The sequence below is a fragment of the Myotis nattereri genome (genome assembly GCF_964212035.1).
Source record: "Myotis nattereri genome assembly, chromosome: 5".
Lineage (NCBI taxonomy): Eukaryota > Metazoa > Chordata > Mammalia > Chiroptera > Vespertilionidae > Myotis > Myotis nattereri.
Genome location: NC_138080.1, coordinates 27,547,530 through 27,608,648, shown reverse-complemented (window position 1 = coordinate 27,608,648; position 61,119 = coordinate 27,547,530). Strand labels below are relative to the sequence as shown.

At 46.6% G+C, this 61,119-nt stretch overlaps 1 protein-coding gene and 1 pseudogene across 2 annotated transcripts; one reads left to right on the top strand and one right to left on the bottom strand.

The window, feature by feature from the left end:
• Window positions 1-7,555: 7,555 nt before the first annotated feature.
• LOC308520180 (periphilin-1-like) lies at window positions 7,556-16,017 on the bottom strand (annotated as a pseudogene). Its single transcript has 5 exons — window positions 15,905-16,017; window positions 14,711-14,996; window positions 14,453-14,588; window positions 14,007-14,217; window positions 7,556-7,653 (listed from the first exon to the last, which is right to left on the bottom strand). The product of its transcript is annotated as a periphilin-1-like (transcript).
• A 4,419-nt stretch (window positions 16,018-20,436) lies between these two features.
• ADGRE1 (adhesion G protein-coupled receptor E1) lies at window positions 20,437-59,879 on the top strand (the record flags this gene model as incomplete). The annotated part of the gene is made up of 21 exons (XM_081092716.1): window positions 20,437-20,446; window positions 21,685-21,831; window positions 22,629-22,784; window positions 22,905-23,024; window positions 25,301-25,447; window positions 26,648-26,797; window positions 29,442-29,582; window positions 29,669-29,815; window positions 30,873-30,961; window positions 33,736-33,819; window positions 35,174-35,351; window positions 37,226-37,345; window positions 38,501-38,700; window positions 39,356-39,526; window positions 41,325-41,519; window positions 43,205-43,440; window positions 48,568-48,634; window positions 51,690-51,781; window positions 53,666-53,834; window positions 53,951-54,055; window positions 57,314-59,879. 21 exons carry the CDS (start codon window positions 20,437-20,439, stop codon window positions 57,317-57,319), a joined length of 2,730 nt encoding a protein of 909 aa, XP_080948842.1. The 3' UTR covers window positions 57,320-59,879.
• Window positions 59,880-61,119: the final 1,240 nt, after the last annotated feature.

The window sequence follows — 61,119 nt, the reverse complement described above, 5'->3', positions numbered from 1 at the left end:
CTCCTGGTTGGATGGCTCTCCCGGGTAGCTTTCTCCCTGTCACCCTCTAGACCAGCGGTTCTCAACCTGTGGGTCACGACCCCTTTGGGGGTCGAACGACCCTTTCACAGGGGTTGCCTAAGACCATCGGAAAACACATATACAATTACATATTGTTTTTGTGATTAATTACTGTGCTTTAATTATGTTCAATTTGTAACAATGAAATTGGGGGTCACCACAACATGAGGAACTGTATTAAAGGGCCGCGGCATTAGGAAGGTTGAGAACCACTGCTCTAGACCTTCCCAGATGTCCTCTGCGCAGAGAGAAAGGGGAGGTTTGGAAGACGGGCAGTATGCTTCATGGGTGGTACTGGGCATGAGCCGGCCACTTCTGCTTTTTGCCCCATTGGCTGGCTTTCGGCCACATGGCCACACGGATGGATGCACAGGGGCTGGGAAGTGAACGGCCGCTACGGACTTCCGAGCAGAGGGGACAGCCCGTGAGCAGCCATAGTCTCTGCCCACTGAGGGGTCGGGTCCACACCACAGCTGCCATTCCTTTAAGTGTTCTTCATATGGTCTCTCTCAGCACATTTCTGGGTCCAGATCGGAGGCAGATTAAGGATGGTTGTCTGCTGGCGAGGGAGAGGGGCCAAGTCGGGGGCCAGGGGAGGAGAGAAGCTTAACCAGAGTGTGGTTAACAGGCATTTTGTTGCCATTGGTGAGTGGGGACAGCAGTTCAGCGAATCGCTTAGGCAAAGAATGGGAGTGTGACTGAGCTTGTTGTAGGTACACAAGGGGGCATCTGTGAGTCTTAGATACACGGGGAATAGGACAACCATTGTAAAACACACAACTCGGTGGCATTTAGTACATTCACCATGTTGTGCAAACACCACCTCTATCTTCTAGTTCCAGGATATTCCCTTCACCCCAAAGGAAACCTCATGTCCATTAACAGTCTCTCCCCACCCCCTGCCCCTGAAAACCACTAAAATCAGCTTTCTATCGATATAGATTTACCTATTCTGGATATTTTATATGGTGACTCATACAATACATGGCCTGTGTGTCTGGCTTCCTCACGGAGCATCATGTTTTCAAGGTTCATCCAGGTTGTAGAGAGCGTCAGTGCTTCACCCCTTTTCATGGCTGAGTCATACTCCACCGTGTGCACGTGCACGTTCTGTTTACCCATTCATCCGTTGATGGATATTTGGGCTCTTTCTACTTTTTAGCTATTGGGAATAGTGCTTCTATGAATGGTTTTTACATTTTTTAAAAAATATATTTTATTGAATTTTTACAGAGAGGAAAGGAGAGGGATAGAGAGTTAGAAACATCGATAAGAGCGAAATATCCATCAGCTGCCTCCTGCACGCTCCCTGCTGGGGATATGCCCGCAACCAAGGTACGTGCCCTTGACCAGAATCAAACCTGGGACCCTTGAGTCCGCAGGCCGACACTCTATCCACTGAACCAAACCGGCTAGGGCTGGTTTTTACATTTTTAAATGGTGGAAGGAAATCAAAAGGAGAATAATATTTCCTGACACGTAAAAAGTATATGAAATTCGTATTTCGGTGTCCACAGAGCAAGTTTTATTGGCACACAGCCACTCCCATTCATACGGTTCCTTCCTCTATGGCTGCTTTCACACTGTACCCACAGAATTGCCACAAAGACCCGATGTCCTGCAGACTCAAAAACATTTGCCCCTGTCCTTTACAGAAAACGTTGCTGCGTCTTGAGCTAAGGGATCACAAGGCTGGTTTTCAGCCGCCTCCTTTTCAAGCTCTGCTTGGACGACAATAATAACGCTTTCTTATTGACTTTTATGGTTATGCTCTTCCAGATTTGGTGGCTGTAACCTAATTGAGAGAGAGCCCCATTGTGATACCCTGACAATAGATGGGTGTGTTTGTATGTATTTGTATGTAGTATATTGGAATTGGGATTGTAGCTGATGAACCGTTCCTGTGCCCTTGTCCCTCTGCTAAGCACTTTCGTGGGTCACTTCACGTAGTCCTCACGGTATTTATGCAAAGTAAACGTGTCGTTCTCAGTAAACCAGAAAACGGGCTCATAGAGGCCTCACATTCCAAGGTCACAGGCGAAGTGGTTGGAGCTGGAATGTGAACGCAATGGGCTGAATGTGTCCCCCCGAATGCATAGTTGAAGCTCTCCCCGCCAGGACCTCAGAATGTAACCGTATTTGGAGACTGGACTGTTAAAGGGGTCATCAGGATAATGAGGTCATTTGGAGGGCCCTAATCCAATATGACCCATATCCCTTTAAGAAGAGGAGATCAGGACACAGGCACTCACAGAGAGACAACCATGTGAGGGCGGAGGAGAAGATGGCCTCTCCACGCCAAGGAGAGAGGCCTCGGGAGAAACCAACCCTGCTGACACCTGGATCTTGGACTCCCAGCCTCCAGAGCCGTGAGACAATACATGTCTGTTATTTAAGCCACCGAGATGGTGGTATGTGGTGTGGCAGCCCCAGCGAACAAATCCAATGCAACTAGTCCGCTAAGCCAGTCCTCCAAGCTCACAGAATAGCATATTGTCCCTTATTCGGACTGTATCCTGAGGCCCTCTCCTTCCAGAACCTTCCTCTTCCTCGGAGGCTTAGGCCTGAAAGCCCATTTTCTTTCTTCTCTAGATTCTTCGAGACCCACTTCCCTCCAATTCTGGTGCCTGTTGCAGGGCGCTGTGTTTGCAGAGCAAATCTGATGAGTTCGTTCCTCTCGAAGCTTCTGCACTTGCACATCCTCTTCTGGGTCTCCGTCTGAGGGCCAGGCCCACAGTTCCTCCAGCTGCTCCTGCTGCCCCTGGCCAGATGCAGCGACAAGGAAAGGCACTGGGCATTCGGGGCGCCGAGTTTCTGCAGAAATGCGCCGACGGGGAGCGTGTGCCGCGCTGCCTGCGCACGCAGGGGCCCCGCCGACCATCGCCAAGCAAGCAAATCATTGCACGCGCTGCGCGGGCTGCACAGATGCAGAGCTCGCCAGGCGCTGCCCATTGAAGAGGAACATTTCTTATTGGCCAGGGTGCCACTGGGAAACGGCACCGGTCTTGTTATTTCCCTTTATTTTTAAGGAAGTGTACATTTAGATGGGTTTCTTAGCTTTTTAAAAAAAGACCAGCTCTCTGATCAAACCTAAGAAGTCACACTTCCGTGGAGAAACTCAGGATGCGTGTAACTCGCTCCCTCTGTAGCGCAGGAAACCACCGGGTCCCTCAGCGCGCAGTACAATGGACAGAGCGGTGGGCACTCTATTCGGGGCCAGCCTTACCAACGTCGTCAGTCAGAGTGGTTCTGGGCCGCTTCCTTTCAGAGTGCAACACGCCCCCTAAGTCTCCTGGACCCCTTTGTGGTCCGTCCCTCCCTCACCCCTGGCCCCGCGCAACCGCTGGACTGGCGGCTGGTTTCCTCTGAACTTCAGCCCAGGCGCCTTCGCCCTGCTCCCTACGTGGACTTGCTTTGTATCTTTCCGCTGCAATAAGTCATAGCCGCGAGGATGACCTTGCTGCGCGCTGTGAGGCCTCCTGGGGCGTCCTGGGACCCGGGGCTGGTCCTACCGAGCCCCCCCTGGGGGAACCATGACCCCAGGAGGAGGAAGCCGCCCCGACCCCCCTCAGTGACCGCCGCCCTCCCAGGACCTCCGCCCTTCTCCCCGGCAGGGGCCCAGCTGCTGCTCTTCTCCGCCCCCTCAAATCCTTGGTCTTCTTTCTTGGGTGCAGGAGATTCATCGGTTTCTCTTTCTTTCTTCTTCCTCACTTGTTTTTCCATTTTCTAGGATACAACAGCCAACGTGATTCCTCCCCTGTCCCCAGGATGTTCCCAGTCTTTGGGAGGAAACACATTCCAGCAAGTATAGATCATCCTGAGTGTTGGTGTGGGAGGAGCGCAGAGGGGTCCCTAACCTGGAGTGGGGATCAAGGAAGGCTTCCTGGTGGAGGTGGTATTTATGTGGGAGAGATGCACAGGATTTAAGGTGCATACCCATGTCAGACTGGGGGTCCAGAAACAGCTAAGTGTTTGGTGGCTGGGAGGGGTTCTTAGGCCACACCCCCTCCCGCCGTAAGGATTCTTGCACACAGGGTTAATTGAGGGAGGATGCTTAGCAGAAAGGAGTGAGGGAAGCAGAGTAGGATAGAGGCCAGAGCTCAGCCTCGCTTCACCGGCAGCCCTGCAGCCTGAATAACACCATGGAGTTGATCTCCCCTTGGGGTGAGGGCTGGTCTCTTGCCCCTTTGTGACCATCTGCTATTGGCTGTGGTCAGGTCTGAGGGCTCATGCAGTCATTGGACTGGAGAAGGGAAAGCTGTGAGCTGTGAGCAGGGAACACTCCAGCTGTGGGGATGGGTGCTCCAGCTGTAACAGGTGGCTGGACAGGGCATCAACAGCACCCACTGAGGGGCTACAGTTAGTCTAGGATGACTGGGGTCTCTGGCAGGGGCTGGGGAGCAATGAGACCAGAGGAGGAGACCAGTGTAAGACCTGGCAGGGTCTTGATGTATTCATGAGCCTGCACTTCATCCCCAGGTAATAGGGAGCCATGGGAGGACTTAGAACATAGGAGGGACATGGTCAAGTTGGGAAGGGCTGCCCTGGAATTCCCCCACGTTCAGTGTGCGGATACACGGTGTCTCTGGGGCTCCTCCAGGCTGACTTCTTCAATCTGGAGCGCCCCTAGATTTCCCCTTTGCCGGGAAAGTCACAGGGGGTTAGGCTTCTGCAAGCAGCTGTGCGTTTCCTCCGGCCCGTGCTTCCCCTTCTCCTCCCCTCGTCCCTGCAGGATCTCAGCTGCCCAGATTGTACAGCCTTGGTCACCGCCTCTGGGTTTGAAGGGTAACTGGCACCTGTGTCCTCACTCACCAGGACCCCAGCCCCCATCTGTGGTGGGGAAAACCCCTCCACATCCAAATCCCAGAGCCTGTGAATATGTGACCTGCCAGGCGAAAGGGACTTTGCAGAGGAGGTGAAGTTAAGGGGCTTGAGATGGGGACATTATTCCGGACTCTCCCTGTGAGTCTAATGTGACGACACGGGTCTTCTTAAGAGGGAAGTTGAGGGAGAAAGAAAGAATGAGAGAAAGAGAATGAGAAAGATTAATTGAGGCATCTTATCTATCTAATGAGAGAGAGACAGAGAGAATGAGAAAGATTAATCAAGATAGCTATCATCTATCTAATGAGAGAGAGGGTTTACTTGGCTGGAAGGTGATACAAAGCTGACTTGGAAGATGACGGGAGGGAGCCTTGAGCCCAGGAATGTGGGCGCCTCTAAAAGCTGGAAAAGACACGGAATGGATTCTCCCCCTCGAGCCTCCAAAAGAAATGCCGCCCCCTGACATCTTGACTCCAGCCCCAAAAGACCCATTTGGGGCTCTGAGCTCATAACATCATGAATTTGTGCTGTTTCAAGCCTCTACGCTGGTGGCTCATTTAGCGCAGTCATTTAGCACCGTGGATACTAGTAATGACAATCATAACTTCTAGTACTGAGCATTTAATTTGTACCGGGAAGGGTTTTATGACCTTTATCACATTAAGCCTCAAACCCTGTGAGATCATTATTACCCTCATGTTACCGATGCGGACAATTGCTTGTGGTGTGTGGGTTACGTCTTGCTGTGTAACAGTTATTCTAAAAGCTCCACAGCTTTACAGGACATATTGTTTCTTCTCCTGTAGTTTCTGAGGGTCAGGCAGGTGGCGGTGGCTTCGCTGGATGCTTGTGGATCAGGGTCTCTCATGAGGTGACTGTCAGCTGCTGTCTGGAGTCCTTGGTCCCCACACGTGGGCTCCCCGCAGCGCTGTGTGCCTTTCCAACAGTGACCGGCTCTCCTTCCCTCCACTCCACGAGTGACCCTGAAAAGGGAGAGCAAGGGGGGAGCCACAAGGACTCTTATGACCTCAGTTGTGTCTGATGCCATAATCTCAGATGATATACGATGTCACATCCTCCTTACCCTGTTCATTAGAGGCAAGTCTTAAGTCCAGTGCACACTCAAGGAAAGAGAGTTTAGGCTCCCCCCTTGAAGGGAGGAGGACCAAAGCATTTGTGGACATGTGTCAAAACGACCGAGCTGGTCTGTCTGCCTCCTGCCCCACACTCCTGGCTGCGCTGAGCAGGATTATAGATGACAATACAAGCCCCAGCAGCCCCTCCCAGAGGGCAGTATTACCTCATGTACTGTGTTCCCCCTACAATGACCCTCGGAAACAGAGCCTATGTCATGCCCATTCTCCAGATGAAGAAACCGAGGCCCAGAGAGGTAAGCCACCACCCAAGGTCACTTTGGGAATATCTTGCAGAGTCAGGATTCAATCCCAGGTCTGTCACCATAATAGCCAACACGTGGAGCCTTTCCTGTGTGTCACACACACCCAGTCCTCAGATGCTCGTGTCAGCCCCGTGAAGTAGATTTTACTATCATCAGGCCCATTTCACAGATGGGAATGTTGAGACACAGAGAGACTGAGAACTTTCCCAGGACCCCACATGACGAGCAAATGGTAGAGATGGGATTTGAACCCACCCCTGGGGATGTGCCGTCTGGTTCCAGAGTCTGTGCTTATCCTCCAGAGCCTCTCTGAGACACCTGGCAGCTCTGTTTAGCCTCCTTCTTGGTGCAATTTGCCATGTTTTCACACTGGCTCTTAACTGCAGCTTCTGGGGGCAGGACCCCTGGATGCACAAATGGGACCACTATGCATCTGCTCTAGTGGCCATAACTCCAAGATGGGTGTTTTGCTTTGCAGAGAGCAAAAGGGAGAAGGCAAGAACCGGCAGCACATTTTCTTCCAGGGAATTTGGGGCGGTTTCTGCACCTCGTTTTTAGCTCCTGGCGGATGCTCTTGGTGCCTCCCCACACCCTCAGCGCACGGGAGACTGGCCTCTGTCTCTGGCGCCTGTTCGGTCTCCCTGGAGACCAGGCCCGAGGTGTCCTGGGCTGATGCGATGTTCAATGTATGACTGACAGTGGCTGGTGGATAAATACCCCGGCTCCCTTGCCCTCAGTTGGGATAACGCTGCAGAGTGGGTTCTATGCCGCCTTCAAGAGGCGCCCAATGAGGTTAAGCCCAGGTTGTCACATGTATGTGGCTTGTTAACACCCTTTGTGGGTTGGATCCCTGCCCAGCCTCATGACCTCCCCCCACCCCCCGAGTTTCCTGAGAAACTACTTTCACTAGAATCCTTGCTTCGGCATCTGCTGCTGGGGGACCCTTACGAAGGCATTCCTAGACCTCCACAGGAATGAGATTGTGTGTGTGTGGAGTTGGGGCCGGGAAGGGCTGGGAGTGCTGCTGTGCACCGTGGCGATGGCAGTGATGTGATCAGATACCGTGGAGAGCTGAGGAAGGTGAAATAGTCAAATCTCTAAACTTGGCAGAGGGCCCTGGATTCGAATCTCAGGTCCTCAGGCAGTCTTGAACCTGGCACATCTCCTCTCCAAAGCCTTCCTTTTCCATTTTTTTGGTAAAATAGGTGGAGTTGAAATTCTTACTTTGCGATGTTGACGCGACGATGTTGTTAAATTTTGTCAGCCATGTGTCTAGCACAGGGCCTGGTACGTGATGACGGAGCGCAGAGGCCCTGGAGCTTGGGGCTTGCTTCTTCGGGGGCAGGTGGCCGAAGCTCGTTTAGTATCGGCTGCAATAAAACAAGGTGATAAGAAACGGGAGACAGATGTTGGTTAGGAAGAAAAAAAGATCAGGGGGGAAGCTGAGAGAGAGAGAGAGAGAGAGAGAGAGAGAGAGAGAGAGAGAGAACAGACATAGAGGCCCACTAGCCAGACCAACTTCTCTTCTCAGTGGAGAAAGGAGAATTTGAGAGTTTGCACACTGTCTGCATGAGTGGCAGCAACTCAGCAAAAAAACGGTCCATGGGGCACTGGCAGTAATTGAGCAACTCCTGCTCCGCCCCCTCCTCCCCTTCCCCCGACATCCTCTGTTTTATTGGAAAGCCCGAGGATGCAGAGAAGTCCTCCTCTTTGAATGGCAGGAGCAGCACGATGTGGACCTTCAGCCTGCTCCTCTTCTGGGGTGAGTGTGTGTTACATTCTGTTGAACTCAGAAGGCTTTTCTGGGGAGGCTCAGCCACAGCCTGACCCACAGGGAGGTTGACCTGCTGGGAGGCAAGGGACCAGGCTGTACCCTGGCCTCTGTCAGTCATTGCTTCTAGGCCAGCGAAACAGCTGGGGGATGGCCGTGCCAACCTGGTAAAGTGGATGGGGGTGGGGGTGGGGTGCTAAGAGTGGCTACCTGCCCACCCCTCCTGACCTGGCAAAGCGTAAAGATCTCATGAGCTGATGTAGGCAGCTCCCCAGGAAGAACCTGAGTTTTCCTTGTCACATACACACTCCTGCTTTCATCACTTGCCCCAGAAATCGTTGGAACTTGCCCTAGTTGGTTTGCCTAGTGGTTAGAGCAGTGATGGCAAACCTTTTGAGCTCGGAGTGGCAGCATTTTGAAAAACCCTAACTTAACTGTGGTGCCGTGTCACATACAGAAATTTTTTGATATTTGCAACCATAGTAAAACAAAGACTTATATTTTTGATATTTATTTTATATATTTAAATGCCATTTAACAAAGAAAAATCAACCAAAAAAATGAGTTCGTGTGTCACCTCTGACACACATGTCATAGGTTCGCCATCACTGGGTTAGAGCGTCAGACTGTGGACTGAAGGGTCCCGGGTTGGATTCCAGTCAAGGGCACATGCCCAGGTTGTGGGCTCAATCCCTAGTAGGAGGTGTAAAGGAGGCAGCCGATCGATGATTCTCTCTCATATATTAACATAAAAAAGGAAGAAATCGTTGGCACTTAGGGGAACATGGGAACTGGCTGGATGACAGGGTGCGTGCCGGCCAGATCTCAGGTGCATCTAATGACCTCTTTTCTCTGTTTGCAGGTTGGCAGCCTTGGTCAACACAGGCGGATTTTGGTAAGAGACTCCCCCTGATTGAAGGCAGTTGGACCTTGGATAAGTGCCTTCGTCCCTCAGTTTTGCCATCTGATTAATGGGTGCTGTATGACCCTGTGTGATGGGATAGTTGTGAGGATTCAGCCCCATGTGGAGCTGTTAAGAGGGGGCTCTGGAGTCACACTTCTTGGGTTTGAATCTTGGTCCCAGTGCCATTGCCATTGCCATGGGGACCTGGGGTGTTTTAGTAAATTCCAGGGACTTTAATTTCCACGAAAGTGAAGGTAAGAGGAGTGACTCCCACAGAGGTTATTTATTTATTTAAACCTTGTTGCTTTATTTTGCACTTTTAAAATTCACAGAAAGATTCACAGTATCTGCTTTCCCCTTTTGATCGCCAAGGCTTTATAAGACAATGAAAATGTGATCACATCAATTGGGCATACTCACAAACAATGGACAATATACAACACATTTTTTTTAATGGAGAACATTTTGCAAAATACACACTAGTACACATCAGAATTAATCTCTCCTAAAATTAGACTTTAAAGTTTAAAATCAAAAAAACACAGAGACAGATTTTACACAGACAAACCCACCAGAATAATGCTGGTGGCAAGCTTATTATAAACTGCTTTAAATGTTTAAATGTTATCTATTGAACCTACATTTAAATGCAGTTGTGAGTAAAAGTCCTATAATTGAATGAATTTCAAGAAAGTGAACAACTCTTTTGCCTCCATGGTAGCTTCTCAAGTTTATTTTTATTTATTTATTTATTTATTTATTTATTTATTTATTTTTAAATAAATCTTTACTGTTCAGATTATTACAGATGTTCCTCTTTTTTCCCCCCATAGCTCCCCTCCACCTGGTTCCCGCCCCACCCCATGCCTTTATCCCCTGCCACTGTCCTCATCCATAGATGTAAGATTTTTGCCCAATCTCTTCCCGCACCCTTCACACCCCCTTCCCCCTGAGAACTGTCAGTCCACTCCCTTTCTATGCCCCTGCTTCTATTATATTCACCAGATTATTCTGTTCATCAGATTTTTTTTATTGACTTAATTTTTAGATTCACTTGTTGATAGATACATATTTGTTGTTCCTTTGTTGTTCATAATTTTTATTTTTGCCTTTTTCTTCTTCCTCTTCTTACAGAATACCCTTCAGCATTTCATATAATCCTGGTTTGGTGATGATGAACTGCTTTAGTTTTTTCTTGTCTGTGAAGCTCTTTATCTGACCTTCAATTCTACATGATAGCTTGCTGCGCAGAGTAATCTTGGTTGTAGGTTCTTGCTATTCATCACCTTGAATATTTCTTGCCACTCCCTTCTGGCCTGCATGGTTTCTGTTGAGAAATCAGCTGACAGTCGTATGGGTATTCCCTTGTAGGTAACTGAGTTTCTTTCTCTTGCTGCTTTTAAGATTCTCTCTTTGTCTTTTGCCCTTGGCATTTTAATTATGATGTGTCTTGGTGTGGTCCTCTTTGGATTTCTCTTATTGGGGGTTCTCTTCGCTTCCTGGACTTGTAAGTCTATTTCTTTCATCAGGTAGGGGAAGTTTTCTGTCATTATTTCTTCTAATAGGCTTTCAATATCTTGCTCTCTCTCTTCTTCTGGTAACCCCATAATTTGGATGTTGGTACATTTGAAGTTGTCCCAGAGGCTCCTTACACTATCTTCATATTTTTGGATTCTTTTTTCTTTTACTTTTCTGGATGGGTGTTTTCTTCTTCTTTGTATTTCAAATCTTTGACTTGATTCTTGGGATCCTCTAGTCTTCTGTTGGATCTCTGTATATTATTCTTTATTTCAGTCAGTGTATGCTTGATTTCTGACTCGTCCTTTTCCATTATTTTTTTTTTTTTTTGGCATTCTCATTAAGATCCTTGAAGGTCTCACTAAGTTCCTCAGAGATTTGTAGAAGATTCTTGAGTAACCTTATAACTGTGGTTTTGAACTCCAAACCCAGTAAACTGCTTTCCTCAATTTCTTCCATTTGTGACATGTTTTTTCGTCTCCGTATCTTGGCCACTTCCCTGTGTTGACAGAGTGGCTTTGTGTGGTAGGTGTCCCACTGGGCCCAGTGGCTCAGCCTCTCCAATCACCTGAGGTGGACACTCTTGGTGCACCCCTCTGTGGGCTGGGTGCACAGTCCAGTTGTAGTTAAGCCTTGAATGCTGTTGGTATCCCTGGGAGGAAATGACCTCCAGGCCAATTGGCTGTGAGGACCCGCTGTGCCTATAGTGGAAGAACTGCTGTGCTGGAGACGCCCTTATGGGGGAGGATTTGCTTCAGTGGGGCTTTGGTGCTCACTGAGTCTGCCTCTTGAGTGTGTCACTTATGGATATGAGGAGTTGAAATCTTGCATCTGACCACTGGGTACACTGGCTTCTGGATCTCCAAGGAGGTGCAAATTCAACCACTGTGTGAGTCCGCCCAACAGTACCTACTGCAAGATCTGCAGATTTCTCCTCTTTGTTTGGGGTTTGGAAATTTTGGAGCTCTCTGACTCAGCTGCAGTTTTTTAGGTTAGGCTGCAAAAGGGCAGGTGATTCATTTGTGCTGCTGCGCACAGGTTGGGTGGGGCGGAGTCTCAGAGAATCACCGGGGCAGAGCAAACAGTGATGGCTGTTGTCAGCAATCTCCCCGACTCCACGCATCTCCACATCTCACTGTCTCCATCTCAGTGTCTCCGCGTCCCCGAGTCCCGCGCCCCCACAGTAACAATGATCCCTGTGAGCAGTTCTGTAAGAAAGCCACCCTCGCTTTCTGACCCAATGCCAGACAGTCTGGTTTCTCCCCGTAGGAGTCTGGGTCCCTAGAGACTCCCTGGAAACAAGGTCAGTACAGTCGGGAGCTTGTATCTTCCTTCCCACGCACCCAGGAGCAGCCCGGTTCACACGCCTCCATACCTCTGCTCTTGGCACCTCCGCACCTCTGACCCAGCCTCAATGCGCTTTTTTCCTTCTAGTTGTAGAACTTCCACTCAGCCAGCTTTCCCATGGTTCTGGATGATCACCGTTTTGTCTTTTCGTTGTAGTTTTAATGTGGTTGTGGGGAGTGGCACGTACAGGTATATACCCTATGCCACCATCTTGGTTGTTCCTCAAGTTTATTTTTTAAATTGTGACATCCTGACTAACGAAAATGGATCCTGGACCTATAACACGTAAGGAGAAGAAACCCATGGGACAGGGGAAAAACAAAATCAGTACATTTATTCTTTCTAAGGTGGTTGTAACAAACAAAATCATTGCTCACATCTATATATATAAAAGGCTACTATGCAAAGTGTCCCCTCAGTTCGACCACTTGCTATGATGTGCGCTGACCACAAGGGGGCGGTGAGGAGGGAAGGAAGGCCCTGGTGGGCAGCCAGAAGGCCCCAATCGGCCTTGATCACTGGCCAGGCCTAGGGACCCTACCTGTGCACGAATTTCATGCACCAGGCCTCTAGTGAATAAAGAATACCAGAGATAATATGCAGGGTTGAGTTTTGGCTATGTACAACATCTAAAAGGCAAAAATAACAATTCAAGTTGGTCTTATATAGGAGACATAAGAAAATAATTATTGCCTTCAATTCAATTTTAAATTTGTGGAATGGCATAATACATTTTTTGAGGTACCTATTCCAGGATCTGCTAAAATTGCTTATACTGCTATTTCCATATTTAATAAGATGTTCATCTACTCTGGGTAGCTGTTAAGATAGTATCAATAAAGGCCACTAAAAATGATGCCAGAATTCAGGTGAGAAGAGAGTGGAAATGGGAAGAGGAAGGGAGGATAATGGCATTGGGTAGTAATAACCAACATAATTTTGAAGATTTCCTAACTAATGCCACAAAATTATATATGTTGGCTAAATGCCACTGGACAGCTGGAAGTGATCAGGAAATGAGTGGAATATCCTAATCGTCCCAGTTAGATTCCTCACTAACCTGTTATTTGGATGGCTAGCTCATGAGGGATGGTTTACACAAACTGCTGGGTCAAAGGACACTTCACAATAAAATCCTGTTGTCTAAGTAAAGGGACCTAAATTAATGTCTGTGCGAGGCTTACTACATATTCTGCTTTGTTTCTCCCAAGAACACTTTTGAAGAATCCCTTAGAAAAGCAGCAAAACAAAGAACTTTTTAGACTACAAAGAGATTAACCAAGACATAATCAGTAAATAGTTTAATCATGGATATGTTATCAGTCTTCTCTCTAAAGATAGGGAATATGGGCCAATGGCAAAAAAAAAAAAAAAAAAAAAAAAAATGTAGCTCTACTACTCCCTCAAATTATAAATTTTTTTCTTTCAATTAGAAATTTTAAAAGAAATTTCAGCTTTAAAATGGACCTCATCTTTCACCTCAAATTACCTACATATGATGTCGTTTAAGACACACACAAGAATTTCGGGATTATTTTAATAGAAGACATTAATTTAGGTTCCTTTACTTAGAAAACAGGCTTTTATTGTGAGGTGTCTTTTAAGAGATTTAAGTGCTCTAGGTACTGTCATGAGAATTTATACTCAAAAGATACCAAGGCACTCAGAGTTTATTTGGGTCTTATACTTAAACATATTAAAACTAACAAGGCCTAAGATAAGCAAGCAACAAGTGAATAAGATCACAACTTAAAATTCTTACATTTTCACATGGTATCAGTGACTATGAAATGCAAAAAGTCTTATAAATGTTTAAGTGTGATGATCTCTGAAAATGACACTAGTGTGACCAAACAAATGACCACATACTATGGAAGACTACAGCACATGAATAAGTACGGAAAGCTGTTCTCCAGAACTTGAAACATTACTTGACCCATCATTTTAGAGGGGGGAAAAGATAAGTAGTTAATTAGAAGGCTCTACACGTAGATAAAACAAATTCTAATTAAAATATCTTAAGACTATTTTAGATGTTTATTTGATCTTGGAACTGTGGTCAACATCATGAAGTACTTCTCTTCCTCAAAAAAAAAAAAAATCCATATTTTAAGGATTTACACAATCAGGGGGACGGGTGGGGCGGGGGGGGCGGGGTCTAGTATTTTTTTTTTTTTTTTTGCCTGAGCAAGTAAATTTTTTAAAAGGCTCCTCAAAGTCTTGACTAGTGGTGTCATATTCTGCAATGAAATGCTTCAGTTCTTCCACACACCGCTCACCTATTTCTTGTAAATTCTGTCTCAATGCAAACTGTATGGACTTTTCTAATGAAGGATCTTTTCCAATCGGCGTTTTCCCAACCATCCCAAAAGTTTCACAACCTTGTCGGTAAACCTGTTTAATCTCTCTCTCTCTCTTTTTTTTAAAAAAAATATTTTTATTGATTTCAGAGAGGAAGGGAAAAGAAGAGAGAGAAACATCAATCATGAGAGAGAATCGTTGGTTGGCTGCCTCCTGCACACCCCCTACTGGGGATCGAGCTGCAACCCAGGCATGTGCCCTTGGCTGGAATTGAACCTGGGACCCTTCAATCCGTAGGCCGACGCTCTATCCACTGAGCCAAACCAACTGGGGCAATCTCTTTGGTTTTTGATGCTATTGCTTTGGAGCGGCCGTTTAGCTGACTGTCTTCAAATAATCCCATGCCTTCTGCTGCATTTGACTCAGGTTCTTCTGACTGGTCAGTGAACAGTGATACTGTGGTCCTGCCTCAACCTTAGGAACTCCAAGTACGTTCCTTTCATCTGCCTGCTCTCACTTCCCAGTAGCCCCCTTGCCTGCAGCCTTGGCAGGCTCCTTTTGAGTTAGCTGACCGGGTTTGTCTCACATCTTCGATGAAGGAGCTGCTGCAGAACTTGAGGGGGAAGTGCCTTTTGATGTTTTCACAGACCGAGCAGGTCTCTCTTGGCTTTCCTTCATGTTTCCGTGTGCCGTGAGCAGCAGCACGCACGGGTTTTTCGGGTTGAGACTGATGGAAAGAGTAAGTTTTGCTTCTTTTTGGAGAGAAGCTTCTACTACGGACACTAGGGCCAGGTCTGCTGTGTGCAGGGTCCTTCCTGTCAGTGGGCGATTCTCTTAAACACGGAGTTTCTCTTTTATGAGGAGACCGGTCTCTGACACCAGGGAAGCGTGGAAACTTTTTCTTTTCTTTTTTTTTGAATCAGGTAATTTTACCTATGTCTATTAAACTGAGTTAGAGGATCAGTGCTGGGGTCCAACCCCAGCAGGTCCAGGGGTCCCCAAAGGTGTGGACGGAGTCGGCGAAGAAGGAATGACACGGAGACAGCATTCAGTTGATCAGCAGCCTAGCCAGGATCTCTAGCCAAGTTCTGGTCAGGATCTCCAGCGAAGTTCTGGTTAGGATCTCCAGCCAGGTTCTGTGTCCATGTTCTCTTGCTAGGTTCTCCAGCCAGGTTCTCCAGGTTCTCCAGCCAGGTTCAGTAGCCATGTTCCCTCGCTAGGTTCTGTCCAGGTTCTCCAGCCAGGTTCGGTCACCAGGTTCTAGTCAGGTTCTCTTGCCATGTTCTATCCAGGTTCTGTAGCCAGGTTCTGTCTCTAGGTTCTTCAGCCATGTTCTCTTGCTAGGTCCTGTCTCTAGGTTCTGTGGCCAGTTTCTGTCCAGGATCTTTTGCCATGTTCTCTCGCTAGGTTCTGTCTCTAGGTTCTGTCTCCAGTTTCTGTCCAGGATCTTTTGCCATGTTCTCTCCAGCGAAGTTCTTCTGTCTCTAGGTTCTGTGTAGGTTCTGTGTCTAGGTTCTGTGAAACTTTTTCTTCTAAATCCATCTCTCATGTCCCTGTATTCAGGCTGGCAGCGTCCAGAATGATCATCTCTTGCCCACTGGTAGTGAGACGCATCTCCTCTGTGAGGCGGACCACTTCTTCCGTCATGAGAAGAACCGTGGCCTTCCTCCCAGTCTCGGTAGCCAGCATGACTGACTTATCTACTGTAGCTTCCTTCAATGGCCTGCCTAGCCGTGTGGTTTCTTTGTCACGATATTAACTGCTCCCTGGTAGCCGTCACTGGGGTGATTTCGAGGAGGTGCCGTTCATAGTCATGTCGTCCCTCAGACCACATTGCATCTCTTCTGTGAGCCCATCTTGGGTGGTAACCAAGGATAACAGGGCCATGAGCATGGTCGTTTTGGCTGGCCATAAGTCTCTCTGTAAGATACCAGCTTCAGGAAAAGCTCTGGGCTCCAGGCTGCTGCCACGCAGGCTCCCATGGAGTGGTTAGAGGCCTGGTCTGTGTGCTTTTTCCAAACTCCACTATGTCTGTTCACCCTCAAATGCAGAGGCATGACTGCTGCCCGATTCAAATGCAGTGCAAGACTCCCAAGTCCTGCCATGGAAAATGCTCGCCTGCTTGCAGCCACCCCTGTGAGCCGTCCCCCTGCCCCCGCCCCCCTCCCCCCTTCCCACAAAGGGAAACCACGCTCACTCAATCCCACAGAGTTTTGATGAAGATAAAAGAAAGTAAGACAGAGGCAATGCTGAAAATGGGATATAGTAAGTGCTCAATTAAATTAGCCCTTCCCCACCTCCTCCTCTTCTCCTTTTCTTCTCCTCCTCTCTCTCCTGTTCCATTTCCTCCTCAGAGAAACATGAATTACATGGTTCTTATTGTCTTGGCTGCAGATAATCCAAAGCTGGTAGCCAATGAGGGGGCATAGCCGGGGTAACGACCAGGTCTCCCGGACTCCTTCCCGGCATCAGTTCACTCCACTTTGCCCTTGTCTTGCATTCTGACCCGTGGTGTGATCTGGGGCAGGTTGAATCTATGCTGCTGGGCCTCCCTTCCCACATCTGTACCCTGCGGTAGTAGCAGGCACCAAAAGCAGGTTGACCGACAATCCCAACTGGTCCCAGACTTGGAGTGTGAGGACCCGGGACACTGGACTTTGGGTGCTAACACCCTGAGGGCCCTGGAAAAAGACTTGTTCACCTCACCTTGCCGTGTTTTTGTGGAGACTGTAGAAAATGCGTGAAAGGGACCTACGAAAGGAAAGTTCTGGTTATACTTTAAAAGCTCTCTGCTTGCCCTAGCCGGTTTGGCTCCGTGGATAGAGCGTTGGCCTGGGGACTGAAAGGTCCCAGGTTCGATTCCGGTCAAGGGCATGTACCTTGGTTGAGGGCACATACCCAGTAGGGGATGTGCAGGAGGCAGCTGATCGATGTTTCTCTCTCATCGATGTTTCTAACTCTCTATCCCTCTCCCTTCCTCTCTGTAAAAAATCAATAAAATATATTTAAAAATAAATAAATAAATAAAAGCTCTCTGCCTCTCTAAGCCACTTTTTTTTTGCTTAGGTTAATGAAGTGACCACCAGTTAAGTTGTTTTGCTCATGATTGAGCATCGTGTGTGTCTCAGATGGGCTGCTGAAGTGGCCTGTGGCCTGTTCTCCCGGCTTCCTGCCCTCCCAGCAGCGGCCAGATAGCACCTGTGAGCATCTGAGTTGGTCTTGTCCTTCCTCTGCCCAGAGCCCTGTAGGGCTCCCACCTCCCTCAAGGTAGAGCCAAAGTTCTCCCCAAGGCCCACCAGACCCTGCACGACCTGCCCCATCCCTTCCCCGCCCTCACCTCCTCCCTCCCTCCCTCTGCTCCAGCCACATGGGCCTCATTGATGTTCCTCCAACACACCAGGCCCAGTCCTGCCTCAGGACCTTTGCATATACTGGGCCTTTTACCTGGGATGCTCTTGCCCTGTCTAAACACCTGGATCCCTCCAGCATTATCTTTGTGTTTCAGCCCATGTGTCATCTGCGCGACTACCCTATTTTTGACATTGTATGACTCACCCGCTCCTCTCTGGATTATCCGCTCTGTGATGGTTGATAATTTTGTGTGTCTTGTTCCACTGTTGAGTCTACCATGCCTAGGAGAATCCCGGCATATAGTAGGTATTTGTATTAGTCAGGGCTCTCCAGAGAAACAGAACCAACAGGGTGGACATCTATATATCTTGATATATGCATTCATATATGTAAAGATATACTACAAGGAGTTGGCTCACTTGGTTACAGCAGTTGGCAAGTCCCAAGATCTGCCGGGTGAGGTGCACAGGTCCTGAGTCAGGAAAGGACTTGGGGAACCGACCGAGCAAAGGTGAGCACAGCTGATGGGACAGGGCGGGAGATGAGCTGGAGAGGTTGGCAGGTGCTCAGGCTCAGGGGACTGGGCTGCTGTGCTGGTTGGCAGCAGACTTGAGCTGGGCAGATAGCGCTAGAGGAAGAAAGCTTTGGGGATCTGAGCGGGGAGACCGCAAGTGGCGATGTGCCGGAAGTCTGCAGAGAGAAAGGTTGGCTCTGCAGATGAAAGAGGAAGCTGGAAATGAGAAGAAAGATACAATCTGAGTGCAGGAAAGGGAAATAACAAAACATTTGCAGAAGGCAAAAAACCCCGGTTCTCAAGATCCGAATCGTGATAATTCATCTATGACGTTTTCATAGCACTTTTTATAAAGAGCTTTCCTGTGATATCCCATCCTACCTACCAGTTGCTGTCAGCAATATTGTTGACCCCTCTCTTTCTTTCATGCCCCCTACCCAGCCCACCGGCAGATCCTATTGGCGTTAACTTCAGAATAAATCCAGAATCTCTTGCTTCCCGCTGCTCCCACCGCTCACCTGGACAAGCGCAGACGCCTCCTGCCTTGTCATACTGCCTCTGGCCCTCGCCAGTTCACCTTTCCCACCAGTGGCCAGAAGGTCATGTACAACCTGTCATGTTGCTCCCCTCCCCTGCTCTAAACTCTCCCGGGGCTCCCATCTCTCTCTGATAGAAAGCTGAAGCTTTACCATGGTCTAGCACTGTGGTTGGCAAACTCATTAGTCAACAGAGCCAAATATCAACAGTACAACGATTGAAATTTCTTTTGAGAGCCAAATTTTTTTAAACTTAAACTATATAGGTAGGTACATTGTTCTTAACTTAATTAGGGTACTCCTAAGGCTTAGGAAGAGCCACACCCAAGGGGCCAAAGAGCCGCATGTAGCTCCCAAACTGCAGATCCTATGTGATCTGGCCATCCCTCATCTGCTCTGCTCCAACCACACCAACCTCCTTGGAATTCCATGAAATCGTCCTTTATCCTTGCCTTTTCCTCTGCCTTAAATAGCTCCCTAGCCCACTCACTCACCTCCCTCAGGTCTTTGCTCTGATGTGACCTTCTCAGTAAGGTCTTTATGACTGAGCAACAACTGTGTACCAGGCACTGTTCTATGCATTTAGGACACGGCAGTAAACGAGACACAAACCGCTGCCTTCTGGGAGCTCACAGTCCATCAGGGCAACAGACTTGAAACAACCAATTCTATAGGTTTTTCTATAGAATTGTCTTAGAAAGGGCATGAAAATGTCTTCCATTTCCAGCCAGACTTACTTCTTCTTGCATAGCAGTGGTGGAAATCATGCACTTTGGGGGGTTGACAGGCCTGGCGCTGCCACTTACCAGCTGTGTGTCCTTGGGCAAGTCACTTAACCTCTCTGAGCCTGTTTTCCACATCCATGCAGTGGGAATTGGATCAGTTTCCTGTTGCAGCTGTAACAAGTGACCACACACTTGGTGGCTTAACGCAACAAGAACATTATCTTACAGTTCTGGAGGCCAGAAGTCCAACATGGGTCTCATTGGGCTGAAATGAAGGTGTCCGCAGGGCTGAGTTCCTTTCTGGAGGTCCTGGGGGAGAATCTGTTTTCTTGCCTTTTCCAGCTGCTAGAGATCAACTGTATCCCTGGGCTCGTGTCCCCCTCCTCCATCTTCACAGCCAGCAATGGCTGGCCGAGGCTGTCTCTCATTGCATCACTTTGACTCTGCCTCTCCTGCCTTCATCCTTCACTTAAAAAGACACTGTGATTACATTGGCTCCTCCTCGATAATCCAGGATGACCTCCATATCAAGGTCATGTGATCAGCAATCTTAATTCTATATGCAACCTTAATTCCCCCATTTTGTGTAGCATAACATATTCACCTGGTCCAGGGATGGGACGTGGTCATCTTCAGGGAAGCCATTATTCTGCTGACCACAGGAATGATAACATCAAGTGAGCGTCTTCCTTAGCACCTGGAGTCTGCTTCTGTCTGTGGCTTTGTCCTCCTGGATCTCAGTGTGGCGAAGACCTAACCCCACAAATAACTGAGCAATTATAATTGTAATGAATGTCACAAAGAAGGAGCACACGTAGCTATGGGGAGTCAGGGAAGGCTTCTTGAAGGAAGTGACATTTAAGTAAGACCTGAAGAATAAATAGGAACTGGTTAGGCAAAGCAGAGGCAAAGGGAATAGCATGTGCAAAGGCCCTGTGGTGGGAAAGCTAGAAATGGAGACTGACATGAGATGAGGCTTAAAGATGTGGTTGGGTCTAGTCACTGGGGGCTATTTGGGTCATGTTAAATAATTTAGATTTTAATTCTGGGTGCAACAGGCAGGATTACAGGGAGGGGTGGGGTGGGTAATCAAATTTGCACACAGAGATGATTGCAGGGCATGATGAGGGATGTAGGACTAATTGTACAATCCAGAGGAAGATCTATACCCAACATAACCGTGGGGATGGAGAGAAGTGAGTAGATGCAGAATGATAGTTGGGAGGGAGAGGGAGAATCAACATGGGAGAGACTCACTAAATGTGAGGGTGAAGGCTACACAGGGAAACTGAGGTACAGAGGTGAAATCACGTGTTCCAGGGCTGGATTGGCTAAAGTGTATCTCAGGCCTCCTCTGACCTGCTGAATTAGCATCTGATATCCCAAGCTCTCCTGGGGATCCCAGGTGAGGCAGAGGCTGCTGATCTGCGACCATACTTGGAGTAGCAAGGGTCCAGGTCAGTGCATCTCACACTTTCATGGGTCCACCAATCATTCGGGGATCTTGTTACAGTGCGGGTTATGATGCAGCAGATCTGGGCAGGGCCTGAGATTCTGCTTCCACCAGGCTTCGTACTGGTGCCACTGGCCATGGACCGCACTTTGAGAAAGAAGGGTCCTAGATCTTCAGGGTCCTTGATGAACACTCTTGGTCACTGTGTCAGTTTCTCAGGGCTGCCATAACAGGATAGAGATTTATTCTCTCACAGGTCTGGAGGCCAGAAGTCCAAAATCCAGGTGCTTCCTCTGAAGGCTCCAGGGGGAGAATCTGTTCTCTGCCCCTCTCCCAACTTCTTCTGTTGCCAGCATTCCTTGGCTTGTAGACCCATCACTCTAATCTCTGCCTCCGTCATCACATGGTCCTCTCCCTATGTCTCTGTACCTCTCCTCCATTTCTTAAAAGGACACCAATCGCCCTAGCTGGTTTGGCTCAGTGGATAGAGCATCAGCCTGCGAACCAGAGGGTCCCAGGTTCGATTCCAGTCAAGGGCACATGCCCAGGGTTGTGGGCTCGATCCCCAGTAGTGGGCGTGCAGGAGGCAGCCAATCAATGATTCTCTCTCATCATTGATGTTTCTCTCTCTCCCTCTCCCTTCCTCTCTGAAAGACAAATATATATTTTTTTAAATAAAGGACACCAATCATGTCAGATTAAGGGACCATCCTACTCCAGTATGATCTCATCTTAACTCACATCTTTTTTTTTTCTTTTTTGCTATAGTATTCCATTTTAATATTTAATGCTAACTCACATCTTAATGACATCTACAAAGACCCAATTTCCAAATAAGTTCACGTTCTCAGGGTCCAGGATTTAGGACTTTAATATCTTCACAGGGGACCCAAAAACAGTTGCCTTCTTGTTCTCCAATTGGTTTTCCCTGCAGCTCCACTCTGGTGCTGTAACACAGGATCTTCTTTTTCTGCTGCCTAGATACGAATGAGTGTTGGGACACCACCACGTGTCCAGCTTATGCCACCTGCACCAACACTGTGGGAAGTTACTACTGTACTTGTAAACGAGGCTTCCTGTCCAGCAACGGACTGACACAGTTCAGAGGCCCAGGGGTGGAATGCAAAGGTGAGTGCACACCTCCTCAAAATCCTCTAGAAAGTTAGGTGGAAGCTGGCAGGTGTAGGTACTTTGTTCCTTTCCCCCCAAACATTATTTCCTCCCACCTTCCTTTCCTTTCCTTTCTTTCTTCCTTCTTCCTCATTCATTCTCTCTCTCTCTCTCTCTCTCTCTCTCTCTCTCTCTCTCTCTCTCTCATGAAAATGATTCCTGGTCATTAACATTTTCAATGATTAGAGATTAGCATTATAATAAATAAAAATAAAGAACATGCTATTTATCAATATCAATCATTTACTTTGTTCATGAATGAATCCACAATTGGGGTTGAGTTTGGTGAGGACAGCTTGTCTCTGTGCCACACAGTGTCAGTTGAGTTGGCTCATGTGGGAGTTAGAGGACCCACTTTGAAGAGGGCCCACGCACATGGCTGGCAAGCTGGTGCTGGCTGTTGGCTGGCTGCTCCACCAGGCCTGTGGGCTGGAGGTCTTAGTTCTTCTCCATGCGGGCTGCTTTCTCATGACTGGTTGGGCTTCCTCACAGTACGGCGGCTGAGTTCTAAGAATGAGTATCTCAAGAGAACAATGCATGCTTTTTTTTATAACCTTGAGTGTCACTTCCTCCATAGTCGAAAGCATGCTCAGATTCACGGGAAGGGAACATAGACCTGCTGCTTGATGAAAGGAGTACCAAATTCGCACTAAATGAAGGGCATAAGGAATGGAAGACTTTATAACCATCTTTGAAAATACAATCTTTTATACAGGATGAGGCAGATTTGTAACTCTGGCTCTTTCTCTGTCTAGATGTAGATGAATGTTCTTCAAGTCCCTCAAAATGTGGTCCTAACTCAGTCTGCAAAAACCTGCCGGGGAGGTACAAGTGCAGCTGCTTGCCTGGTTTCTCTTCTCCCACTGGGGATAACTGGAGCCCGGAAAAGCCCGGCCATTTCTCCTGTACAGGTAATGCTCCTGGGCTCTGCATGAGTCTTTGGCGGCTAGCTACCACTGAGTTGGGCACATGCGTATTTAACCTTAGACAGCCAGTCTTCTGTCTGCTCACTCTCCTCTGCTGCTCCGCAGACATCAATGAATGCCTCGACAGTGGAGTCTGCCCAGAGCATTCTGAGTGTGCCAACTCTTTGGGAAGCTACAGTTGCCACTGCCAAGATGGATTCATCTTTAACAACTCTCTCTGTGAAGGTATGGAGGACCGGCTCTTCTTCATGTACCTACGTAACGAAGCATCACTTCATTTGATGATCCTATGAGATAGGGTTGCTGATCCTCATTTAAGACTGAGGAAATGGAGGTTCAGAGAGATGAAGTCACTTGCTCAAGGACACACAGCCATTAAAGTGGAAGAGCTGGGATTTGAACTCTTGTTGAGATCTTACGTGAATTAAGCAGTGGGGTCAGGAGGTACTTGAGAGTATGGGAGGCTCTCAAGTGCTCTTTCTCCCAGGGAACATTGGCCATGTCTGAAGACATTTTTTATGGCCACAACTGGTGGTGATGATGGGGTTGTGTGTGCTATTGTCATCTAGAGGGTAAGGCGCATTACAAAGCACAGGACAGCTTCCCATAATCAAAAATCATCTGATGGTGGGCAATGATGCACTGGCCACCATAACAAGAAGTTAACTTCAGGCTGAAGAATGAAGCAGGCAACTCCATAGAGTATGACAGAATTTATTACAGGTTACTTACTTATGGGAAGATTAGATCAGAACAGCCAGTCCGCACAGATTATTCCCCACTTCCAGACCCCTGTTCCAGTGCTTTTGTATAGTATAACTCAGGCACTAATTATTGACAAGAGAAAGGGACAAAGAATGCAGTACAGCAATGCCAGGGGCCATACCTCCTTGTGGTCTTGTGACAGATGGCCAGTTTGATATTTGTCTTGGTTGTCATGGCATTCTGGCCATTACTAACAAAAATATTTGTGGCTACAGTTTAAGGAACATAGATATTCATCAACTAGAAGGCTTTGATCTGCTTGCTAAGGACATTGAGGGTAATCACAGCATGAAACTTAAAATGAAATGAGATCTGGACGCAAAAATGGAGTTGGTTTTGTTCACACCTACCTCCCTACGAAAATGATCCTGTCCCAAATGTCAGTAGTGCTAAGGTAGAGACACTCTGTTGTAGGGAGACTCAAACTTCAGAACTTTCTCCTAAAAGGTGTTTAAATTAAGACCTGAGAGTTTCCCTTGATCCTCTGTCTCCTTCCATATTGAATCGGTCATCAGTCTTGGGTGACTGACCTGGTAAATGGTTTGGAATGTCTCCATTCTTCCCCATCTTTGGTCCAAACACCATATGGTTTACAGCAGTCTCAATCTTGCTCTTTGATTCTGTCCCCCACATTGCAGTCAGAATATTCTCACCAAGGGGCAGGGAGTCTGTATTCTCCATGTTCATTTGGAGAGAGTGACTGCATGACATGCTCAAACCTCATTATATTCTCTTGCCTTGGAGCCAGAGATATTTGAAGTCAGTCCACTTGTAGCAGTTAGCTATTGCTGACTAACAGATGACCCTGAAAGTCAGTGGCTAAAAACCACCTCATTTATTTAACTCTCAGTTCCATGTCTTGGCAGTTGAGGTTGGGCTTTGCTGGCCAGTTCTTTGGGTCTCAGCTGGAGTTGTTCGTGGGTCTACGGTCAGCTGGGGTCAGTTATGCTGACCTTGGCTGGGCTGTCCACCTATCTGGGGCCATCCATCTCTCTTCCACTTTGTCTTTTATTCTTCGTTAGGCCAGCCTAGGGTTTGTTCATATGGCAGAAGCCCCAAGAATGAGCAGAAACAAACAACCCTCTATAGCAGTGGTTCTCCACCTTCTGGCCCTTTAAATACAGTTCCTCATGTTGTGACCCAACCATAAAATTATTTTCGTTGCTATTTCATAACTGTAATGTTGCTACTGTTATGAATCGTAATGTAAATATCTGATATGCAGGATGGTCTTAGGCGACCCCTGTGAAAGGGTCGTTCGACCGCCAAAGGGGTCGCGACCCACAGGTTGAGAACCACTGCTCTAGAGGTATAAGTTTGGAACTGGCACCACATCACTTTCGCTGCATTCTATTGGCCAATGCAAGTCACTGGGCCAGCTAGAGCCAGGGGTGGGGGAACAACTCCACATCTTACAGAAAAAGGAGTGACAGAGCCTACATCCTAGGGTGTAAATACAGGGAGCAGCGAAAGACCATGAACATCTCTGTAATCTATGATTGTTATGTTTTGAAACTATTTGCCACCCTTTTGTTTACACACTGTTGGCCAACATTTATTCTCCCCAGACGCATCTCACTGCTCGGGAGGTGAGGAAGAAGAGGGAATATGGGTATTGGGGAGCAGCAGCACTGTGTGCCACCTGTTATGAACATGTACAGCGGGTCTCCTGCTTGCAATCTCCTGTCCTCAATTCCTCACCTGCCTTGATCTGGGTTTTCATTTCCACTCATTAGATGTGGATGAATGTGCCGATCCAAGAGCTTGCCCGGAGCATGCGACCTGCCACAACAGTTTTGGAAGCTACTCTTGTGTCTGCAACTCAGGATTTGAATCCAGCAGTGGAAACAGGAGTTTCCATGGCCCAGGAGGAATGTGTGAAGGTAGGTGGAGGGGTCTTTTGGTGATCCAGGTCCAAGCCTCTTTGCAAAGACAGCAGTGGTGGGGCAGGAATCAAGGTGGATCTCAGCTGAGTTCAAAGCCCTCATCTACAAAGGGGAAGACAATCATCATTCATTTTTCCTTTCATTCACTCATGCATTCACTCAACAAATACTTCTGGAGCACCTACTTTATGTGAGGCACTATTCTAGAGATGGTAGATACAATGGTGAGAAACACCGGCAAAAATATTTATTTTCCTGTAACTTATCATCTCATGTGGAGGGAGACAGGTAACAAAAATAAATGCACGCATCTATTGTGTGCCTGGAATAGTTAAAGGAGATGAAGACAAATAAGGCAGGGAAGGCAGATAGTGCTGGAGAAGATTTCTAATTTTATTAGAGCAAAGGCCACAATTAGAAGTGGGTATTTGAGAAAGATCTGAAGACACCGAGGGAGTGAGATATTGGGTACCTGGGGAAGGGTGTTCCAGGAGGAGGGAACAGCAGGTACAAAGGCCTGGAGGCAGGCTCTCAGCCAAGGCCCGAAGCTCTTCCATATGTGACCTCCTTCGGTCTTCCCAAGCGATACTTTATACTCATTTTTGAGATGAGAAAACAGAGCCTCCATTGTGGCGGAGTCACTCTTCCGATGTCAAATAGGCAGGAGTTCGGAGGGTCAGCACCTGAGCTGTGCCTAGGTTCACATCCAAGATGTCCTGCCCTCCAACCCTCCACTCTGATACATCTTAATTGTTATTATTATTAATAATATAGTGATTCCTTGCAGAGGGGCTGGCATTCACCAGGGAAAGAAGGAGTGGATGAGTTTGAGTTCTGAGGGAACACAGGTGAGAGAGAGGAGTCTTCATGAACCTGCAGGTCATCAACGAATCTGGATCCCTCGTTATACAGGGAGTAGAAGCAGAAGATGAGGGAGGTGAGCTTAGCCGGGAGCAGGTTCTCAGGGTCTCGTTGGTTCTAAGGAGGAGTTTGGGTTTTACCCTGAGCCATGGGAGCCTCTGGTTGTGTGGCTCATAGACATGCATTTGAATGCTTCCCTCCATAGCAATGAAAACGTGTGTAAGAAGATGAGACAGGGCCAGGGGAACCCCTTGGCTCTGTCCCTGGTGGGCTGTGTACTGCTGTTATAGCCTCAGCTTCCTTCAACTTTATGACTTAGACCAATTTTCTGCTTAGATGTGGATGAATGTTCCAGAAACTCGACTCTTTGTGGTCCCAATACTGTCTGCACCAACATCCCAGGAGACTACAGTTGCTCCTGCCTGCCTGGGTTCATTTCGCCTGAGTTTTGGACCCCCAAGCAACCAGAGGCTTTCAAATGTACAGGTAATTCTCCCAGCCGTGAGGTGGACTTCTCAACGGTTGTCAAATGACCCTGAGACGCAATGGCATATAGCAACAACCCTTTGTTCTTGCTCGTGATGTTACAGGTTGGCCACATGGGTTTTCTGGGGTGCCAGGATGGCTGGCAGATCTGAAATGGCCTCATTTGTGTGGCTGGTAGTTGGTGCTGGTCTCTGGCTGGGAGCTTAGTTGGGCCCCTAATTTTCATCGTAGGCCTTTCCTCATGGCTGCTTAGGCTTCCTCATGGCATGGCAGCTGGTCTCCAAGAAGGAACATTCAAAGGGGCAGAAAGCAGAAATGCCAGTTCTCATAAGGCCTGGGCTCGGCAGTTTCCTAGCACTTTCTATTGGCCACAGTCGGGGCCAGCCTAGGTTCAGAGGAAAGAGAAATAGATACCCATCCCCCTGGGGGAACATTGGGAGGGAATACTTCCACTGCATACAGGAAGTGAAAGGGTTAATGGAGGCCGTCCTCAGTGTATCGGCTACACTGCAGAACACATTTTATATTCCTCAACCCCCAGGGGAAATCATGCTTCTTTTAATTAGTCTATTTCTTCTTATTGATCTGCACTAGATGCTGACATTGTTAGAAGCAGAACAGTAGAGCAATAAAATCGAAAGGGACCTTAGAGAGGGTAATACAGCTCTAATGGCTCCTGGGAGCCTATTCAGAATCCCGATCAAGGGCAGGAAAGCCAAACCATGGCCTTCCACCCCACTTTTCTTCACACTATCACCTCTTTCATTTGTCTTACCTACTCAGGTTTCACTTCACAGGAACAAAGGTTCTCTTGGCCCAAAAGTTTTGAAATTCATGCGCAAGTCCAGCTCCATATGCAAAACATAAATTCCCTCTCTGCTATTTCTGACAAGAGCTTGCCTAGTCAAGGCTTCAATGTGTCTGGAAATGGGAAGCTCACTCTTTGGTTAGAGATGTTTTCTGTAACACCAAGAAGAATACCACTTCCCCATGCTTTCCAGCTGTGGGCCACTTCCATGCCTTTGATGACTCCAAATTAGTCTACTTTCTTAGCATAAGGACATCTTGTCCCAGTTCTCCATGGTAATGTCCAGTGCAGTGTGCCACATACCTGCTTAAGTGACTAGTGGATGCTGCTTGTTTATTCTTTTTTTGTTTTTGTTTTGTTGTTGTTAATCCTCATCTGGGATATTTTTCCATTGAATTTTAGAGAGAGTGGAAGGGAGGGGGAAAGAGAGAGAGAAAAAGATCTATGTGAGTGAGACACATCAATTGGTTGCCTCCCACACACATCCAGACTGGGTCCAGGGATTGAGCCTGCAACTGAGGTACATGCCTTTGACTGGAATAGAAAGTTTGACCCTTCAGTCTGAGGGCTGATGCTCCAATCATGGAGCCAAATCAGTTAGGGCAATTCTTCATGTTTTGTGATGACTCCTAATTCTTTTCTCTAGGGCATTCAATTCCATATGTCCTCTGTGGTTCAGAAACCCTCAGAGGGAGAGGTAACCCTGTGTTGCCATGGTGACCTGACACCACTCTCTATTTGTTAGGATAGAGTTTCTCAACCTTTGCACTATTGACTTTTTGGGCTCAATAGTTCTTTGTGTGGGGGCTGTCCTGTACATGGTAGGATGTTTGGCTTCTACCTACTATATCCCAGTAGCACCCCCTCCCCGAGTCTTGACAATAAAACATGTCTCCAGACATTGCCCAGTGTTCTCTGGGGAGGCAAATTTCCCCCAGCTGAGAACCACTAGCTTAACACAGAAATTTTTTATGCTCATAACAATCCAATATGGATATACTGGGCCAATGGGCAGCCTTCCTCTACAAGGTGATAATAGGGGTCCAACCTCCTGGCATCTCTTGGTTTTTCTATCCCTTAGGACCTTGGAATCCCTGGTCCCAGCCAGTGGTGGGGCAAGAGAGAGAGGGCACACCCACTTCTCGGTCATATTGGCCCAGAAGTGACAAATGTCATATCTTTTCACATTCCACGAGTGAAGACTGGCCACACTGATACCCAACCCAGGTTCAGTTGCCTACCACTGAAAGTCAGTAATGAAGAGACAAGGGTTGGTGAATGGAAAGTAGTTTATTCAAGAGCTGGCAGCCCAAGAAGATGGTGCACTGAGGTTGTAAAGACCATCTTAACAATTGGACACAGGCAGTGGTTTTTGTAAGGAGAGAGGAGGAATTACAAAAACAAAACAAACAAACAAAAAAACAGAACAGAACAAAGAAATCGGAAGTAGGGGCTTCAGAGTTCTCCATTGACGGGACTACGTGCAAGTCAGCACAGTCTGTACAGATAACTGATCGAAGCTCAGCAAATCTCCCAGAACCGGAAGATCTGGAGGTTGGGGTTTGCTTCTTTTGAAGTTAGTTCCTAGAATTCTTAAGCAAACAGGCTGTTTAACTATTATATGTTAGTTGACGGGTCATCTTTGACAGAAACAATGTTAAAAGAATGTTGGGGTGGGTTACTACGTGGTCCCGCCCAGATGCCGAGGATTCTGGGAAATGTAGTCCCTGTTTGGGCTGCCATTATTTCAATGACAACTCATGTTTCAGAATGGGAAGCATGACTTTTGTTGGATTGTTGGCCAACTCTGCTTCACGCCCTTTCTCCACTACACAGATATTGACGAGTGCCTGGATATGTGCCCTTTCAATGCAACATGCACCAATACCCTTGGGAGCTACTTTTGTACCTGTCACCCTGGCTTTGCACCAAGCAATGGACGGCTGAACTTCACAGAGCAAGAGGTGGAATGTGGAGGTAAATGGAGGGTTGCGTGGACATCCCTGGACAAAAATTAATCTCCTTGTTCCTTTGGTTGTTTGATATTCTCGAGTTCTTTGCAGATATTGATGAGTGTGTGCAAGATCCATCACCATGTGGCCCCAATTCTGTCTGCACCAATGCCCTGGGCTCCTACAGCTGTGGCTGCATGGTGGGCTTCCGCCCCAATCCGGAAGGCTCCTGGAAATACGGCAACTTCAGCTGCAAACGTAATCATCTCCTTGTGTGTCTTGGCAATGGAATCTGTGTCTTGCTCACTCTGCCCAACCTCTGGATCCTTTTCTTACTTTCACCTCATCCACGTGCTCTCTCTTTATTCATTCATTCACTTACTACACATTCATTAATTCCCTCATTCAATACATTATTTTCGGAACATCTATTAATTAGTTAATGAATCAATCTGACCCGTACACTGAGAATTCAATCCTGGACATGATGGACATGATACTTGCCCTCACGTAGCTTATAGTTTAGGGAAAAAAGCAGAGAGCACATAAATAATTATTTAATGGCCATGATGAATATGACCATTGAAAAATCTTAGAACACTTTGGAGTGACTAATGGGCTATTTAATATGCTTGGGGAAAATAGCATTTCAGCTGAAGCTTGAAGGAAAAGTAGGAATTATCCAGATGAAGTGTGAAGATGACACTCAGAGGCCCTGAGGCTAACACAAAGAAAGGGCAAGAGAAATGATATTAGCTGCATCTGAGAAGGTGGGCGGAGGTCAGATACTGCAGGATCTTGTGAGCCGTGCAAACAATTTTGCAGTCTTCTTTGCCAAGAACAACAGGAAACCAGAAGAGGTAACATAAAAATGTTAAATGCTGGATTCTTTGGGATGTTAGAAATATAAGTAACTTACATGGAAGCAATGAAGTACAGTAATAAAATGACTCTATCAGAGGCCATTGTCAACATAAGTAGAATATCATTGATGTCCTTGCTTCTTCCCCATTCCACATCCCTGTCTCTGGCCCAGAGGGAATCCCCTTGAACTTGTGTTCATAATTACCCTACTTAAATAAAGATTTCTTCCCTTGTATATATTCCTAAACAATGCCTTGCTTAGATTTGTTGGTTTTGGAGCTTTATAAAACATCTCAGAGTCTCTGATATGGTGGTGTATAGTTTGCTTGTTTCCACTGTTGTATAATATGAGAGTGGATGGACTTTCAGCAGGGCATGACGTAATCAGACTTGCTTCAGTCATATCTTGCTGTGGTTAAGTCTGATTTGGTTGCTTTTGTTTCATTCCTAGGAGTTCCCTTCAAGTGTAAAGAAGATGTGATCCCCAACAATAAACAGGTCCTGCTATGCCAAGTGGGAACAGCAGTGGGGCCTGAGGATGTAAGTATTTTTGAAGGTGTTTTTTATTTTTGTTTTTTTTTTAAGATTTTTTAATTGATTCTTAGAAAGGCAGGAAGGGAGAGGGAGAGGGAGACAAGCATGGATATGAAGCATAACACCGATCAGCTGCCTCCTGCACGCCCACTGGGCATCGAGCCCACAACCTGGGCATGTGCCTTGACCGAGAATCAAACTGGCAACCTTTTGGTGCATGGGATGAAGTCCAACCAACCGAGTTTTCCTGGGAGTCAATTAAGTAGGATATTGTTTGCACCTTTAACAAAGGTAAAAATAGCTGTGCCCCAACACAGACAGCAGTTTGTTTCTTTCTTTATAACAGTCTGAGTGTAAGCTGCTGAGAGCTGATATGGCTCCATAATGCTCTGCCATCATTAATACAAGACTCCCTCACTGTGGCCCAAGATGGCTGCTGCAGCCCCTGCCATCACGTCTGCATTCCAGCTGGTGGGCAGGGGAGAAGGGAAAGTGAAAGGCACGATCCTTCCCTTTAAGACTATGAAGCAGTATCACCTCTGAGTGTACCTCATTGGCCAGACATGAGTCACTTGGTCACAGAGCCAAAGGGAAAGTCTAGGAGGGAGGGCACTTGCTTATTTAAACCTTGGGGATTCTTTTACTAAAAGAAGAAGAGATGTTGGGGGGACTCACGACCAGTAAAGGTGTTGGGGCTGCATGTGTGTGACAGAGGATGGGTGTGACACAGCCCCCAGGGCAGCCAAAGAGGAATGTGGACGTCCTGGCTCTCTAATGAAGTCATTGTCATTGTAGTGGGTCAAGCCTTCATAAGCATTTGCAGGGACTGAGGTCACTACCTTAAATCCGAGCTTGGACATTAACTTAGGATTCCCATGCACTTTGGACCACTGTTTTTTGTTTGTTTGTTTGTTTAATTGTGGTAAAAACACACATAAGACTCAACATTTAAACCATTTTAAAGTGTACAATTGTTAAGCAAAATGATTCCTGGTACTTAATATGACAGTTGCTATCTAATGAAGCAAGTTGACCACCAATTCATCCTGGAATGTTCTTGCATAGAGAAGAGGGCCCATTAAGTTGTTTTCTGCTGTGGGTTAAACGGCCTTAACCAGCACAAACCACTGGCTAGGAGCCACTGTTGTTCTTGGAGGCTGATGTATCAAACTCCTTCCCTTCTCTGTGCTGAGATCAGCCAGCTTGCTGCCGCCCACAGGTGCTGCTTCTGTCCATAGTTCCCCTGATAAACTCCTGACGTCATGCTGGAGTTGTCAGTCTCTTGGACAACTTTCTCAGGAAATTTCCCCAAGAAATGGCGAGCCAGCCAGGAGACCGGGGCCATGGGAAAGGGGAAAGCAGCTTCCTGGGCGGCCATCCTGGGTTGGCCCTTGATCTCTGTGTGGGGAGGGGTGGCCCCGTGCTGGGTGCTTGGGGTCTCCTTGTGAGTATGGGGACCCTTGCAGATGCTGTGGGGCTGGAGCCCTGGCTTGCTGAGCATTATCTGGCCCCTTGTGTAAGGATAGCCCTTACCACAATGGGCCAGAAAATGCTTAACAATCAGAGAATACTCACTAGTTGAATTGCTAGATATTTTGGCTAAATTTCAACGAAAGTCACGAGAAAGCCTTTCAACTTGGATGGTGAGGTTTTGGGTCACAGGCTGATGGGCTCTCCCTCTCCTGGACTGAAGGAGAAAAAAATGAGTAGATATCACCAGTTCCCCAACACTAAGGCATATTCTGCAGGCGCAGGCCCAGGGAGATCATTCTTTAATGGATTGGATACCGGTGGGATGCAGAGGCCCTAGCCAAGTGAGGGAGACCTACCGGGACAAGCCAGTCCCTGGAAGTCCACTGAGGAGCCTCAAGATTTGTTGCAGGAAGTGAGAATGAGCCAGGCTCTCGGTGGCCAGGTGTTTGAGGGGCCCACAGAGCTGTATTCACTGCTAGTAGGAAGAATCATCCTTTGCAGGCAGCCCCCAAAGGATGGTCCTTGATTTTCCCTTTTAAGTCCGTTAACTGGGCAAGGTAACTGATGTGGGGAATTCATGGCAGAGTTCGTTGAAACTGAACAGGGCCGAGATCAAGTCTGCCCTGTAACTCAAAAGGAGACTCAAGGGCGTCTACACCCCAAAGAGTAAATCTAAGTATAAGGGGCCCATCTGTGTCCCAGGTAAACAGAGGTGTCATGATTTAGTAACAAGGGAACAAGACAGACGGCCTGATGCAGTTCTGGTGAAACCAGGGAAAAGGCTACGCCAAAACCAGCAGTTCCTGCCTCTCCCTTTGTCCCTTCCTTTGCCCTAACCTCAGCCCTAACACTAACCTACTTTCTCTCTCCATCGATGTGCCTGTGCTGGACATGTCACATACATGGAATCATACACGATATGGCCTTTGGGTCTGGCTTCTCTCTCTGAGCACCATGTGTTCAAGGTCCATCCATGTTGTAGCGAGTGTCAGAGCTTCACCCCTTTTTATGGCTGAGTGATATTCCATTTAGCCACTGATTTTTTTCACACATCTCCCCATCTTTTCACCCCACTATATAGTTTTGCTTTTAAGTGTGTCTGATGTTTTATTCATGGAAGAGAAAAGTGCTGCGGCTCCAGTTCGGAGCATATGGTGAGTTTGTATTTCCCTGAGGATTCTAGAGACTCATGACGCCTCAGGGACTGAGGGCCACCCCATGCAGTGGACGTGGTGACCCAGTCTGTACCTTGAATGCATGGGGGAGGGACAGATCCGTGCTCACAAATGCTCTTCCCTCTGGCACAGGTTTCGTTTTGTGCAGTCATGAATGCCACCTTCAGCGTTCTGGATGAGAACTGTGCAAATAAAACCACTGCCGTTTCTCTGAAGGTAATGACGCCTTTGTCATTGTGTTTCATGGTTTGAATCTCTCAGGGGTGCAGAAAGTCCTCTTTATAATTGAGCTGTGAGTTCACATTTAATTTATGAAAGTTGTGAGGCGTGAAAAGTTAACATAGAGTGAAAAACAGAACAAAGTAATAAAAGTTAACATACAGCAGAATTGCCCTTTTCTGGACAATTTTACATGTTTGATCATTACCTGAGTAGGTGGGTGTAGCTACCACTACAATCAGAACCCAGAACAATTTTAATTCCCCACCCCCAACACTTACCCCTCCCCCCAGACTTCCTTGGGCTTCCCCTTTATAGCAGCATTCTCTGTCTACCACTGGGCTCGAAAAATCCCTGATCTGTTCTGTCATTATAGTTTTATCTTTTTAAAACATCATGTAAATGGGGTCACACATAGGAGCCCTTTGCATCTGGCTTTTTTCACTTAGCACAGTACCTTTGAGAGTTGTTAATGTTGTGTTTATCGATAGCTCCATGCCCTTTTGGGGGGAACTGTTAGTGACATTTAGCACATTCACATGGTTGAGCAAACATCACCACTACAGTTCTACTATAGTTTTAGAACATCTAGAACATCCTTACCATCCAAAAGGAAACTGCATAAGCATCTCTCCTCATTCCGCCCCGCCCCCCCAACCCAGCAACCACTCATCTACTTCCTGTCCCTGTGGATGTGCCTGCTCTGGACATGTCACATAAATGGAAGCACACACTGTGTGGCCTTTTGTGTCTGGCTTCTCTCACTGAGCATCCTGTGTTCAAGGTCCATCCATGCTGCAATGAGTGTCAGTGCCTCACTCCTTTTCATGGCTGAGTAATATTCCCCTGTATGGCTGGGCCATAGCTTGTTTATCCACTCATCTATTTTTTTAAAAAAATAGGGGATTGGATTACTCTTTAAAAATTATTTTATTTTTGTTAATCCTCAAACGAGGATATTTTCCCATTGATTTTTAGAGAGAATGAAAGAGAGGGGGAGAGACAGAGAAAAAGAAACATCGATGTCAGAGAGAAACATACATCTGTGAGAGACACATCAATTGGTTGCTTCCCACTTGCCCCATCTGGGCCGGGGATCAAGCCTGTAACTGAGGTATGTGCCCTTGACTGGAATTGAACCTAGGACCCTTTAGTCCACCAGCCAACGCTCTAATCACTGAACAAAGCAGGCTAGGGCTAGAAAACACTCTCTTGATGAGAGAGGGAAGTTGCTATTTCATGGATGAGAGAGACAGAGAGAAGAGACACACAGAAAAACAGAGAGGCTGAGAGACAGACAGAGAGAGGGGAGAGGACAAGAAAAAGCAAGCAAACTCCCCTTTCTTTGCAGAGTACTGCTGAGAGCTTTGCCTCTGTGCTCGAACAAACATCCACGTGGTCCAACTTCACCAAAGACGAGACATCCACGCTGGCCACTGTCTTACTGGAGAGTGTGGAAAGCACCGCTTTGGCAGCTTTTCTGAAACCCTCAACGAACGGCAGTCAGACTGTTCGGACGGAGCACTTGGGTAGGACATATCCTTCACGGCCAGGTCACACCTGGTGCTGGTTTTGAGGAGTGACTTTGGCGATGAGATTCTCCATATGCCATGTTCCCAACTGTCTCAAACATGTGAACTCATAGCAAAGCAACTCTAATCATAGTATCAACACTTCTCATGGACTGAGTGCTGGGAGCTGTGGGTGTGTTGCCAGGCACTGCGTCTGGAGTGTGTCATTAATTCACTCAATAAGCACTTGCAAAGTGCCTGCTCTATGCCAGGTGTTAAGGGAGGATAGTCACTTGCTGTGTTCAAATGGGTAGGATGGTCCTTCCTGGCTTGGACTTAGGTGGGATTTTGTGACGAGTCCTGATCAATGGATTGTGAATGGAATAGTTGCCAGTGTGAGACCTTCCAGAGCTTTCTTTCCCTCTGCCCTAACGACAGGTCATGTTTCAGATCACAGTTTGTCCATCTGTGCAGGTCTCAGTGTAAGGACAAAACAGAGCACCATCCCAAGTAAATGCACTGATGGGAAATTATTGCTATTTTTAATCCACTAAGATTTGGGGTTGTTTGTTACTGAGGCCTAACTGATCCTCTCCTGACTGATACACCCTGAACATATGTGATCTGTGACCCCTTGGGAATCCTGAGTGCTGTAGACCTTTTATGGCAGTACCCCACTCATGGTACTTGTTCTAGGGTCAGTCACACAACCTTCTGATTTTCTATCCTGATAGGTGCCTGGGAGGTCAAGATGTGGAAATAGAGTATTTGGTGGACTGCTACCAGTAGTGAATAAGACTGACCTCATGAATCTTACATTTTAGTGAATGAGTCAGACAAACAGACATCTGTATACCAGATAGAGCTAGTGCTATAGAGAGAAAACGCAGCAGGATAAGGAGGCTAGAGAGGGTCAGGATAAGGGCGAGTGTTGCTGTCTTACACAGTGTGGTTAGGGGAAGTCTCACCGGGGTGGGGACCTGAGGGAAGGGAGCCACATAAATATGGGGCATCCTAAAAATGTATGCACACTTTAACCGCCGGTGCTCAGTTTTTGAAAATGAAATATATTTTAATCAACACTGCCTTTATAATTATTCAAAGTGTGTGTATACATTTTTGGGGACACCCTATATTTGGAGAGAGAGCAAATGTGGGAATACTTGGCGAGTTCAGGGAGTGCTAAAAGGCCAGCGTGGCTGATGTGGAGGAGAGGACAGTAAAAGCTGCAGGAGAAGGAGTCAGAAAAGGGAGAGGCAGGTTTTGTAGATAAATGTAGGGACACAGGATTTTATTTGAAGTAAGCTGGGGGCGGGGAGGGGCAGAATTGGAGAGTCTGGGAACAGGCATGGCATTGCTTATATTTTTAAAGGGTTCCTCTGGTTCCATTATGTATTGTGTTTTCATGAAGAGTCCTATGGGCAAGGTCCAGGTGAGAAACCGAGGTTCAGAGAGGTTAAGACCTTGCTCAGGTTTACACGGCTGGTGAGCAGCAGAGCGGGGCCTCCCAGTTTGCGTCATCTGACTGCAGAGCTGAGCCCTTGTCCGCAGGCTGGGCTTATCCCAGTCCCTTCCTGTTCTCTTTGGCTTTGGAAAACCCGTCTAAATTTGGAGTAGCAGCAGTGTCTCAACACTGTAGTTTTCTTCACTGTTGACTTCAGCCCCGTCTTTCCCCGATGCATCCCCTACGATGTGACAGCTCTGACTGGGCTCCTCATGGTTGCTGCTCCCACACACCTGTTGTTCACGAAGGGGCTGTAGTGCGTGCCCAGGACCACCTGGCCTTTCTGTTCTTCCCTTGGCTTGCAACCAGGGATGCGAACCTGTGTCCGAAACCCAACTCGACCCACTTTCTGGGTGATGTCATGCAAAGCCTCCCTTTCTCCTTTTAGATATTGAGAGCAAAGTTATCAAGGAAGAATGCGCTGAGGAGAATGTCACCTTTAACTTGAAAGCCAAAGGGGATGAGATGAAGATCGGCTGTGCCACAATCGAAGAATCTGAATCCACAGGTACAGACCTGCTCGTGAGAGTCAAGGAGGGTGGTTTGGGTGGTTCAATCAGCAAATATGAGCTGATCACCTCCTACCTGCCAAGACCTGTGCCAGGCAGTGAGGGACTCCTGATGGTGAAGGTAGAAACAGTCTGTGGCCTCAGGGACCTTTCCATCTGCTAGGGAGATCAGACATTAAATAAATACTCTCACGAGACTGCAGTATCGAGAGCTTCCCTCTCCAGTGCAGCAGCTACTGGCCACATCTGGTCACTGAGCACTTGAAATGTGGCAAAGCTGTAAATGTAAAATGAATGCCAATTCCAAAAGCGTGGTGAAAAAATAAAGAAAAGGATGTGAAATATCTCATTAAGAGCTGTTTATATTGATTGCATGTCGAACTGTTGTTTTGCATGTGCGTTAACAATTATTATAATTCATTTCACTTGTTTCTTCCCTTTTCTAAAATGTCACCACTAGAAAATTTAAAATCACACATGTGGCTCCTACTGTACTTCCAGTGACAGTGCCAATTTGTATCGGTGTTGGCAAGCTTTCCCTGTAGAGGGCTGGTTGGTAATTGTTCTAGGGGTTGAGGGCACTACAATCTCTGTCCCAATTACCCATCTCTGCCATCATAGTGCAAAGGCATCCATAGGCAATACGTAAAGGAATGCGTGTGGCTCTGTTGCAATACAACTTTTATTTAGGAAAAACAAAACCCAAGCAATGGCTCGATTGGCTTGCTGGCCATTGTCAGCCACCCCCTGATCTACTCGTCTTGCTTTCTGAAGGGCACGGGGGCAGACCTAGGACACATCCCTGGAGACCATCACCATTGAGGCCACCCAAGAGAATGCATGAGAATAACCAAAAACGTGGGAGGGGACGTTAGTTCCCACTGCTGAGTCAAACCGTCTCTTAAAAGTACAAATTCAAATTTATTTTGTGAAGGTTGCCCAGATTTCTCCAGGTGATAGCTCCTCGGGATTTTCTTTTTATGGTTCTGCTGAGAGTCCCCTGGAAACCCACTGGTGTGTCAATCCTCAGAGCAGGCCAGTGACGATGTACAGGGTACTAAAGCATACATGTGTCAGGCCATCTGTGATACCTACTGAGCAAACGATTCCTTTTTATTTTATTTTTTATTTTTTTGCCCTTGGGGGACTTGCAGGAACCACTGGGGTGGCTTTTGTCTCCTTTGCGGGTATGGAGTCTGTGCTCGATGAGAGCTTCTTCCAAGACCCTCAGACCCCCTTGGCCAACTCCAAGAGGAAGCTGAAGATGAATTCTCGCATCATTGGGGGCATCATGACGGGGGAGAAGAAAGATGGGTTCTCTGACCCAGTCATCTACACCCTGGAGAACATCGAGGTTTGTGAAGAGGTCCTCACTGGGCCCCCACCTACCCATTGACAGGCTTGACTCTCATTTCCCAAAGGAACCCAATGACTAGCAATGCCAGCCCATTCTCAAAGAATGAGCCCTTCTACTTCTTTTTGTTTCTAAATCTTCACCTGAGGATTTTAGAGAAAGAGGAAGGGGGAGAAAGAGAGAGAGAGAGATCAAGGTGAGAGAGGAATATCAATCAGTTGCCTCCCATAACATGCCCCGACCAGGGATCAAACCCAAAACCTAGGTATGTGCCCCAACCAGGAATCGAACCCAAAACCTTTTAGTGTGCAGGATGATGCTCCAATCAACTGAGCCGCAGGCCAGGGCAGAGCTCTTCTTTTTCTATGAGGTGTTCTTCCTTTCCTCAACGAGTAACATTTAGTTCAGATGATGTAACACTGATGCAAGAACATACACGTGGACTTTATTTACATTAGCTATGACCAAGCCAGAGGTAGAGATAGGTCTGGCATCCAAGACATTGCTTTTCGTCACTGCACTTTGAAATATCAGCATTTCCCCCCATTCCCTACATAACATCCCTGCATCTTCTTGTCCCAAATGACTCTTAAGTGATCACATTGAGTCCATTCAAGAGGGGCTCTCAGGTGACCAAGAGCCTTTGCATTTTCAGCCAAAGCAGAAGTTTGAGAGGCCCATCTGTGTTTCCTGGAGCACAGACGTGGGGAGCGGTAGGTGGACACCATCTGGCTGTGTGGTCCTTGAAGCTTCAGAGATGTATACTGTCTGCAGCTGTAATCGACTGGCGAACCTGGCCATCATCATGGCTTCTGGGGAGCTCACGGTCAGTGCTGACACTGGGTGCTCTGGTTCCCTGCTCCTGATTGGGAAACATTGACTAAGCATCTATGTGTGCCCCTCATGGTGTGTGTTATGTGAGTGAGTCATGGGGACAGAGGGAATTCGTGATCTGCTTGGGAAGCCATGACATTCATATATCAAATGAGAAATGACCCTAAATAGGTGCAGGCACAATACCAATCACAGATTCCATTTAATGAGCACCTACTATGTACTGGACCCTTTGTTTTAACTTGTTAGCTTTAGACCCATTTTATTGGCTGGGAGACTGAGGCTCAGTAGTCTGCCTAGTCATGAAACTTGTAATTGGTAGAGGTGGGATTTGAACTCAGGACAATTTGGATCCAGAGGTCTCTTTCCACTAAATTATGCAAATGGTGCAAGAGGCTGTGGGAATTCAGATGTATCAGTGAGAGCTGGTGATCGATCAGGAAGGAAATAGAGTATGAAATGAGACTTGGTGAGCGGGTAGATTTGATACAGAGGAAAGACAACCTCCTTAGTGCCGTGGTGAGTATCCTTGCCTAGCATGCCAGATCTGAGGTTCAGTTTTCTGCCAGGAGGGCCTTGAATGCTATTTAGAGAAATATAATGCATAGGACTTAGGAGAATCAGATCCCAAGCAAGACAGACCTAGTTTTAAGTCCTGTCTGTATCATGTCCTGGCTGTGTTTCCTTGGGCAAATCACTTAGCCTCTCTGAGCCTGAACCCAGTTCTTTCATCTCAAAATTGAGAATAAGAAAAAAATGAGGACAGCTAACACTTCCACAGCACGTCATATGCTGTGGCACAGGTGTGAGTAATTCCAGTATTTTCATTGAATGCTCCTAAAATCTTAAAGCAATCCTATAAGGAAGTTACTATTAGCAGATTGTATAATCCTATAAGGTAGTTACTATTAGCATCCCCTTTTGAACAGATGAAGAAACAAAGGCACAGAGCAATTAAGTGTCCTGTTCAAGCTCATACAACTAGAAACCAGCAGAATTGTGGACCATTTTTTTAGCTACTGGGTCAGCTCATGAGGTGGTGCCTGGCACACCGTTACACACCTTTAATACACAGAGGACACTCAAATAAGTTTAAAAATTAGTCTACAATGGTTGATGAATAATGGTTAATGGGAAGGACGCAGCTTGTCATTTCCACTCCCGGAAGCTGGCGTCTCTGAACATGTATGCATCAGTCCTGGTTTAGAGCAGGAAGTAGGAACCCCTCTAGGTATTTCAAGCAGGAGGGGATTGAACACAGGGACCTGGGTGCTCCCGGGAAGGGATGGAGCAGTTGAAGTCAGGGAGCTGCCACTTGGATTTTGGCTTTGGGATCACCCCTCTGCCGCTGCAATCAGAAAATAAAAATGACTGCTGTCAGGCCGCTCCCCATCCATTGGAATTAAAAACTGGACAGTTGGAATGTGGTATCCAGCCACAGCTCACTCCTGACTGCAGAAAGCTGGTATCTGTCTTCGCAGACTTCCATGCAGGCATCGCATGGGAGAACCTGAGTGACATCCAGGACCTTAGCCCCAAGAGATTCTGGGAAGTGTAGTTTGTAGACAACCTGCCCTAGTAATATGTGGGTGGGGTATGGGACAGGGTGGGAATGGGTGCTGACGGATGCTTATAGATGCCGAAGAATGACGATGGACAATAGCTAGTTTACTCTGATGTCAGAGGAAGAAAAGTTCCCCAAGCTCTTTCTGCCCACATCAGGAGTCTGTATCATTCCTTTTCCTGCCCAGGAGAATGTTTCTCTGAGTGGAGTATCTTTTTCCTGACAGATGGATTTCTCCTTGTACGTCATTAGCCTCATGGGCATGATCATCTCCCTGGTGTGTCTCCTCTTGGCCATCGCCACTTTCCTGCTGTGTCGTGCCATCCGCAACCGCAACACCTACCTCCACCTGCACCTCTGCGTGTGCCTCTTCTTGGCCAAGTTTCTCTTCCTCACCGGTGTAGACAAGACCGACAACCAGGTCTCACATCCCTCAGGCTATGGCCCCATCCAGCCCCATGATCTCCACATCTGCCTCTGCTCATCCCTACCCAACTCCCTCTGTAGTAGTTCCTGCCTCAGGACCTTTGCACATGCTATGCCCTCTTCATAGTAGGCATCCTCCAGTACCTCATCTGCTCGACTCCTTCTAATTGGTCTCAGTTTAAAATCATCTCCCTGACCATATTATATATTGTGGCAGACGGTCTCTCCTCTTACTCTTTAAACCATGGGTTCTCGCCTGGGATGAGTCTGCCCCCTTGGAAGACACTTAGCACTATCTGGAGACATTATTGGCTGTCACCAGTGGGAGAGGGTACCACTGGCATCTCGTGGGCGGAGGCCAGGGATGCTGCCACGCACAGGACAGCACCCCCCAAGACAGAAAATAACCTGGCAACAGCATTGTAGCTGTCAATACAGCTACAGCTGGGAAACTCAGCGTACCACTCCATGTTGCATTCCTTCCCAGCTCTTACTTGAAACCATATTGATTATTTATCATTTTATTGTGTATCTACTTTTGCCAGTAGACTGTGTGCCCTGTGAGAGCAAGAACTGGGGCCCGTTGACCCCCAGAACTGTGCCCGAAATACAGGAGGCTCTCAGAGTTTTCCCCGAAGCAGCACTATGGACCATTCCTTGTGCAGAGCCACCCCTCTCCCTGCGGGATGTTTGGCTGCCCAGTCCCTTTGGGAACTAAATGCTGGTAGTTGCACCCCACTCTCATCGTGAGGCCAGCATTGGGCAAGCTTCTATAGACCCAGATAGGATCCAGTCGGCCTTACAGATCCTACGATTTCTGCTGCAACTATTCAAATCTGCTGTTTTGGTCTGAAAACAGCCACAGAGGATACATACATGGGTGTGGCTGTGTGCCCATGAAACGGTATTTATAAAACAGGCAGCCAGTCCAGTGGCTGCAGTTTGTGAACCTCCCCTCCCCACCCCCATTTCTTCAGTCATCCCCTAAAGTAGGGTGATCATCTACCCGTTTTTACCCCCAAATGCTCCCAGGGTCAGCATCGACAGTCCCATGTCCTGGGAAAACTCAGTCCCAGGCTGTGGGGGGCTGTTTCTCTCTTTTCCATGTCCCACATGGAAAAGGAAACAGTCCATTTGCTGAGTGGAGGAGCTGGGGATTAAAAAATTAAAGAAAGACCAAGACGCAGAAATAGGTTTTAAGCTGGGGCCAGGTGGGCGCCATCCTCTCTGATGGAGAGGCGGCAAAAAGAGGGCTGAGCCACACAGCAGGTTTATTTTAAAGGCCTAGATTTACATATCTAGTTCCGCCCCTGCCTGATTAACATGTCCAGCCTTATTGGGGAAGCATGTTCCCAGGGCGTGGCTCTGCCTATGCTCTGAGTTCAGCTGACAATAATTATAAGAAAATGCCTAGGTGCCTCCCAGGCGGCCCTCTACACCAGGCAAACCAAGACGAGTGGTCACCCTACCGCAGGGAGGGCGCAGCCCATGATGGAGACTCTCTCATAAATATTTGTGAAATGAATGAATGAATGAATGAATGAATGAATGAATGAATGAGTCAGCGAATGGGCTGTGTTTGGGGAATGCCCACAAAGTAGTCCCTCTCCTGCCCTCGTCCTCTGAACCTGGCCCTTGGGAGGGGCGGGGAGTCCTGAGAGCACACGCTTCTCCTTTCAGATAGGCTGTGCCATCATCGCGGGCTTGCTGCACTACCTCTTCCTCGCCTGCTTCTTCTGGATGCTGGTGGAGGCCGTGATGCTCTTCCTCATGGTCAGGAACCTCAAGGTGGTGAATTACTTCAACTCCCGCAACGTCAAGATGCAGTATCTCTGTGCCTTTGGCTACGGGCTGCCAGGGCTGGTGGTGGTTGTCTCGGCCAGCGTGCAGCCGCAGGGCTACGGGATGCATAATCGGTAAGTGGCACCCCCCATCCCTGGGGGGCCCTGCTGCCAGGGTTCACGGTGATAATGACATGAACCACAAGAAGAGCAAGGACATGACAGGAGCGTGGCTACCGTTCAGTGCGCTTTTTGTACACGGATGCTCTCTGGCTGCGTGTACAGCAGCACAGGCTGCGCAGGCATGAATCCAGGAGCTCCTGTTAGCGCTGGCGTCTAGGTAAATGGCGGTGATGTGAACAGTGGACTTGACTGTACAGTTTTGTTTTAATTCTAACCTGAGGATATTTTTTTAAATTGATTTTAGAGAGAGAGGAAGAGAGTTGGGGAGAGAGAGAGAAAGAGAAACACTGATGTGTGAGAGAGAGAGAGCAATCAATTGCCTCCCATATACGCCCCGACCAGGGATCGAACCCACAAGCTAGGGATGTGTCCTGACCTGGAATCAAACCTGCAGCCTTTTGGTTTATGGGATGATGCTCCAACCAACGGAGCCACCGATCAGGGCGTGGTTGTACAGTTTTAAAATCATGGACTCTGAGCCAAGCATCTTGGGTTTGAGTCTTGGCTCCACTACCTCCTCCTAGTGGTGCCTCCATGTCCTCACCTGTACAGTGGGGGTGAATAGCAGTGCTGACATCATGGTGCCGCTGTGAGGGTTAAACGAGTTATTATCTGCAAAACACCTAAAACAGGGTCTGGCACAGAGTCAAGCATTATTCATGTCGTGGTTAGCATCACTGTTACGATGTTGTCGGTTTTTTGTTTTTTTTTATATTTTATTGATTTCTTACAGAGAGGAAGGGAGAGAGATAGAGAGTTAGAAACATCGATGAGAGAGAAACATCGATCAGCTGCCTCCTGCACATCTCCTACTGGGGATATGCCCGCAACCCAGGTACATGCCCTTGACCAGAATCGAACCTGGGACCCTTCAGTCTGCAGGCCGACGCTCTATCCACTGAGCCAAACCGGTTTCGGCGATGTTGTCTGTTTTAACTGAGGTGTATTTACCACATTTCTATGTGAAGTCATTTTAGGCAGTATGCTGGTAAGTACTCATTTTAGATAGTATTTATTTTGTAGGTAATTAGAAAAAAATGGCCAGAATACAAATTCATGGTTTCACAGACACGATTTGTGTAAGTAGAAGACGGAGTCCACTTTGAGGAAAAAATCAGGTGAATTCTAGGACAAGGAGTAGGTGGACAGGGCAGAGACCGTCACTTGCCGTGTTATTCCCTTTAGTTCTCCGACAGGCCCTGGGGCAGTGCTGCTCCTTTAATTTAGAGGCGAGGACTGGCGCTCAGAAAACCTTCCCCCCAGGACAGTGAGAGGGGGGCATGTGAGGACCTGGATCTGGGTCTTTCTAATCCCGGGGTCTCTGCTTATCACCCCGTGCTGTAGGCGCTCTGCTGAGCCGTGTTTGGGGGGTTCAGTGATCCGGGTTTCCTCCCTGCCTGGTGATGGTTCCTACTTCAGATGAGGTCGTAGGATAAGGGGTAAGGAAAAGGAATTCATACTCAGTGAGCACCCATCATAGCCTAAACCCCATCAGCTTTGCAACCCTATTACCTCTGGTGCTTCCCAACAAGCATCCTGTGAAAATCTAAGCGTCTCCATCATGTACAGGATACATCGTACCCTGGGTTTTGTAGTGCACACCCTGTGCTGCTGTGCGTGGCCGCCCGAGACCACACGTACAGAGTAACAGCTTAGTAAGTGGCAGCTGCCGAGGAAATCGGGGCTCGGGACAGCTGCAGAGATTGCCCCGGTCACATAACTAGGAAGTGTCCAAGCTGAGTGCAGGCCTGACTGTTCTGTCAGGAAATGGTGACCATGCAAGGCTGCCACGAGGAAGTGCCTCCTGCTGGTGCAGGTAGGATAAGCCCCGGCACAGAACAGAGGCTGATGGCATCTGAAAGCTGGAAAATTCAGGGAAGGCTTCCTGGAGGAGGCAGGATCTGGGTCTTAAAAGCTCTGCCGGAAGGTACGCAGCAAAGAGGAAAGGGGGTAGCAACATGGATGAGGACGAAAGTTTGCCCACGGGGGAGAGCTTGAGGTGTGTTTGAAGAACAGATGGACTGGGCTGGGAGAAGGCTGGGGGAGACTGGGGTGGGCATGGAATTTGGACAACACCTGTAGGTGATCTGGGAAAGTTTGGGGAAGGAAGGCGTCATTGACAAGGATTTGAGATGATCTCAGGGAGCACTAGGAAGCGGGTGGGGAAGTGAGACCGGGAGGAGAGGGACCGCACACAGAGTGAATTCAGGAGCGGGTCCTGCTGTGGGTCACCGGTTCAATACCAAAGGCACCAAGCGGAGACCGTGCAGGGTGTGCACCACCGTTATCCCACCCGAGGGTGGGGGACCCGGCATATTCACCCACCAACTCCCTCCCATCAGCCCTGGGTGGGGGCTGCTCCCAGGAGAACAGCCTCCAGCGCTTTTAGTCTGATGCCCTGAGGCGGCGGCAGAGAAGCAGCACCGATAGGGAAATAGCCAGTCTTTGCATAAGTGGTCTTTCCTGACAGGGTGTGAGCGGCCTCTTCTCAGGTTGCAAACATTTTCCTGCCTTTATTATTCTGCTACTGGAGACTCCGTGCCAGGAAAGACCACGTGGTTGTCAAACTTGACTACCAGGGCGGTAGAGCTCTATTGTCTGAGGAGGCCAAGTTTAGAGCCATAGAAAACCTGCCCTCTAACAAAGTGCCCTGTCCTGTCACTAGGTTGGCATTTTGTTAAGGTTCCTGTGACCACATAACCCTTTTTTTAGTTCCCTGCTTTTGCTTACTTTACAACCCATGAAGACAAAGAACATGAAGTCAAGAAAAAGCAGGCTGGGCCAAACACCACACTTGTTTTTCTCATAGAGATGTTGTTTTTGTTTGTGTGTTTTTTTTGTTTTTCATAAGAGCAGGAGAGAGCAAGCATATTCCCTTCCTCTACTATTTAAGTGCAATTCTCACCGGAATCTCCAAGAAGGACATTAAAAACCTCAGCCAGAATCAAATAAAACCAGGCACATTTTTACATATAGATAATAATTTTGAATGATGGATGTTTTTGTTCCAGAAAGAATCTGTCCATCTCCTCATAGCCTGGGCCATATCTTTGTAAATGCGCTTATAAAGAGCAGCATAATCCGCCACAGAAAGCCAAGCTATTCCTCTGTACTATTAAACTTAACAGAGAGCTCCATACGCAGCCACGGGAGGCATACGCAATTGTCTCGGAAAACGGAAAGGTTTCGAATCTTTGCCTGACCTCTAACGGTCCACACAGCTGTCCGTTCACTGCACGCAATTATACAGTGACCAGTTCGTAGCAGGAAAAGCCATATGCATATTTAGTAAAGCCAACCTTGCATTCATCAAAAGCTGCTTGGCACTCCCCAGGCTTTCTGGGAAGAGTTAGCTTTGCAGGGCACAGGGAGATGAAAGAGCAAAGGAGACCGCTCGTCCCCACTTTGTCCAAGACGAAAGCCAGTTGGCCACCAAAACTGCTGAGGATGCGACAGTCTCACATCCTCCAATCTCTCTGTAGAGTTTCAAAAGGAAAGATAAATTTAATTGAATGACTATGTTTGTGCTATTGCTAGGGGGAAAGGGAGACAGGCGTATCACTGCTAATTGACCATTCAGAGGAAATCATAAAACAATTATAGCTCCATAGTAGTAATTTCAGGAGATTGAAGGAAGTGATTAAAAGGGCTTTATCTAATAGAAGTATATTATAAACTCTGATTCCCTAATTATCTGTCATACCCCATATGGATCACTGTGAACAAAATGGAATGTTCTCTTACAGCTCATACAACCCCAAGTAACCTGAAAGTCTTATATTTTCCAGTGGTCATAGCCATCAATTGCCTAAATAGGCCAGATTTCCCTGGATTCCAGGAACTAGACTGCCCGTCATTACAGCACAGGATGCAATCCAACATATGCATGTGGTATACACACTGGAAGTGGGTGGGTTTTGGAAATCCAGCATACATTTGGAGTATTGTGTCAGTATGTTTCCGGAGAATGTGTAGATGTCATTTGTTAACCAGAAAAGCGTAGTATGCTCTCATGTTGTAACGCGTGTTTTATGTTTTGACTGTGGAGGTGCATGTTTAATAAAGACAGCATAGAGATAAAAGATTTCTATATATTGTGAAATGATCCCCACAGTAATCTAGTTAACACCCATCCCCTTGCATAGTTACATACTTTTTACTTGTGAGGAGAACTTTAACATGTACTCTTCTAGCAACTTTAAAATAGACAACATTATGAACTACAGTCACCATGCTATACACTACATCCCAGGACTAGTTAATTTTATAACTGAAAGCTTGCCTCTTTTGACTTCCTTCACCCATTTCTCCTGTCCCCACCCTCTGGCCACCACCTATCTGTTCTCTGTATCTGTGAGCTTGTTTTTCCCCCTTAAGATTCCACATATAAGTGACATCATTCATCGTTCTCTGTCTGACTTATCTCACTTAGTATAATGCCCTCAGGTTTCATCCGTGTTGCTGCAAATGGCAAGATCCTTTCTTTCAACAAATAGTTATGGAATGCCGTGTCCATAGCACCTCTGGGTATTCAGAGATGAACAAGCATTCAAGGTCTAAATTCTCAAGCAGCTCATGGTCTAGTAGGGGAAGACGGGCAATCGGCCAGTCAACAAGCTGAACACGATCTTATGATCCAAGTACTAGTAGATGCCATAAAAAAAAGGCAGCAAGCTTTGCCAGAGCGGGACCAGGAGTAGGGACAGTGTACTTAGTAAGGAATAGTCAGGAGTGGCTTCTCAGAGGAGGTGACGTTTGAGCTGACATTTGAATGACAAAGTGTGCCATGGAGAGTCCTGAAAAGAGGGGAAAGGGATGGCAAAGGTTACGCATTGAGAATGGCCTCTCCCACGGCACATGGCACGAGGTGAACATTTCAGGAACATTTAGTCAGGAAGAAGGTCAGAAAGAGGACTTGCTAGAGTCCAAAGAAAACTGAAATGCCACCTGCCCCATCATGAGATACTTTTTAATCTCCGTCTCATCTCCGCATTTTCTGCACTCGGCGGGGCTGGAGTAATTAACTTGAAGGGCAAGATTGAGGCAAGCACTGATTCCTCCTCCTGTTTCTCTCCACAGCTGCTGGTTGAATACCGAGACAGGGTTTATCTGGAGTTTCCTGGGGCCGGTTTGCACGATCATACTGGTAAGCAAATTGCTTGGTGCTGTGGGTTCTGGAGGAGGGACCTGAACTGAGGGGCCAGTGGAGGTTGCAGAGCTCAGGTCACGTATTCCTCTCCCTTCTGATCCTTTTTTTTTTTTTTTTTTAAATATATTTTATTGATTTTTTACAGAGAGGAAGTGAGAGAGATAGAGAGTTAGAAACATCGATGAGAGAGAAACATCGATCAGCTGCCTCCTGCACATCTCCTACTGGGGATGTGCCCGCAACCCAGGCACATGCCCCTGACCGGAATCGAACCTGGGACCCTTCAGTCCTCAGGCCGACGCTCTATCCACTGAGCCAAACCGGTTTTGGCGACCCCTTCTGATCCTTGATTCTTGAGATTTCCAAGTTGGAATGTAATATCTTCGACTCGTGATTTTCTTTTTTTTAATGCAGCATGCCAATCCCCTGGGAGGGACCACAGTCTTCTTTGTCCTTTGCGTTTCAGTAAAATGGGTCTATTAATCTCTTCTGAGCACAGGTGTTGAATGAAAGAAAAGATAGAGGGTTTTTCTCAGCTTTATTGAAGTATAATTAGCATAGAAACTATAAGTTTATGGTGAACAACTTGAAATTTTGACTTATGTATATCTTGTAAAATGATCACCTCCATCAAGGTAACTAACATTTCTATCACCTCACATAGTTACCATTTTTTCCCTTTTTTAAGTTAAATTTGTTGCCGTCACGTTGGTTGTTCTATATATAAATTTCAGGTGTATTATTATAACCTGACATTTGGTGTACTCTGTTGCATGCTCACCACCAAAAGTCTAGTTGCTTTTCATAACCATGGATTTGTCCCCCTTTACCCAATTTGCTTTCCCTCCCACCCTTCTTACCCTCTGGTAACTACCGGCCTGTTATCATAGAGTTTGTTTTTGTTTTGTTTTTCTGGTTGGTTACTCTTGTTTTATATCCTACCTACTAGAGGCCCAATGCACAAAATTCATGCAAGTGGCTTCATCCGGAAGGTTGTCTGGATGGTTGTTCTGCTGTTCGATCTAATTAGCATATTAGCTCTTTATTATATAGAATGAGTAAAATCATAGGCATTTGTCCTTTTCCATGTGACTTATTTCATTAGCCTAATAACCCTCAAGATCTACCCATGTTGTTGAAAATAGCAGGTAAGAACATTTAAGACCTACCCTTTCAGTAAATTCTAGGAATATAACACCATATTGTTAACTACAGTCACCATGCTATAGATTAGATCTGGGCAATTCCTCACCTTGCATCAGTGAAACTTTATAACCTTAGCCCAACCCCCCCCCCTGCCCCCCCAATTTCCTTCCCCACATCCCCGGCAATCCTGCAATCCCGGGATCCAAGGGAGGCTAAGCAACAACCATCTCTTGCCTCCTTGACTCCACCCGGATTCTACAGTCTTACAAGATGATCTTTCTCACTCCTGGTGGCTTGTTTCCTTGTGTCACTTGTCATTGTTAGTTATGAGTTCATATTTGACCAGTCTCAATCTTGGGAATTCTTGTAGCTGTATTCCTCCAGATCAGTGGTCTGCAAACTACAAAATACCACGTGTGGGCGCGCACCTACAGTGCGATTGAAACTTCGTGGCCCATGTACAGAAGTTGGTATTTTGTGGAAGAGCCACACTCAAGGGGCCAACGAGCCGCATGTGGCTCGAGAGCCGGTTTGCCAACCACTGCTCCAGAGGGTTTTGCTCTGACCCCTATCAGATTTTCCAGGATCATGTATTAGTCTTCTGGAACTGCCAGAACAAACGATCACAAACTGGGTAACTTAGAACAATGGGATTTTATTGTGTCAGTGCTGGAGGCAGGCTAGACATCTGAAATCAAGGAGTTGGCTGGGCCACACTCCCTCTGAAGGCCCTGGGGAAGGATCTGTTCCAGTTTTCTCTCCAACTACTGGCAGCCTCGGGCGTTTCTTGGCCTAGAGATGTCTGCCTGCTTCCTATTCCCTCACATCGTCACCTGCAGTGCATGTCTGTCTCTTTGTGGCTAATCTCCTCTTATAAGGATACCAGTCATAGTGGATTAGGGCCAACTCTACTGACCCCATCTTAATTTGATCACCTCGGCAAAGACCAGATCTCCAAATGAGATCTGAGGTGCCGGGGATTAGGACTTAACAAAACTTTGGGTGTGGGGTACAGTTCAACCCCTAACAGGGCATCTGCCTTGAGTCTAACTTCCCAGATGCATCGAGTGGATATACATAAAGATCACTCAGATGAGAACAGCAAAGGCAAATCCAGAGATTGCTATAGTAAGGGAGTCAGATCACCAATTTGTTGGTTTCAAACGCAGGCCGAGGAGGGAAAGCTTGATAGAAGTAAAAAGGGAAGCCCCAGGTGTGCCCCGATCAGAGGCTGTGAGCATGGGGATCCTATAGGTGGGCTATGGGCACACCCTGGCTTTCTACTTTGGGTCCTAAGTTGGAACCAAGGGCAGAAATTAGGGAAGCTGTCAATTATTAACCGAGTCCTGGTTGATCTGAGTCAGTGGCTACAGGAGTTATTGTTGGGCTTCTTGGAGTGGTTACTGAAGACTGGGCCAGAGTTCCATTTTGAAAGATGGTTTGGCCATTGTCTGTTTTACCAACCAAAATTAAATGTGGACTGTGACGAAGAATGAAAAGCATTTATTTGAGCAAAAGGAGCTGCCGCCCTGGAGACACAGATTATTTAGATATCAACCTAAGTTGGGAGAACAAAGAGAGGCAGGGTCTATAAAGGCAAAAACCCCAAAGTGTAAGTCTTTGCAGGCTTGGTTCGTTGCACTAACAAAGGAGGTGGTGAAACTAGGAGCTTCCCTATGTTTTTCCAGGGTGTTTATGGCTAGGCCTTGAGCTGAGTTTAGCAACAGGTTAGCAGCTTAATAGCAGCTCTGAGAACTGAGGCACAAGTTGTACAGAGGCCCCACTTCCCCCATAGCCTCCGGAATCTATTTTTAAGTTTCTCTTTAGTAATGCTTGTTCCATTTTATTTTTTTCTCTTAACAGTTTGTGTATCCAATCCCTCAGTCCCTTTTGCTTGACTTTGTAGATCAATTCCGTCCTCCTGACTTGGACGTTGTGGATCCTGAAGCAGAAACTTTCCAGTGTCAATGCTGAAGTCTCGACACTCAAAGACACCAGGTGCGGTCCCTTCTTCCTCTCTCTCCTTTCCCAGTCTTCCTTCTTTCTTTCCACAAGTGAGTACCTGTTCTTTGCCTGGTCTTCTACCCAAGACAAAATAGCGTAGTGTCTAGATTTGGGGCTCAAACCCAGCTCAGCCACTTACAAGCTGTGTGACCTTAGGCAAGTTACATAACCTCTCTGAAACTCAGTTTCTTCATTTGTAGAGTGGGGATGTTGATATTGCACACTCTATGTGGCTTATGAAGCACTTAGCACAGTTGTTGTTCTTGAAATTGGATTCTTGTGGTGTCAGAAAGGAATTTCAAAGGGCATCTGGGTGGGAGAAGTTTAAATGTAGTGGCAAGATTTGGGGTTGCCGAAACCGGTTTGGCTCAGTGGATAGAGTGTCGGCCTGCGGACTGAAGGGTCCCAGGTTCGATTCCGGTCAAGGGCATGTACCTGGGTTGCGGGCACATCCCCAGTAGGAGATGTGCAGGAGGCGGCTGATCGATGTTTCTCTCCCATCGATGTTTTTAACTCTCTATCTCTCCGTTCCTCTCTGTAAAAAATCAATAAAATATATTTAAAAAAAAAAGATTTGGGGTGAAGGAAAATAATACGTCCTTGGGGATGTAGAGGGTGGCAGGCTCAAGCAGCATTTGATAATCCTTGATAATCATACATATATAAATATATTTAGGGGCCCGGTGCACCTTTAGGATCTTGCCATCTTATTCAATTTGTAGAACAAGCAATATTATTGTGTTATTATAACATAATGCCATTGTTATTATCTCTATATCAGTTGGGGGTAACGGAGGCACACAGTCAGGTGAAGTAACTTACTAAAGCCACAGGTTAGTGAATGAAGCAGTTAGAATTTATGTGCAGGCAGTCTGACCCAGAGTATGAACCATTCCTTATCCTCTATAGCAGCGGTTCTCAACCTTTGGCGGTCGAACGACCCTTTCACAGGGGTCGCCTAAGACCATCCTGCATATCAGATATTTACATTACGATTCATAACAGTAGCAACATTACAGTTATGAAGTAGCAACAAAAATTTTTATGGTTGGGTCACAACATGAGGAACTGTATTTAAACTGTATTGTCACTCTCATTTCATTTTAAAAATTATTTTATAATCTGCTTTCTGTCTCTCTGGCTTTGCCTGTTGTGGACATTTCACATCAATGGATTCACACACCGTGTGGCCTTTTGTGTCTGGCTTCTCTCACGGAGCACCATGTTTTCAAGGTCCATCCATGTTGTAGGGAGTGTCAGCGCTTCACTCCTTTTCGTGGCTGAATAGTATTCCAGTGCCGGGATGGGCCACACTCTGTTGATCCATTCATATTTTGATAGCCACCTGGGTTGTTCCTAGTTGGGGGAGAGGGGAATGGAGAGTGACTGCCTAATAGGGATGGGTTTCTCTCTGGGGTGATAAATGTCTTGGGACTGGGTAGTAGTGATGTTTGTACAACATTGTGAATATGCTAAATACCACCGAATAGCACACTTTATGGTAAAAACAGTGATTTTTATGTAATGTGAATTTTACCTCAATTAAAAAAAAAAGGACTTTATAGTATTTCATACCATGGCTTTACCATTGATCAAATGTGTCCCAAATTCATGGACGTGTGGGTCCTTCTAGCTTTCAGACAATTGCATTAAATACGCGTTCACACATCTTTGTGCCCAGGTGTATCTGTAGATGTATTGCCTTTCAGGTGCCTGTAGGATTTGATTTTCCTCCCTCTAGCCTTGGAGATTGCCCCACGTTTATTCCCACCCTGGTGGCGGGTCCTGGAGTGGCAGTCTCAGACCACTCTTGGGAGCATGACCCACAAGGACAACAGCCCTCCCAGTGCCTTACCCTCTGCAAATCTTCTCCCCCAGGTTGCTGACGTTCAAGGCCTTTGCCCAGCTCTTCATCTTGGGGTGCTCCTGGGTGCTGGGCATTTTCCAGGTAGGACCTATAGCCAGTGTCATGGCCTACCTGTTCACCATCATCAACAGCCTGCAGGGAGCCTTCATCTTCCTCATTCACTGTCTGCTCAGCCGCCAGGTATGTAGCTGCTGCCCTCCCTGTCCCTGACGTCCCCCTTCCAGGGGACATGCCTGTGGAGCACACTTCCTGCACCTGGGAGTGACTCATCGCCCCATGTCTATCTCCAACTCCAGGTACGGGAGGCATACTGGCGATGGATCACCAGGAAGGCCAAACCCAGCTCCCAGTCCCAGACCTCAGGAGTCATACTGACATCCATCCCCTCCACCTCCAAAGCGGTGAGAGACTGGGTGTTCGATGGAGGTTCTGTTGAAGGGCACGCCTGCTTCTTAGCAACACTAGACACTGCTGTGCGTTAGTGCCTACAGTGAGCTAAGTGTGTCCACGTGGAGTAGTCCCCTGGTGAAATGTGGGGTTTAGGTGCCAGGCTGCCTGGGTTCAAATCTTAGCTTTACCTCTTAGGAGTTATGTGACCTAACCAAGATAAAATCGTGAGTCATATAGTTATAAAATGAGCTTATGTTAAGGATCTTAATTCTACTCACTAATCCAGCGGTTCTCAACCTGTGGGTCGCGACCCCTTTGGGGGTCGAACGACCCTTTCACAGGGGTCGCCTAGGACCATCGGAAAACACATGTATAATTACATATTGTTTTTGTGATTAATCACTATGCTTTAATTATGTTCAATTTGTAACAATGAAAATATATCCTGCATATCAGATATTTACATGACGATTCATAACAGTAGCAAATTACAGTTATGAAGTAGCAACGAAAATAATTTTATGGTTGGGGGTCCCCAAACATGAGGAACTGTATTAAAGGGTCGCGGCATTAGGAAGGTTGAGAACCACTGCATCAGTTAGGGAATCAAACAGATGTTATAACTGGCTCAAAAGAGTAAGTACAGACATGTACATGTATTATGTAATATATGTTATATATATTTTACATGCATTGTATACAATACCTGTGTATTATATATCATGCAAGCTTTTTACACATTATATATTACACTAAAGCAGTGATGGCGAACCTATGGCACGCGTATCAGAGGTGACATGCGTACTCATTTTTTTGGTTAATTTTTCTTTGTTAAATGGCATTTAAATATATAAAATAAATATCAGAAATATAAGTCTTTGTTTTACTATGGTTGCAAATATCAAAAAATTTCTATATGTGACACAGCACCAGAGTTAAGTTAGGGTTTTTCAAAATGCTGATATGCCAAGCTCAAAAGGTTCGCCATCACTGCACTAGAAGCCCAGATTCATGCACCAGTGGGGTCCCTCAGCCTGGCTTGCGCACTCTAGCAATCTGGGACCTTTAGGGGGATGTTGGACTGCTGGTTTCAGCCTGATCCTCACAGGCAAGGCGAGGGACCCCATGCATGAATCTGTGCACCGGGCCCGTAGTATGCATATGATCTTTGGTTAATCTCTTCCCACTCTCCCCACTCCCCGCTTCTCTCTGAGATTCGTCAGTCTGTTCCATGTTTCCATGCCTATGCATTGAGCGTCTGCCCCCTGGTGGTCATTGTGCTTCATAGTTACCAGTTGAAAGGTCGCTTAGGCTTTTATATATATAGATATGCATTATGTAATATATGATGTATACATTATATATGTTGTATACATTACATGTGCATTATGTAATATGTATTGTGATATATATTTATATATATATCACATTTGCATTCTATTTTGAGCCAGTATAATTTATATAGGGAGAGTCAAATCCTTTATAATACTACCAAGCAATAGAACCAATACCAGCAACCCCTAACTCTGGGCTTGCATTCTTGCAAGAAAAATTCCCTATTTAATTAATAATTAATTAATTATATATATATGTAACTATATATACCAAAATATACCATTAAAATATATCATAATTATATATATAAAATATACCATTTAATTATATATAATGAAACTATACATGCAGTAATAAATATACATAAAATTATAAATAATATGTATAATTTTACATGTATTATATGTGTAGTCCACATATGTATACATGAACTATAATACATATGTACATCATTTCACAAATACTTAAATGAATGTGCAAATGGAGGTAAAATTGACTTTTCCACAGAATTATTTTGCATTGCTGACAGTTGTTTAAAATATAGAGCAGTATGCCCCGCACTTGCCACTCCCTACCACCCCCCATCCTCCTCCTCCCCGTGCTGCCCAGCCGGAGCCCAGCCGTGCAGCCACAGCTGTGGGCACTATGGGCTCCGGAAAGTGCACCTTTCAAAAGCAAGGTGATTTATGCCAGCTCTAACGATGCCATTAAGAAGAAATTTACAGGTATTAAACATGAGTGGCAAGTAAATGGCTTGGATGACATAAAGGACCGTTCAACACTGCAGCAGCCAGAGGGCACTCGCGAACACAGGAGTCAGGTCTCCTCCTTTCTCTGCCGACAGCACGCCATGGCTCCCACCTTTCTCAGAGTAAAAGCCAAAGTCCTCTGGATGGCCCACAAAGCCCTTTCCGCTCTGACTCTTTTTCTCCCCGACTTCACTCTGCTCCACCCAACATGCCAGGCTCACTTCCTCCTTAGGAACTTGGAATTGGGAGCTCGCTGTCTTAAATGTTTCTTGTCCTGCTACCCACATGACCGACTCCCCCACTTCCCTCACCTCCTTCAAACCTTTATTTCAGTCATTTCTTATCAGCGGAGTTCCTCTGACAACTCTATTTAGAACTTCCTCCTCTTCTTCTACCCTGGTGTTCATGTCTTCCCTGCCCCTTTACCCTGACTTTTTTTGCATGGCACCCCACTTTCCAACATACTGTAGCTCCGTATTTATTTTATTATTCATGGTCTTCCATCCTCCACTAGAATGTTTTATTTTTTTCACTGATATATTACAAGCACACGAAATAAGATCCAGTGGTTTAATTAAATAAGGAATTGTTTTTCTTGCAAGAATGCAAGCCCAGAGTTAGGGGTTGCTGGTATTGGTTCTATTGCTTGGTAGTATTATAAAGGATTTAGACTCTCCCTAAATTGCCATTCCACTATCGGCATGTTGGGTTTCCATCAAATTATTTTCATGGTTGCAAGATGACTGCCATAGCTCCAGCCACCATGACCATGGTCAAGGCAGGAAGAAGAGGGATGGGCAGAAGCCACAGTCTCCTTTCAGTCCCCTCCCTTTAACAGGATACAAAAGGTTTCCCAGGAACCCCCAGTGGATTTCCAATTCACCTAAATGATCAGAACTGCATCACGTGACCACTCATAGTTATAAAGGCATTTGATAAATCAAGTATTTGGCTTTCTAGCTGAGAGAATGGGAGTTATCACTGGTGAAGAGTTTGAGAATAGCTCTTGAGTTTGCCAATGAGGCCTGCCACGCTAGGAATAATCAGCTAACAGTTTAGTGCTTATCCTTCTAATATTTGTTGCTGTATTATCTCTATATTTAGCAGCCCTATGCCCCTTATATATATGACCCCTGGAATTATATTTTTACTAATTCTGCTTCTGATTCTGACTTCTTTTCACAGGCTTAAAGCCTTTTCTTGCTTTTTAATACTGTATGGAGCAACATTGGAGAAAAGCAAGTGTCTACAGGAGCCTGTCCCGAAATCTTCTCTTCCTGGCTTAATGCAGAAATACAAGATGACACCAGCCCAAGAATATCCTGGGCAACGCAGAGAGCAGATGGGTGGGCAGTCTCCCCATCATTTTGTGTTCTGGTGGGAAATGAGAGTTTCCATTCCAGATGACAATTTCACCCTCTGTGTCCTGCAAATCTTTGCCTTTCCAGAGTTTTGTGAAAATAACAGATAGTGCAATGGCGTGAGCAAGATCATCTGGCTGCCATTTTGGTTTTTTCTTATGTTCATTGTTGTGTGGCTCCAACCGTACCCCTCTAGCACCTGCCACGTGCCTGACACAGCACGATGCTCAGTAAAGGATTTGCCACGTGACTGGCTTACCCTTTGACAAACACTATTCCTACCTTCAAAGAAATGGTCAGTAAAACTGTAATCACAGTCCCAGGGGGACAAACAAAGCACAAAGACATATAGGCTACTTTGACAGAAACACTCGAGAGTTATGCAGGTAAGTAGGAGTGGTTGGTGGAGCAGGACTCTACCATCTCGTGAAGGGTTGAAACTTGATGACAACAGCCTTTGGAAAGTGTTTTGGTTTCCTGGGACCTTTTAGGGAACCATTTCCCTTCCTTCCAGGAACTTTTTTCTGAGTTGGCCAGGATTTACACTGCTCACAAAGGTATCACTGTCCCACCTTGCTCCCCCATAAAGCCTGAAGTGCCAGGGAGAGAAGGAGAGGAACATTTTAACTGTAGAAATTCTCCTTTCAGTGGCCTCTCCAGTACCTCCCTACTCAAAGGGTGGTCCATGGGTCAGCATCACCTCATTGGAAATGCAGGCTCTCAGACCCCGCCCCAGAGCTGCACAACCAGAACTTGAATTTTACCGAGATCCCCAGGGAATGTGTGCTGTATCCCGGAATGAATTTTCTAGAGTATGCTAGAATATTCTTCGGCTTGCCATGATGTTAGCCAGAAAGGAAACATCTTGAGTTTAGAACTTCTACCTGCCACTCCCTCTTCATAGGACACCTTTCCTGAAAATTTGACAAATTTCTGCCCTCACTTTGAGTCTCAGCTTAGCCATCACTTCCACCAGGAAGCATGCTCTGAATCTGAAGTAGGATTCGATGTCACCTCTGTGTGTCCCCTAAGGCTCCCTGCTTTTGAGCCCTGTATTAGAATTTTTCTTTTTCTAGGGTGTTTCCAACATAGATCCGTGAGTACAGAGGACTATATTTAGTAGAGTCTCCATAAACATAGGATGACTAAATGATTGCTCTCCATTTTGAAGATAAGGAACCCGAGACTCTGAGAGGTTAAGTAACTTCCTCAGCATCACACAGCCACAGGTGGCTGAGCTGGGTTTTGAGCCCTTGACCATGGAGTTCTTCTTCCCAACCCCTTGTCCCTCTCCTTCTCTTCCTTTGATCCTATATTCTTCGTTTGGGGATGCAGAGAAAGATTAAATATTTACTTTGAGTCACCTTACTATTTAGGATTGAATTAGTTCAGTAGTGATCATGTATAAGACAATCTGATCAAGAAACTTGATGGAGGCTCAGTGTTTGTTATTTGTGGCACTGACAGCTTGAGAGGGGAGCTGAGACAGCTGATCATTTATGATAGGTTGGCCTTTAATGCTTGGCTTGTCCCGAGTGTTCAGGGCAGAGGGGATAGTTGTAAGGGATATTGAAGCAAGAAATGGCATGGTTTCTTAACCGTAGCCAACTGTGGTAGGGTGAGTGCGTCAGTGGCATTCACGGATGGTCTCCATCTCTCCCTACCCCTTTCCCCGTAACTGTAACCACTCCCTGCTCTGACTCTGGCTTGGCCTTGAAACTTGCTTGGGGCGATGCAATTTTAGCAAACAGGAGTCCAAGAGAGGTTTCAACACTGGATGTGCATTCGTCCTCGCCCTTTACATGCCTGGCCTTGCTTGCTTTGGCACTCCTGCCTGCATGAGAACGCGCCCAGGCCAACCTGCTGGAGGCATGTAAAAAACAAATGGAGGATCCATCAGTAAAGATTTTAAAAAACAACAACACAGAAACAAGTGGAGGAGGGCTCCGTCATCCCATTATGGCAGCTGGGACTGTCCTTACCCAGCCACCTAGCCGGCTTGTAGCTGACTAGTCTCAGGACTGAGCCGCCCAAATCAGCACCTGCCCACCCATGGACACAGGATCAACAATCAAGTATCAAGGTTTTAAGGCAGAGTTTCAGGAGTGGTTTGCTATTGAGCATTTCTGTGGCAATTGCTAGCTGATGACAACCAACGGGCTGTCAACATTTTGCATTTGATTGCAGCGATTTGAGTACAAAGAAGGGTTTGAGTCTTCATTTCCTCTTAGCTATCAGGATGTGTAAATCTGTATGCTTGAACAAAGTTCTTTCTGACAGGAGCCTCGCACAAGGCTTTGTCTCTACCCGTGTTACATGTTGCTCTAAAACAGTTGCCCTCAGGAACCCTGTATTTCCTATGTAATTGAATAAAGCTGTGACCTCCACTGTAGGAATTTTTCTTACTGTAACATCAAGCTACACTTGGTGAGTTCCCTTCCCCTGTGGTCTCACTTGCCTCCACTAGAGGGAGAAGAAACTCAGAATAAAAACTGCATGGTCCTCAAATTCCATAAATATGAAATAACTTTGCCCTCCTGTAATGCAAAGAATTTACAGTGTCCAAAAAATAGTGACCCATTCTCTCCAGTGATATTTTTTGACCACCTACAATGTGCCTCTTCCTCCTGAATAGCAAAATAGTTGAAAAAAATTGAAAAACGGAAAAGAATATTAGAATATAAAACATTATTCAAAATTTAAATTTTTTATTTAGCCCTCAAACCAGAATTTATTAAAATTTGACTTCTTGGTTTGGTTGGAAGCAACTCATCAATAATATTTTCAAAATCAAGTTCCAGAAAAACATTAACCATTAAAAATATACTTGCCTGGCTGATGTGGCTTAGTGGTTGAGCATTGACCTATGAACCAGAAGGGTCACAGTTCGATTCCTGGTCAGGGCACATGACCAGGTTGTGTCCTTGGCAATCCTTGTTTATAATCCTTGATTATAGCCCTAGCTGGTCTGGCTCAGTGAATGGAGTGTTGGCCTGTGAACTGAAGGGTCCCGGGTTCAATTCTAGTCAAGGGTACATGCCCGGGTTTCAGGCTTGATCCCCAGTAGGGGGTGTGCAGGAGGCAGCCGATGAATGATTCTCATCATTAATGTTGAGAATCTCCCTCTCCCTCTCTAAAATCAAATTAAAAATAAATTTAAACATACACACACACACACACACACACACACTGATTATAGTAATAATCTAGTAGTCACATATGTCCATAGGTAGAGGGAAAATTATGACACAGCAGAGCTAGATGTCTCATGCCCACATAGGAAATTGCCCTGCGGGTGACCTACAATAGGCACGCCTGTGTTATTTTGAAAGCTTTATTTTTCCCACTTGTCCTACAGAGAACATTTTTTCAACTCATCAAAACTTTGGAACTTCGTTGTTCCCCTGATGGTTGCGTGGTAATCTATGGTTCACATGTCATAATGTATTTAACCTGAGTTTGCATCATTTCCAACTTTTCAGTGTTATAAACAATACTGTAACGAACATCTTCGAGGTACATTTTAAACATTCTCTTTAGATGCTTCTGAAGTTACTAACAGTTATCCGTGAGAGGAAACTTACATGTCTCGATGTCTGGTTAGAGAAAAACAACTGCACAAATCGGCCA